At 37.2% G+C, this 72,089-nt stretch overlaps 3 protein-coding genes across 4 annotated transcripts; 1 reads left to right on the top strand and 2 right to left on the bottom strand.

Annotated features, from left to right (window-relative positions):
• Positions 1-28,736: 28,736 nt before the first annotated feature.
• On the top strand, positions 28,737-30,356 carry LOC117418085 (2-aminoethanethiol dioxygenase-like). Its single transcript, XM_034030663.3, has one exon. The coding sequence runs from the start codon at positions 29,031-29,033 to the stop codon at positions 29,784-29,786; it is 756 nt and encodes a 251-aa protein (XP_033886554.1). The 5' UTR covers positions 28,737-29,030; the 3' UTR covers positions 29,787-30,356.
• Positions 30,357-35,758: 5,402 nt separating this feature from the next.
• LOC117418074 (early growth response protein 2b-like) lies at positions 35,759-51,171 on the bottom strand. Of its 2 annotated transcripts, none has more exons than XM_034030645.3 (2): positions 51,076-51,171; positions 35,759-37,850 (listed from the first exon to the last, which is right to left on the bottom strand). In XM_034030645.3, the coding sequence occupies exon 2, from the start codon at positions 37,843-37,845 to the stop codon at positions 36,727-36,729; it is 1,119 nt and encodes a 372-aa protein (XP_033886536.1). In that variant the 5' UTR covers positions 37,846-37,850; positions 51,076-51,171; the 3' UTR covers positions 35,759-36,726. The 2 variants fall into 2 exon arrangements, with proteins under 2 accessions (XP_033886536.1, XP_033886534.1); XM_034030643.3 differs by lacking the exon at positions 51,076-51,171 and adding an exon at positions 38,484-38,868.
• An 8,343-nt stretch (positions 51,172-59,514) lies between these two features.
• On the bottom strand, positions 59,515-61,440 carry LOC131740160 (atherin-like). Its single transcript, XM_059035285.1, has 2 exons — positions 61,428-61,440; positions 59,515-61,078 (listed from the first exon to the last, which is right to left on the bottom strand). Exon 2 carries the CDS (start codon positions 60,923-60,925, stop codon positions 60,560-60,562), a length of 366 nt encoding a protein of 121 aa, XP_058891268.1. The 5' UTR covers positions 60,926-61,078; positions 61,428-61,440; the 3' UTR covers positions 59,515-60,559.
• Between the last annotated feature and the right edge of the window lie 10,649 nt (positions 61,441-72,089).

The raw sequence follows: 72,089 nt of genomic DNA, 5'->3' as shown, positions 1-72,089 counted from the left end.
TGCTAGATGGGTCACCTGTGCCTCCGCTGCATACGCCTGCTTCAGGTGTGTCTCCTTGACCCTGCACTGCGGGTTTGGGCACGCGGGGTCCTTAGGTAAGTCCCCCCGGTGGAGCCTTGATCAAGGCTGCAATGGTGGAATCCACTGGGGGAAACCCGCCAGGCCCAGCTTCTCTGCACCTTCCAAGGAAGCAAGTGGGGCCGGACGATACCAGGAGGAACGCACCTCCTCCATGAAATCCGGGAACGCTGAGAAGGGCTGAGGGCAGGGAGCTGCAGCCTGCGTCTAGAACAGGGACCGGCGTGGCTTAGTCGCTGTAGTCCAAGGGACCTGCAAAAAGGTTGCTGACATGTAGCTTGAAAGCAGGGGCACACTAGCCTCCGAGGCAACCTCGGAGCTAGGCTCTGCCTCATCAGAGAGCACAGGCTTCTCTCCTTCCTCCATCTTGGTGGGGAAAGAGTCTTCTCCCCAGGAGGCCACTATCAAAAGCGCATCTTCCTCCTCTGCCTTCCGTGCAGGCGATTCCAGCTCACCCTGAGCTCCTCTGGGGGAGACAGGAGCTGGTACTGGCAGAGCCGGAGCTGTGGCTGGAACAATAACTCCAGGACCTGGGCCATCTGTGCCTTAAGGTCCATTATGTCCCTCGCCTGCTTCGAGCGCTTAACCGGTTTCGCTTGCGGAGATGGGGAGTGGCTACAAGGGGATGGCAACTGAGCCTGTAGTCAGGGAATACCCTGCAAGGGGCTCTGGGACAATTGGAGCGGGAGGACAGGAACCCCCAGGGCTGCTGACGGCTCAGACACAGGGAAAGTAGCCTCCACCCCCGCGGCCCTGGCCAGCCTATTGCGAAGCACACAGGGCTGAAAAGCCGTGCATATGTCACAAAAGGTCTCATTCCAGAGGGACGAAGTGGCGTGCTGGACACCCAAACACCACGCACAGAAAGAATGCCAATCCTCCTGGGACATGTTCGCCCTGCAGGATGTGCAAGCATGGAATCACGACATGCCTGCCATCACTTCGCAATACCGCTGGGTATTTAAGGCATGGGAGCGCTGAAGCACCGCGTGCACCAAGGCACTAAGTACCTTATGCACCGACCCCAATCACTGTGCACCGAGTGCACCAAGCACCGCGTGCACCAAGTACCGCGTGCACCTAGCACCGCGTACACTGACCACCGAGTGTGCCAAGCATTGTGGGCGCTATGCGCACCGAGGTACTAGACACCGTGCGTACCGAGTGCTCCAAACACCGTGAGCCCGGGCACAGTATGCACTGAGTGCACCGAGGCACCGAAGTACAAGGGCTGAGCGTGCACCAAGGTACCGAAGCTCAAAATTAGAGCCGCTGATTCCACGAAAGCAGCAAGCCAGCTCAGCACGAATGCAAGGGAACAGCAGTCGACTCAGAAAAGCTCTTTCAAAAACACACTCAGTTTAGTAATACAGAAGTTTACCTTACCGTAGGTGAGAGGCAAAAGAGAAAATGGTCTCCATGGGTTGACTGTTTAATCCCTCAGTAGGCAGGACCGGGGACGTCACCCCACAGAGGGTCCTATCGGCAGCACTGACATAAATGCTCAGTGAATATCCCAAAAGTAATGTTGGTGGTCATCTTCGAATTGAAAGGGAAGCAGTCTTTACATGCTTGTGGTGTTCACTGCACATTATACAGGCAGTATCAATAGGGTATTAATGAGAAAGATGGAAAATAAAGTTCCACGCCTTGTTGTGTTTCAATTTAAAATATATTTTTGATCGGCAGTACAATTTGGATTTCAAAGGGAGAAAAACTTTAAAAACACATCCCAACCCGACTCCACACAGTTTAGTTTTTACAGCAGATAACGCAAGTTTAAGGCAAATGTGATTGAAACATTCATTGTCATGCAGTATCAAGCCACAACAATAAGCCTTTATGACTGCATTAAGGCCTAAACTTTCATGGCTATGGATTTCAGTTTATAGAGTGCCCTTTCATGAATGAAAGGTCAGTTGTCCTGTGCTTATGAAAAGGTAAATCCTTGTATAAATATCACTTGGAATTTTGGAGAATTCCAGGTGCAGCATGTTAATTCGTTTTTAATGAAGCTATTCTTTAAAGACAATCAATTTTGCCAAAAAAAATACCCCAAATTTCTTAGCATTAGTTTGAGGAGAATATAACGGAAACCGATGTGATATACAGCTAAAAACAAGACAAGACATAAGCCCATATTTGCAAAGCTTTAGTTATTTAATTAACTCTTATTTTTTTGAAAGTCTAAAAACACCTGATCATTTAACAAAACTAACACCAGGCAACAAGATGTAATATAATCCAGGGTCTGTGACTTGTTTCTCTGTTGTATTTAGATTTTGACATAAATTCATTCATCCATACAGTATGTGAGAGACATCTATTCATCTATTATCAGTATGCAACAAGGCTCGTGTTTTTTGCCCATTTTCATAAAATGTTTAGTGAATAATAAATAAAATATTGATAAGGTGCGGTACATTACAAGCTGAAATCTACACCACAAGAGGTCAAGTCGCTCAGCACCATATCCTATATAGGAGGCTGTGTGGTCCAGTGGTTAAAGAAAAGGGCTTGTAATCAGGAGATCCCCAGTTCAAATCCCAACTCACTCACTCACTGTGTGACCTTGAGCAAGTTACTTAACCTCCTTGTGCTCTGTCTTTCCAGTGAGATGTTGTTGTAAGTGATTCTGCATCTGATGCATAGTTCATACACCCTAGTCTCTGTAAGTTGCCTTGGATAAAGGCGTATGCTAAATAAACAAATAATAATAGTTTATATAACAAATAAATAAATACATATTTAATGACGTGGCAAAAGCATTTTTAGCTACCAGTTATGAAAAAACAAAACGGCTCAAATGACTGTAGGTGTCAGTACGCACATATACAGTAACATACACTAACACATAGTAAAGACATATGCAAGCTTTAAAAGCATACACATTACAATTCTGGTAGTGAATGGGTGAATGGACTTTTGGGGTACCACTGCACATGTGCTTACTAAAATCCTTTGTGTATATTTAAAGAGCACACTAATATATATTTGGGCCCTCCCCCAACATTACATCACGCTGCAGCAGCGTAAAGAAACACCAGAGTCTGAATCAGAAGGATTTCACACAACTCATTTGACAAAGAGCAGACATGTAGGCAGTACAGTCATACCCAAGTCCAGATTGTACGACTCAGGAAACAGCACAGCTAACCACTTGTATTCTGAAATTTCCACTCAGAAAAAGCAGTCCTTGAGTTTATTCTCCGCCAGGCCTCAGGAAAAAAACAAACACTGTGGTGATACGTACCACATTGTTTTTTGTGTACATGGACTGTCGCTCTCTGATATACGGGTAAATAGCGTTAACTTAAATGTAAATGTTATTTATTGTCACCTTTCCCTGACTTATTTAGGATAATTTTGACCAGTTGTGAGTTCTGTTGCTCCAATATAAAATTTCAATCCACCTGGCATTATCTGAGCCTGTAGAATCATAGTTGTCAGCTCCTTTTGAGTACTTCTTTAAACCAAAGAAAGCACATGCTGCAGTGGCCTTTCAACTCTCTTGACTTCACCTGCTTCATACTATTACTATAGAATTTTAAAAGTTTAAAAGTCACTGGTTCATTTGATATTTAAGACATCTGTTTTTTGATGACTCGGAGTGCACATAAGGATACAGTAAGCTATTGAATAATATAGTATACATCCACCTATACAGTATTAGCTATTATATAACAAGTGTTTGATTCAACAACATTTTTATATCCAAAGTGAACAGTGTCTATATCTCAGGATATTCAGATTTGGGATCCAAATGAAAGTCAATCTCAAAGAGAGGTATTTGTTTGCCTCAATGTGCCACAGTGCCCTCTACTGGTCAGGCTACATACACGGCCAGATTGAGCTCTCGCCTCCAGTTTTCAGTAGCTTTGTAAAATGGAAATGAAGAACAGGCTTACCACTCAGTTGTTCTTTGTTGGTAGTTCTATTCATGTATTTTAAGATGGGACGATTATGTAGGGATACCAGCATACAGTGGTGCCCATATGTATTGAGACAAGCTAGATCATTAAAATAAAATAATTATCACAACTTCTAAATGGCATCTCAAGCAAGCTTTCTGCCACTTTCCTTAATTTCCACAAATCTTGAATAGATTCAGAACTGAAGATAGTCTAGAGGTTGACTGTATTTCTATGCTAAAGACCACCTGTTAGGAACCAACAAGAACTGTTTAAGAAAACAATGATGGTTATTGATGTGGCTGTATTCTGTCCCATCAATTTTCAATTGGAGATATTTATGCAATCTGTCCAATTTATTTTTCCATACCGGTGCTCAATATTAATAACTACAGACCTAAAATATATATGTCAAAAAGTCACCCAGCTTGGTAATTGGTACTAGTATCTCCATGTATTTATTACATTTTTCTTTGTCTCCGTTTTGTTGCACAGGGATATTTTTAATCCAAGCCATGCAACCTAATGCCTAAAAATGTCAACTTTGGATTTTACAACATGTTGAAAGCATGACACTGCTTTTTGAAACAGGCTTTTTGAATTAAAAATTATTAAAGCATTAGGAAGAAGCCAAACAGACATACTAGAGTAAAGAAATACTTTAAATAGGAAACACTCATTAACAGTGGGGCACTCAGTCACTTACTAGATACTACACATAGATTCATGTTTGAATAATAAACAGAATCAGACTATACATTGGTACTAATATTATGGATTGTTAAGCTAGGAATGTCCTGGGACAGTACAGAGATATTTCGATGACCCCAGAAACATCTGTTATGAAGAAGCATGTTGGAGAATCTGAGGCAAATTATACAATCGTACTCCATTTACAAATAGAACTATACATTTTCTATAAGAATATATTCCAAATTGAAATACCAAACTGAAAAATTGAAAAAGTTAAATGCAAGGCCATACACATTTTGACAGAAGAGCAGTTAAGTTACTGTCATTTCCTGCTAGATTTCTCTTCAGCTTTGAACATGCTTCAAAATATGCTGTTCAAAATTGCTTTTCTTAAATATTGTTTTTTAGCCTGATATGTTGTTGGTATATAGGAATATATTATTAAATTATATAATAATAGTATTATTTTAAAACGTTGTTAATGTTGCAAAGCAATAAACATTCAACTCAGGGTTAATTTAAGAACTCAAAGGTATATTGCTGCATTGTTGGTTGCTACTAGTAACATTAAAACTAAAATAAACAAGTTTTGCTTCACATATTCTTTTTGTACTTCTAAATTGACTACTATTCAGTGATTTTAGAGTAGTGTACATTGACAGTTTTACTTTCTCCCCCCAAAAAATTGGCAGACCTTCACTTGATAATCTGAAGTGTCAGTAAGCAAGTTCACAGTAAAAATTAAATAGTTTGAATTGTTTGTAGCATGCTCATTAAAAATAAATAAATAAATAAATAAAAAACTGAGGTACCCAAACCAGCCTCCAGGGGGAGCAAGAGCCTAATTCGTATGCACTGTTGCTGGCGCGCTTGTTTAAGTCACAGAGCACACGGCCGGCAATCAGTGTGTGGGTTTTGCAGGACATAGCTATCTGAAAGCCTAAAGTTCATGGCGTAGGTGAGGCAGCAGGCAGCCTTGTGAGCAATGCTATTTATAAATCCTGTTTGTCATATAACTGTCCTACTCATTTTGGTTTGACATTTGTTACTGGAGACAAAACAACCTGAGGCAACTAAATATTTTAACTTTAAATACATACATACAGACAAATATATATGTACTTAATAATAAACATGTCTGTGTTATATGAGTTTTGTACATTTTGTTATACATGAAAGGGAGAAGGGATTGAAATAGGATTTGAAATGAACCATAGTGGTGTAGCGCTGAGATTTCCCTCATGGGGCATTTGCATGGTCATTTTACCATGTTTACTACTATGCTATTAGTTAAAACATTGTTTGTCTCTTATTGAATAGGAGATGTAATTTTAAAGAGCATTCTGTTTGTTTAAGCAGTGATGATGGCTCTCATAATAAGATACAACCTACACATGATGTGTTAACTTATTATAAATCACACAAATGAAGAGTGTACTCAGGAACTGCTATTAAACAAAATACTGACATTTGAAAAAGTAACAATTGGTTGATTTCTTAAACAGGATTTCTAATGTAGAAGCTCAAGATTTTACACACTAGCTTAAAATAATGACACACCTATGCAGTTTATTTGTCCAACCCTTTTACCAAGGCTTTCAAATCCATGTTTTACATCTCACTAGAAAAAAAGATCCCTTATGATTTGTCTGTAGGTAGTATTTCAGAGTTTATTTTCACTTTCACTTGGGTAAAAACAGTTTATCCTGACACAACACTACAAACTCACTTCCTGCGCAGCAAGTATTACATCCCCACCATTTGTATGTTTAGCAAAGAGAATGAATGTGAGGATTTCCTTGTACCTGTTGCACATGAAGTATGTACATTTTTATTATTGTTGTTTATTTAGCAGATGCCTTTATCCAAGGCAACTTACAGAGACTAGGGTGTGTGAACTATGCATCAGCTGCAGAGTCACTTACAATTACATCTCACCTGAAAGACGGAGCACAAGGAGGTTAAATGACTTGCTCAGGGTCACACAATGAGTCAGTGGCTGAGGTGGGATTTGAACCGGGGACCTCTTGGTTACAAGCGCTTTTCTTTAACCACTGGACCACACTGCCCCCAATAATGTGTGTTCTGAGAAGTGCTGCATATATTTTCAAATGTGTTTAAAATACTGTCCTAAATACTGTAATACTGAAAATGATTATAATAATAGTAAAAACAATAAAATACAGTTTTTCTTTTATATAGCTTTTTCAAATACCTTACAATTTGCATTATCAGCAGTAATAATACATTTTAGATGGAAGAGAGAGAGGGTAACATGCACCTTTAACGCTGTTAACATGACAGGGTGTCTTGCAAATTACTAAACTGAATAATGTTAATATTTAAAAAATCAATACTCTGTGGTGGTGTTTGGTATTGTACCAATAGCAGAATGTATGCTATTGGCCAGCCCTAACAGGAAGTGGATTTTATAGTGTGCTGACAGGAATCAGTAAACTGGCTTCACTCAAGTCAAAGGGAAAATAAAGTCTGTAATTCTTTATTAGAAGGTAAAATAAGACAAGTGTGAGAATGCTGGTAGACTAAGGAGAAGAACAGATTTTATAAATCCATGGTTATTACCCATTTAATCCAAGGTTTAAATGGGGTTTACATTTTTAACTTGCTTCAATAATACTAAGAGAAACAAGAAGACAGCTTTCCCAAACAAAACTGAAAAATGTCAGGTTTAATAAAGACTAATGAAGTTATTTTGCATTTGTTTCAGTCGTTGAATGGAGGTTATTGTTAAAGGAAAAAGACCATTTCTAATGCTGGGGGACACTTTATTGGCAATATACAGTATATGATTCTGATGATGAAGAGAGTCCGTTAGGAATAAGAAGTCTCTTACAAAAGTTAACCACATTAAATTTACACTGTAAATTTGCAGTTCCCTTTCAGTTCGAAGACGACCACCAACATACGTATGGGATATGCCTGCCTTAGGTAGGTATTCACTGAGCATTTTATATCAGAGCTCCCGATAGGCCCCTTCCTGGGGTGACGTCCTCGGTCCTGCCTACCGAGGGATTAAACAGTAAACCCACGGAAGCCATTTTCTCTTTTGCCTCTCACATACTGTAAGGTAAGGCTTCTGTGTTACTAAACTGAGTGTCTTTTTGAAAGAGCTTTTTTGATTCGACTGCAGTTCCCCTGCATTCATGCTGAAAGATAACTTTGTCGCTTTCGTGGCATAGTGGCTCTGACTTTAGCTTCTTTCTGCTCCTTTCCTCACAGCCTGCCTCGCTTGCGTTGCAGGCTGTCTGTATACACTGTCTGTCGTTTATGTGTCGACTGCCTGTGCAGTATTGATTTAAAGGAGTGCGTATGCGTGTCTTTTCAAGCCTACACCTAGTGCCCTCGGTGCTCAGTACACTAGGTGCACATGGTACTCAGTGCACGAGGTGCCTTTATGCACTGTAGACGGTGCTTCACTCCTCTGTAGGCTACGCGCTGCCCCGGTTGTGTGACTGCACGTAGTCCAGGCTAGACACCCTTGTCCAGTTGCTGGGGTCGAGCCTGTGTGAAACAGCTCTCTCTCAAGTTTTCTGGAGTTCCCCTGCAATTTTATTGCTGGAAGCTGGCTTGCCACTTCCTTGGAATCAGAAACTCCGCTTCTGTGGACTCAGCTATAAAAGCTGCACAACTGCGCTGTGTTTACTCTTTTTCTTTTCAACAGCCTACATCACTTTGCGATTGTAGTCTTTTTTTCTAACCTAACAGCACTCACTGTTTTGTGTTTTCCTCTGCTATTGCAACTAAAAAAAAAATGAAAAAAAGGGAAAAGAAAAAGAGACGCGTGATCCTCCACCGGGCCCCGGCTCTGCCGCACCCCGCTGCTGAGTTGAATCAGCCGGCTTGTTTCAGCCCGCCTACTCAATAACAAACTAACAATAATAATACAAATTTACAGCTCACCTGCCTGTCTAACATGCCGCAGCGCCTTAAGCCTGTGCTCCACTCCGCTATATGCTACGCGCTGCCCCATTGTGTGACTGCATGCGGCTCAGAACCAGGTTATCACCACGCTGCACCCTGGTGCTCTTCCCTGTACTGCTCTCCTGATTGCCTACCACAGCCACTCAAGCCTGTGTATCCACCCAGCTTGTGTTGACTACATGCGTGCCTCAGAGCCTTGGTGCCTCAGTGCTTCGGCGCCCTCTGTGCTTAAACACTCCGTGCCTCGGTGCTTCAGTGCCCCAGCATGTCAATAACACCTGCACTCAATTCTTTGGTGCACCAGTACTGTATTCTACCTCACTCAGTGCCCTCAGTGCTTCTGCACCCTTAATGCCTGAGTGCTCCAATACACAGGTCTACGGCCTCCGGTGTTTAAACAATGCCCTTGGTGCCATACAGACATCGAGCATGGCTAAATTCCATGCACGTCCTGCACAACATTCCCTACTAGCACGGCTGGTCGGGTCACTGGACATCCCTACAGATAAATACGCGGGAGCTGAGAGCGGTCCATCTCGCACTTCAAAATTTCCTTCGGTCCCCGGGGTTACATCGCATAGCCTTTCGGCTGTTGATCTGGGCACAGAGGCACTTACTTTCCCTCCGGGCTGTCCATCTCCCGGGAATGGTGAACTGGGCAGTGGACCTCCTCTCCTGCACCCTCAGCACATTTGGGAACACTTCGGGGGACGCCTGTCGATCTCTTTGTCATGGCAGAGACGACCCATTGCCCCCTGTGGTTCTCCCTCCGCAGCTGCGGAGGTCCACTAGGCATCGACGCCCTAGCACACGAATGGCCCAAAGCGCTTTGTACGCTTTCCCGCCAATACCTCTGCTCTCTGCCTTCTTTGAGAAGGTCAGGAGAGACAAGGTGACAGTTCTCCTGGTGGCCCCCAGATGGCCCAGGAGATTCTGGTTTTCAAACCTCTGCCAGCTGCTGCAGGACCAGCCCTGGGAGATCCCACTGTGCATGGATCTCCTCAGTCAGACGCAAGGCACCATCTGGCACCCAGAACCGGGCAGACTCCAGCTGAGGGTCTGGTCCCTGAACGGGATTGTCTGTCTGCCTTAGGGCTCTCAGACGCAGTTGTCAGTACACTGCAGAACGCTAGAGCCTCCTCTACAGGAGCATTGTACACCTATAAGTATTTTCAAAATTTGTGCATGACTAAGAAATAAATGACCAAAGGTCATGACCCGACTCTTTTGCAGGTTCTGCAGGATCGGTTAGAGGCGGGTCAATCCTCCTGTACGTTGAAAGTGTACCTAGCAGCCATATCTGCATGCCATGTCCCCATTGACTCAGTGTCCTGGGCGCTCATATACTAGTCCTCCCCGAATGGATTCTAGATGTAGTACTGGAGGCTCTCACTAAGGCCCCGTTTGAACCTATACATTCCAGAGCTGAAATATCTCTCTATGAAGACAGCCTTTTTATTGGCCATCACCTCCGCTAAGCGGGTTAGTGAGCACAGTTTCTGCATGCGTATTTGGGACAATGGAAACAGGGTATCATTGCGCATGAACCCTGCTTTTCTCCCTATGGTGATTCCGGCTTTTCACTTGAATCAATCAGTGGAACTAGAGGCTTTCCATCCACCTCCTTTTGTGGAGGAGACGGACCGGAGATTTAATTCCCTCTGCCCTGTTGGTTTATCCAGTTCTGATGCGTCCCTCATCTGCTGCCGTTCCTTCTCCCTCGCGACTGCTCTGGTATACTTTCCCATAAGTATGTTGGGGGTCGTCTTCTCTTTCAGGGAACCAGGGTTACGGTAAGTAACCTAAAGTTTGCCTTGCCTTCATAAATAAAACCCAGCACCCCATAATTTCTAGAGAAATGGAGCATATTTTGACAGTCCTGATCTTATTGACCAAACAGGACAGTAATCTCTGGTAATTCAGAATGTAGTGGGTGCAATTATTGCGAATAATGTGGTTATTAATTAATTAATTAATTATTATTATTATTATTATTATTATTATTATTATTATTATTATTATTATTATTATTATTAATAATAATAATAATAATAATAATATTTATTTTGCTTTACTTTTATTTTCCAATTCATTTGGTATTCTTTGGAAAAGTAGTAATGTATATTACTTCAAGTTTCTGGTGACGAGGTCTTAGGCAGGTTATAACGCTTTGCCAGTTTTATGATGGTAAATCTTCTCTTGGATGTTCTTTTTAAACAGAAAATCAAATGACCATTTTTTGTTGTATTGGTCTTACAAAATGTATACATTTTTATTTAAAAATAGTACATTCATAAGAATAATGTTAATCTTTTAAGTTTTATATATAGTTTTATCTTATACAGTGGTTCTCAAACTTTTTGCGGACCACCTTTTTTATTTATCTCAGCGGACCACACAATAAACAGTATAGCGGACTGAAAAATAAAAACATAAAAAAAAATCACTATACTGTAATGCTAAGAATAACCGTAGACTTACCATTCTTTGTTTTAATGCGATGGGTGGGCCTGTTTCTGTGAGAAAAATTATTTTAAAATTGGAGTTTTAAAGAAAGGTTCGTTTACTTTTCATTAACACGCACACCGCCCATTAGCCATGCATTTTAAGACCTGTCAATTGTTCAAATGAGATAGTCCATTTGGAGGGGAGGTGCTATTTTTCATATTCGTCTGTTAATCAGTGCTACCGGTAGCCCATTTTGAGCACCGGCGCAGCGCATTTAAGCATTTAAATGTGCCATCTTACGCCGTGCCTCATTAATTTTGGGCCAGTTAATACAATCGGGATGAGGTAAAATTTGTGCCACAGTAGAGCGCTACTTTACACTCCACCAGTTTAGCGCTGCAGTTAAATAGTACAATGCAAGACGAAGCACAGTTCAATTAATTTATCAATACATATTAAACATTAAATATACACATTGTTGTGACAGGTCTTTTAAAAACAAGTGGCATTCCTTTTGTCACATTTGATCTTTTCAGAGGCATGACAGTAGAAAGTGGCTAGAATTACAAGAAGCAAAACCTCAGTTGAAAAAAATTAAATAAAGACACAAAGCAAGACACAAACATTTAACAAGTCAACACTCCAGGGCTTGTGTGTTGTGTTGCATTAAAACACACACGGCTTTGTTGGTTCAACCTAACTACAGCTGTATGTTAGTGTGTTATCCCTTACTTTACCAGCTGCTGTGTTGAGTGCACGTGAGTGCAATACAAGAAAACTCCAGTAAAGAAGACATTTTGGAGACTCCAAAACTATATATGGAGAGTTTACACCTTTTTGTAACTTCGAGATATTCTCCATGTATGCATTTTCTTCCTGCTTCTGGAGTTTTAAGGTCTCAAATTTTGGGTTTGCAATGGGATCTATAAACTATGCTGCTGCTTCCTTTACGTAAATTATGTAACCTTTCTACGGACCACAAGAAGGGAGACGGCGGACCACAGATTTAGAACCACTGATCTAATATCTTCTAACATGTTATCTTGTACAGAAAATACAATGCTTTCAGTGGGTACCCCTTTCAAGTTAACCCTAAATGTGCCTCCTGCATTACCACACGTTTAGTTGAATAAAAGAATTGGGACTGTCTTCAATAGGGAGAGCGGAGGAGAGGCCTGGTAAATTCCACAATGAATAACGAAACCTTCCTCAGCATCAGCAGCTCAGTTTGAAGTGGCATCATCACTCATTTCTGATAGGTGTCAGATCAGATAATCAACGCAGGCCAGAACTGGCTGTGCCAAAGAAGTGTGATATGAATGTATCAACCCCCTACACTGATAGATCTTTAAAGTTCATTAGGACTGACCATTCATTTCAACACAAACCAAAGTGCAATGTTACCAAACAATGTGTTTTGTTTTTAAGGATGTTCACATAACTTAGCCAGTTTTCAAACTTTTGTTTAAAAGTAATTCACAGTACGGGTATAGAAATTAAAAAACGATGTGGAAAGTACCAATCATCACAAATCCAAGCAGCTGTTTCTTCACTTGTTTCACTTTGAATGGCAAATTAGCCAAATCATTTGGTACTGTAAGGGTATAAGGGCAGCAATGCCATCATTCAAATGCAACCCTTGGGAGTTCATCTTTAAATTAAAGGCTCAAGCTGCTTTAAACCAGTGGTTGTCAAACTGCGGGTTGCAACTTGACAACACACGCAGATCACTCGGCTTCAGATCAATACAGCAGGTCTTTTCTAGAAAGTAGACATATTAGGAACACTATAGTCTCTTTGCTTTCAAATTATTCACATATTTACTGTTCATTCAAAACAAACCTACATTAATTATTCATTAGCAAACAATACATATTTCAACAGTCAGGGACCAGGTGAAAGTCTGAGAAACACTTCATGAAACGCAACTGCAGTAGCCCTGGCTGAAAATAGTTTGGGTTATGGTTTGATTTTTTCCCCCGCTGTTGTACACAAAGGCAGGGCAGATTTCGGAAAACACTGTGGTCAGCAACAGTCAGCATAATGGATTGTACTGTACTGTATATTTACTGTAACCCAACTACAATGGAAAATATATGTGTGTGTGCCTATACCTCGAGAGTATTAAATTCAAAAAAAGGAAAATAAAATAAAAGTCCTGCAGGGTTCCTGGGCTAGGTGGCACACTAGCTTAATGTGCTTGCTTGTCACGTTTGGAGGCCTGGTTTTGAATAGGTGAAGTGAGTCATGTGGTCTCAATAGTAATTCACATTAATCTACAGTACACTACTGGGTAGATACTGCTCTGGTGTTCTGTTTTCTTCATGTGCTGAGGTGTGTGTGAGGATATGTGAGTGGGTGGGCAGGTAATGTGGTACATTTCCAATCATTTGAGTTTACTTTATCTACACCACATAGGAGTGATAATGAAGTCTTTAAAATCAATTTTCTAACCTCCATTTCAACGGGTCCCTTTATCGTTGTGTTCAATATCTTTTGTGCTTTGCTGGTTTCCTTTTGGTTTTTTTTTCTTAAAATGGGTGATATTTTTGAAGTACCGTCCTATAGCTTTAGAAATTTGAAATTGCAATGTCTGATTATCTTTACCAAAGAGGCCATTTCCGGGAGGATTTGATTAAAATACAATGGCTTATGTCAGAATGAATTGTGGTTTTATTTGTATACTCCCTATACTGGCGAGTCTGGCTCTTCCCTGTTTCTGTTTTTTATATTCTCCTCTTTGATTCATTTTAGTGAATCACAATGAGTCTGGTCTTCATTAAACAATTAGCACCATAACAAGGGCAACACCCTTATAGGCACCCTGTGAACTGTGACTAAAAAAAACACTCAGGTTTCAGATCCTTATTAAGACCAAATGGGGAGTCTTCAGATACTGTGCCCATCTAAGTTGGTGAAGTGATTACATCTGGTCTTGCATACCCTTCTGATATAGAACGCTCATGTGAGCTTCTCATGGACCCTGTCAAACAGGAACAGCAGCTATTGCACTGGAACAAGTGTACTCACAGCTGTTTCATAACATTTTAACATTAATGCAGTGACTAACGTTAGTGTGACCGGGAGCTGTAAAACAAATCACCCACGTAGTTTTTGTGTTGTAGTGATGGGACCTAAAACACAGCTGGGAAACATATCCCCTGTGTGTAATCATTGCAGACCATAAACCAGAAATGTTGGACTGGATGACTGACACTCAAAACTGAATGAGATGCAGTTTTCTGCAGATATATTACACTTTCCTACACCTTGGTGCTTGGCTGGAGGAATCCCCATTTTTCAATTTATTTTTTTATTCCAAACTGAGCTTGCATGTCTATTCAGTCACCAAGATGTCATGTTTTTACTTTAGGAACATTAACACTCATTCCTGTAATTGTTACAATAAGCCTGGATTACTGTAATACTACTGGCAGGCCTCCAAAACTCAAAGCTCGAGTTCATCCAAAATTCAGAGACAATTCATCGCCATGGGATAGATTTGTCAGCAGATCGCTGCTGTTCTATCAAGACTCCTCTGGTTTGTGGTCCAGGCCACAGACAGCATTCATGCATTTGTCCATCCTGTCCCTCCATGGTTTGTAATTGGGAGATTGAAGATATGCTTTTCAACATAAACATATATTTGTTTGGAATCATGTAGCAACGATCACTAAGTCAATACATCACTGTAACATCATGACTGTGGCTGTCTAGTATAGATACAGGTCTGCAATGGGTGATGCAGAGGTTAGTGGTTAATTAAATATATCCAGCCTGCACAAACATATGATCCAATTTTTCACTTATTAAGGGATGGTTGTGCAATGCTAAATCTGGCTTTAGAAGTTAGAGATGACTAATACTCTGGAGGTGGGGGGCAGTGTATTTTACAATATTATAATCTTTTCATTTCTCACTATGAAGCGAGAAAGACACAAGAAAGACCAAAAAAATCTCCATTGTTTATTAGAGTTGATTTCAGTTGCTGGAGTTCCTAGTACTGTATCTGGGATGTCCAATGGAAAGTCACTGCATTAACCAAAATGAATGAATATAGAAAAACAGTAAAGAATAACCTTTATAATTTATTTGTGAATACACTCATTTGACTGCCAAGACTGGTGCAACATCATTCAACATCATGCCAGTGCAGGCATTCACAGTTACAGAAACCCATTGAAATGAGAGACTCATACTAAAGCGGCGTTGACTTTATATGGAGATCACCAATAAACATAGATACAGACAGATAGAGCTCAAGATATAGTACTGGTTATTGTATTGATTGCAATAGTGTTCATTACGTTGGCAATAACACAAGAGAAGCAGTGTGGAGTAGTGGTTAGGGCTCTGGACTCTTGACCAGAGGGTCATGGGTTCAATTCTGTACCCTTGAGCAAGGTACTTTACCTAGATTGCGCTAGTAAAAACCGAACTGTATAAATGGGTAATTGTATGTAAAAATAATGTGTAAAAAATAATGTAATTGTATGTAAAAATAATGTGATATCTTGTAACAATTGTAAGTTGCCCTGGATAAGGGCCTGCTAAGAAATAAATAATAATAAAAGAGAAGCCATGCCTCAGAGGTGCAGTCAAGTACAACCCATGCTTTCAAGTGTGTTACTGAGCTTGTAAAATGTCTTAAAAAAAAGATTCAATTTTAAATGATGTTTTATTGACAGTATCCTTCCGCCAATGTAATACAGTCCCTATATGTTGGCTGTAGATTGCTGCTAATTGGCTAGTTTACTGCTGAATTAACTGTTCATTTAGTTTGTAGCTATCCAAATGTGTTTACTTATTTATTTAATGATATACTACAGCTTGAATGTTTTGTTTTTCTGAAAGGAAAACAAAAAAAGTAAAATAAAACTGCCTGCTTGTATGCATGGTATGTACATTTGAAGTTATTGTTCCCCCACCATAATCATGCTCTGCACCTTTATATTTTAAACGCATTCTCACCACCAATGCTGAGAGCCACTCATCATAGTAAATACAAAAAAACTGCTTACTGCCTTTTAATACACACTGAAGTCTCCAATTAATGGACTGCAATACTTTCTGAACGGACAACTTTAAAAAGCTTAATATCTATGTGGCCTGTAACTCTTAATCACCAGCCGCAATGGCAACAAATTTCACTTTAAAAAGCTGTTGGCACAGACATGCTTTGATCTCAATATAATGCATGGAATGAAATAAGGTCTGAACCATTGGTGGTACTGTTTTAACTGTATGGCTTTGGAATGGTGGTAGCCAATCAGAATGCAGGAAATCTCCATGCTGTTTTATAATTAAAAAAAAAAAAATAACATGCAGTATACTGTGCATGACAAAGTATTGTTATAATTAAAAATATATATATAAAACTTTAAGCACACACATTGCAGTGCTGTCTACAGTATATTGTCCCACATTGATATTGAGGCTGAAAAAAGTTATGACTAATAAATGTAAATGTGATATTAACTGGAGTGTGACTAGTAACGAAGATACATTAGCATGAGCTCGTCCCTATTGACATTTCAATGTGGGTATATTAAGCAGAGCTTGACAGAAGTTTAACAGAAGTGATATTAAGCAGGCTTGATGTAAATGGACAAAAAAATGTACCACTCCACCCAGCTAACTACGTATTGTACCACACCAAAGTAAAGTCTTCGTTTACAAGCGTTCCACTTTGGAAATAGCAGAGTGGTCAATTTCTGTCAATTTCAGTTTCGATATCTGTCACATGAAAAGATGCATGTGTACTTTCTCCTTTCGTTGGAACAGTCAGACTAGTTCCCCACCCACACCTGTAGGGGAACTTTCTCAATACAGCAGTGGTAGTGAATGGATCTTTTTACTCAGTAATTACAAAGGACTGTAACAACATACCGCAACTAACAACCGCATTCGCGCGGGGGGGGGTATCAAAGCATTACAGGAGACAGTTAGAGGCAGCAGGGGAGGTCTTGTTGAGAGATTAGATGAATTTAAAATGGACTAACTTGCAAGATACAGACCGCGTGCATTTTAAAAGGAGGGGAAATTTTGTTTTTTACTGTTGACGTTTACTGAATGGTTCTTATTGCAATTACTTAAATATTGCTTTTTTATGTCTGCATTAAAGTGCTTTAAAGTAAGCTCTTTAGCCTGCCATGAAAACATATTACATAGGCTAGATCAGCCAAAGTGAATGTATTGAAGTAAGAGCCAATGCCATCTAGTGAACAGCCAATTTGGATACAAGTATCCTGTTGTAATTCTGGCAATACACTGTTTAGCACTAGAGGGTGCTGGTGCTTATTGATATAAAGATACTTCAGCTGATCTAGCCTATGTTATATATGTCTACGGCAGACAACTAGAATTACTGAGCAGCTCATGAACAGATAACAGCACCTTAACAAAGACAACAAAAAAAATGTTTCCGTAATTGCAATAAGAACCACTGAGAATGATTGCAAACACCATAACAAGACAGCAAGAAGAAGAAGAAGAAGAAGAAATGTAAAGCTATTTAATTTTTAAGGAAATGCATAAGCTAGTTGAATGTTCAGTGGTTGGACAAAACTAAATAGAAAAACCTGTATTATGTAGTTCAACACAGGACTATTTACAGTAATTCATTATTCAAATATCGTTCAGTAATATTTCATAGCTCCCTGTTGAATGTCATGGTTAGTCAATATGGGAAAGAATATCTTATAGACTTTGATGGGGAGCTGGTAGGTGCTTGTTTAGCAAGGGCTTCCGTTTCCAAGATGTTTCAGGTAAGTGATGTTTCCATAGTAACAGTCTCACAATTGATGGCTATCAAGGGACTTGGCTCCAGATTTCCAGATCTAAATTACCAGTCGATGGGAGCAGGCTTGCCAGGTCCATATACTGTACTGCCACCCTGGCTGCCTGTGGTGGTACCGCACCCCACTGTTTTTTATTTGTCCAACTCCTTTAGATGTTCAATGTGATTCACTAACATACTGTATGCATGCTATTCTAAAGATCAAGCATGTGACAACAACAAACTACAGATAATGGTCATGGGTTTTGACATCATGTCATGCTTTTTTATTTTTGACGGAGTCACAAAGTATTACTTCATTAGTTATCTAATGAAAAGAAAATTCACATGCACATTAGAAAAAGAGCCAAGTTCTATAAAGAAAAGAAACAAAGATGAGACCACTCCTACAAGGATATTATATACACTGGTGTCCATAAGTAGTGACAACGTATGGTTTAAGATACTCAGTCATCAGACTGTCTGAATGTACTGTTACATGTTAAAGATAAATATTTAAACAATAAATGCACAGTTTCATAATTATCAAACATTATTTTATTCATTACTCGTATATTTTGTTGTTCTCCAACACAAGTAAACCAATCAGCATATGTAGCTGGTCAGTGTTCAGTTTAGTACTTTGGTTGGTTTTATCAAACCTAGAATTGTTTCCAGTCCAGCTTTTCAGGATTACTGGTGTGTCAAACAATTAAAGCATTCATTCTAGAATCTAGAAATGCCTAGATTTATTCATGTGTCCAAGAATTAAAAGTAAAAGGTCATTTAAGAAAGAGCAGAAAAAAGCAAAGTACTGATGTGTAATAGCAATGGTTTGTTTTTAAGTGTTGAGAACACAGATAAACATTACAAATTCTCAGCTAATAGAATTGTTTATAGACTTAATAACAAATTATTTCTGAATTATTTCTAAACATTCACCAGTATAGGTGATTCTCATTACTGTATAACATCTGTTTGGTATTCCATCAATGACAACCATTGTTTTTTTTTTTACTGGTTCAAGAGACAGTAAAATACCAGTAAATAACATAACCAGCTATTCAGTCAATGAGTCAGTATTCCTTTACTGTAAAATGAAGGTGATTGCTGTCTTCAGTTGAATCTAATGTCTGTAATCCTGTGTTGGTGGTTTTTATGTCAGCTGGGTCTCCAGTAAGAAACTGGTGTATGTGTTATCCAGGTCCTAATTGCAGAATTTTCTAGAACTGATGACTGGTTTCACAGACCCCTATAAGCTCTTTGACGCCATAATGTCAGTTAAGGTAGTCCACGCTTAGTGCTAATCAGGGTCTGTGAAACCAGCAGAGTCTCATATTCAACCAAAGCAGTCTTTACATCTCTTGTAACTGCTTGTAATGATTTTATGGAGTCATTTTCATTGTATTATCTGTTAGTAACTATATGACCTGTGGTTTATGCCACCCACGACACTAGCAGAAAAAAGCAGATTCCTTCCATCTCAAGAATTTTAAACCAATAAATAAATAAAATAAAGCCTGCATCTCAATACTTTAAGGAATCTAAGAAATTGTGACCCAGCCACAATGGGTCCCTCAGCTCCTGTCAACATCGACAACTGTCGATGGAAAGCTACCACTGAGGACAGTGTGCCCAACATAAGTAAGCTGCCATGAAATGAAGTTCCTCATATGAAAGCTCATTTCAGTCTTGATCAATAACAATAACAGGGAGACAGGACGAGACCATCAGTCTCAATTATGAAGACAGTGTTTTCTCCCAGATTATCCACTCTGTCGTGTACTCCTCAGCTTCCAAAGGAGCCCCTGTCTCATACATCATTTTCTTACAAAGGTTGAAAGCCCCCTAAGGGGGGTCTTTCCTGCCTACTGTCCCTCCCCTTGATGTCTGTCCACCTTGACAGGGCCAGTTTCCAGCTACAAGGAGAACAATTAGCATACGAATGGAACTCCCCTTCGCAAATTACGGAAAATGCTGTTCTGACATTGACACTTTTCTACTGGCTCCTTTTCCAACATCAGCTCCTCTGATGAAACTGACTGGGGCAAAGCATAGCACTCTAGTGAAGCACAGTGAAATCACTGTAAAAACATGTGTAATCACTATGGTAAAGCATTGTACAAATGAAATAACCATAAACATAGGAACATCTTGAAAAACAGCACTGTGTAAATATACAGTACCGTGGCAAACTTTTCTAAGGGTTGAAATACTATTTTTAGCGTTCAACCCAGTAGGTTTGCAAGTTTCCTCTCAAATTGATTTTTTTCTTCATACAATCATCATTTTGAGGTAAAACTGTAGCAAACTCAAGTCAAGTGGATAAACCGTTCAATAAAATCTATTTTTCAATTGATGCTTATTTTACTATTGAGTTATTTACTTCATAGTTATTATTACAGGCATGTAATACAGCTCAAACAGGTTCCCTTACTAACCCTCATTAAAATGCACTAAAGAGAATCATGTGGTCTTGTAGGCATTTTTCATATGAAACCAAATGAACCCTCAAGTTTACAACATTAAAACAGAACCCCTAAGTGGTAAAGGCTGTAGTTTCAGGCCTGTCAGATATGACTTTTGTGTGGATGAAGTTCAAATAAATCAAATGAATGCTGTTTTGGTCTATCGCTAAACCAAACTGAATATAATGATAACAGATAGTTCCCCCAACCGTGCAGCTGCCTGTAGTCATGCTAAATGAACAAACCAGAAAATTGCACGCAATGTTTTCCCACGTGTGGAACAACTACTGCCATCTTTCCTAATTCGAAAGACTTTTTAAAACAAGTTCCGGTCCAGAAGCCAAGCATGAAAGGCAGAGGGGCACCACCGCTTTGATAGATAGGATAATACTCCACTTGTCAGGACCTTTTGCTGAAAGCCTACAACCCATTCCTGGACAACGTACTTTAGAGAAAATGAAACCCACCAGATAGCTACCATTTTTCTTACCACCTGCTCAAAATGTTCAGCTGGGTCATTACTAAAAACCAATTTTTGGAATGTATAACTGTTTTCTTTTTTTGTTTTTTAACTTGCATCAATTAAAACTTTGTTATCTTATACAGTCCGTAAACTTCCACAGAAATTAAATATTTAGTAGCTAATGGAACAACTACAGAGTATATTAATTGTGCCTCCCTCTCAGTATATTAAATAAGTTACAGGTACCACTGTAAAGTACCACTCTAACAATGTCTCACAGGTGACCTAGTGCTACCATTGCCCCTCAGTACAAAACCACCGCATTGCCACTGCATTGTCAGTGAAGACCAGCTACAATAAACGAAGCAGAAAAACACAGGCTTGCTACATAATAATAGTAACTTGTTTCTGGAAATAGGCGTTGACCCGCCAGTGTACCGGAGATAGAATCAGACTCCTCACATTTAACACAGCAGCCAAATCCAGTAAATATTATGTATCATCACATTCTTCTCTTTTCTTGTAAGAAAAAAAAGGTATTTTTTTCTGAAATTACAGTATTTTATAAAAAGGAAGAAATGGCTGAATGCTTAAAATCTTTCAGAGGAAAAAAGGCAACCACAGTTCAGGAAAATTCACTTCTCTGTTCTGCCAGTTTACTGTAAAGAAAAGTTAGCTGCGGTATATCATGGTTAAAGCATAGCGACATGGTAGCAAAGAAATTGAGAAAGACTTCTCGTCAAAACTTTTTGCTAGGACTAGGATGAGTTAGTAAACAAAAGCACTCTAAATCACATGTGAAAATTACCCTGGACAAGCATTTGAAAAAGAAAAATCATTGTTCAAATTAACCATGGGACACTTCTAAAAGGGGATGGCCTGCTGGCTAATTATAGCCTGTTTATGAAAAGAAGAACTTCACTTGACATTTATTTTAAAGGAATAAAGATTTCAAAACACGCTATTGAAGATATTTAAAGCACTATTGAGGAAGAACAAAGGATAATATTGTGATATACCCTGTGCTGTGTCACCTAGCCTGCAATAACGAAAGTTAACAATGATGCCACAATGTTCCTCAATCATGTTCAATTTGATGCTAAAAAACAATATCTCGGTGTCTGTTTACTTCATACTTACATAGTTTAACCTTCTGCACTCTGTTTTATCAGAAAGCAGACCCCGTTGACAGCTTGTTTACATTTTTCAATAGAAGTCCTCACTTGGGCACAAACCCAACCCAAACCATGTTTATACCAATTAAACATTTGACGCAATTTATGTGCAGAGCTGCGTCCTTCAACCTGAGCTCACAACATCTGTCCTTTCTAAAACAACACAGACAGAAGGAACCGTAAACTTTTAAATCCAAAGTGTTGGAGAGATTAAATAATCACGCAGCATGACCTCCTGGTTACCTCAGGAATAGTTACTCTTGTCTAGCCCAAACACGGCCAAGTGTAAACAGTCCCTCGGTTACCAGGCACTGCAACTTGATTATCCCCCCTTTTAAAAGCTGATATTTCTAGGGCTGAAAAGCTAACATACTTCTTAATATGTAAAACATATACCGTTATTAGGCAACCACAGTTCAGGAAAATTCACTTCCTTCTCTGTTCTGACAGTTTACTGTAAAGAAAAGTTAGCTGCGGTATATCAAGGTTAAAGCATAGCGTCATGGTAGCAAAGAAATTGAGAAAGACTTCTCTTATATAAAGACCTCTTACAGAATGATTTATTATTTATTAACCATCCTTGCACAAACCACATAAAATGCATAATAAACAAAGTGGAACAACATCAGTAATCAATAACAGTGAAAACAAACAGAAAGAAACAAAAGGAAGCACAAAGCAGTCTTAAGATCACCAGCTAAAACATTCTACACTGTGTACAAAACATTCAAATGGACGAGTAGCAAAATCTGTTTTAAATAGAAGAAAAGTATAGCTGTCATCCGATCCAAAGGAATGTGATGTGGACATTGTCCTCATTGCCAAACAGGTATTACTGTCAGTGATAGAATATACATAGCCCGTTACTAAAGATTTAAGTGAGTCATGATAGCCCTGTTTAATACAGTACAAATGGATTGTGGTTGCCCTGTCTTCATCAAATATTACACAACATAAAAGTGAATAAATTGCCAAGACATTAAATAGAAAAGCTTTTGTGTACAGAAAACACTTCAAAGCACTTAGCATATCTAGGTCTTTAGTGAAAACATAAATGTAGCTGTCAGCACAACTACATACTATATCTCAAGTTATCTTGCCTGCAGTGGCTGAAATCGCAGAGCATTGAAACAGACTTTAAAGTTATAAGTGTAAAATGTTGTCTGGATGTTAACAATGAAAAGAAGAATTACTGGTACGTTATTTAAACAGTTGTAGCAACACGTGGGGATGTGTAACGCTGTATTTTTCAGAACCCTGTTACTTACTCTTTAATATAAACAATAAAGAAATACAATGAGGTTTGTGAAAAAGCAAGTTTAAAAATGTTAGGGTGGTGGTATTAAGATCTGCCACTGTTTAGATCATTAAAATAGAATCCAAAGTGTTTACAGGAGTGGGGTAGGGAGATGATAAAATGTGTAGTTCCGTATTTTTATTAATATAAGCTAATATAAGCCCATGCACTCAGTGCCGCTCACAGGGCCTAGGCATTATGGAGGGCCTGGACTGGCCTTTTTTGTTTTTGTTTTTTGTTTTTTTTTTACAACTGAGAGGAAAAATTAATAGCAGCAGTTGAGAGTCTGATTTAAAAACCTGTCCAGGGACCGAAAATGTCTGTGGCAGCAATGCACTTAATTTTGAGGATGATAGTTTAAGCAGGAGATAGATCTACCTATATCCCCCCCCCCCCCCCCCCCGCCCCCACAACACGCACACACTATTGAATCATAAAAAACTTGTTGAACATAAGAATATAAAATATTGATAAATTGATTGATAAATTGTAATTTCCCATCTTAATCTAAATTTACCATGCACCTAAGCTCGAAAATAATTTGTGAATCAAATATTGCAAATGTACTTATATACACAGCATCTAGAACAAGCAGAACAGTGATAGTTCCACCCTAGCCCTGCATGGTGGGGGCCTGTAGATTCACGTCCATTCCAGGAATACAGTAATATATATTTGAGGGAAAGGAAGAAAGCGGTCTGGTACTCCCTAATCTCCCTGAATCAGCAAGACCACACTGACCAAACTACATTATTTTATTTTCAACCCAATTAAGAAGCAGTGCCCCATACAGTTTTTAAAATGAGTTCATATAAAAGAAGTTAGGACTATAAAGACCCAGGTGGAAATCAGCTCTATAACATCTGTGTTTCCTGTAAAATGTTATCAGCAGAACAAAAATAAAACTAGTCAAAATAAAGGTGATCTGCATTTTAATCTTTGTTTTGCTCAGATGTTATAATATTTACACTTTTACCTGTTTATAATCTTGTTCTGGGCAGCTTACAGACAAGCCCACCCGTCCACGGTGGGCAGTGGAATAGCCTGGACATCCAGGATATAGGGCGCATCCTGCACTTCACGCAGAGCGCCTTTACTGAATGCGCCACTCGGGAGCCCCATAATCTTGTTCTCTATTGCTGTTTGGATCATGGTTTACTGGACTTAATAAATAATGCAATTTTTCAATCTGTTCCTAAAAATACTCTTGATTTCCAATGTGTTCAATTGTAATTTCTGTCCCTTCTGCAACTTTGGGGGTTTTCCATTACTAACTCACAGTTGCCAAAGTTGCAGAGGAGCAGAAAGTACAGTTGCACAGCCCTTGTGGTGATTCCTTACACTGCTCCTCACTCTATAAGTTAAGATTTTATGAACCTTTTCAGAAGCAGCAACTGTGGATGAAAAAGGACATGGTAAATAATACTCAAGGCAGAAAAAGTAATACAGAAATACACAAAACACACATAATAGGATATTACATAAGTATGAAATGGAATATTATGGAAATGTAGATCACGTGGAGTATCCCTTCATATTTCACTTGTAACCCCTACTACAGCAGAGAATACTCCATCAGGTAGTGGCGAAGTGGCTTTGGAGGACATATACAAACTTTTCAGTCAAAATTGTCTATTTTCTTACAATGTACAGAGCACAGAAGGCTAATCTATTGGAAAAAACGTTCAACAAACTTTAAACCATTTCTGCAGATTGGAAAATTATGCTGGACACCACTGAAACAAATGAATAAATGTTGGAAATTGAAAAATAATAACAACCAACCAACAACTAAATAATGGAACAACCTGTATGAAAACAAAAAGTGAACGAAAAGCTAGTATGTGTTAGAGGTTTAACATTGACTGTAGTTAAGAATTGCTGCGATATCGGAAACTGGGAGACATGCGTCACTGTTAGGTGCAGAGAGTTTTTTTTTTTTTTTTAAGGTAATCTTACTATATTGACCACTTTATCATAAATTTATAATCAGCATTTCAAATGCTTGCTTTAACAATATGTATGTACCATTAAACTACACAAGGGGGTATTCAATGGAATCATTCGCTGGGGGTCCTCAGTCAGGATTTATAATGTCATGGGGGTCCGCGAGCCAAGAAAGTTTGGGTGCCCCTGCTTTGGATGAATTATTAGATAATTAGTCTAGCAAAGCTCAAAGATAATACGATCATACCAAATATTGTTGGCAGTGTAAACTAGACGATCAACTGATACCTAAAAGAATGGTTAATTTGTTTAAAAAAAGGAAATATATAAAAGAAAGCACTGGAGACTATTGGAGCCCTTTCAGAAAGTATGCAAGCCTACCACTTGATGTAAAGAACAAATATTTGCATTTCATCTAAGCAGTGAAACATGCAGACATTTCTAGAGCAGGCAGCCAACTTATGAATTTTTATAACTTTTTAAAATTGTTAACATACTTTAACACATAGCGTTTGTTATTTTCCAGTCCCTTAAAAGTGCAATACTGTTCTTGCTAGAATGGAGAATTGGAAAGGACATTGGAAAAGGGAATGCATGCAAATAATAATAATACCAAAACAGAGCAGACTGTACATCCACTCAAACAATGGAAACGTTCATCGGGAGTCATAAGCAATTATGAAGTCACAATGCGCTGCATGCTGATTTCACAAGTGAAAAGAATTTCTCAGCTTATTGAAGACTTTCTTGGACTGATCTCTGAAAAAATATGAAGCCTCTGAAATTGACTTCTGTGCAATGTAAGTCATGCACATTTTAAACAGGCTAATAATGTTTCCTTTATTCTGTGAACCGTTTACATTTGGGGAAACTATTATAGCTTGCTTCACAAACATGTCTTTAGTCAACAGCTTCGAGACTCTTACCAATTGCAAATGTATTTCTGTGGCTAGGCCAAAGAATAAAGGGCTTGTTTCTCTTTCTTTCTTTCTAATTTGTATTTATGAAAAAATAAAGTACACTGGTTGTCATGTGAAAGACGGCAATATTCCAGAATCAGAGAAGAATTAAAAACAATATTCATTAAACATTTTATGGGTCATGAGTTTCATATATGATAAAGAATTCAGTACTGGGAACAGTACAATGTTTTGCATTTTGTCATTGTGGTGACTATTGTACTTTTTATATATTGCACAAATCCAGTTTGGCTTTGAAATCTTATTCAAAAATGTTCTGTGCAGAACAGCTGATGATCAGGCAGGCAAACGGGTCACACAGCTAGAAATACTTGCACATTATTACTATTCTAAATAAAATAAAAGGAAACCATAACCTCATATTAACTTCTCATAAGACTCTATAGGGTTTCTAAATGGTATTCACAAACACATTGTGCTATTGCTTTGTAAATGCATGATTGACTAATGACAGTAAAGAGTGAAGGGGTGGTGTCAGTCTCCTGGTGAAATGACCCAGGAAGTGCAAGACAGTTTAAAAGCATGGCTTACAAACAGAGATTTCTTTAAACTTGTGTAGTTCCAGATATGTAAATGTAAATACATGTTTGTATTTCAAGTTTCTTTCAAAACTGTACATTTGAGACGTATATAATGAATAGATGTGCTTGGTGGAGACATTTTATAGAACTATTTCGTTGGCTAGAATTTAAATTAACATCCCATTATTACTGAATCTTAATAATCTTTACTTCACATTTGCATTTTTTTATTACATGGGCACATTTTCAGTGTATTTCTCCTGTCTTTGATTATCTGCTCGATCTTAAATAACTTTTTTTTATTTAAAATAACTGAATTATTTATATGGGAGTACATGCTGAAACTGCTGTAGTTTGAAAGCTAACATAATCAAGGGCTATTACTAAAAAAGGCTGCTCAGATCACTCTATCTCCTTTATAAATATAATGAAAAAATACCCTACAAATTAGCTACAATAGTACTTGCTTAGTGAAGGTTTCATATCTCATATGATTTTAAAGAAACATTTGCAATTAAAGAGGGGCCATTCCACATTTTCTTGCCCGACCGTCTCAGATTTTGGTAAAAAAATTCACCTGGGGGTTTTCGGGCCCGCTGAGTTAAAAAATGCTAATCATTTTTATTTTATTTTTAATTTCCCCTTCACGCTGTGACTTGGCAACTGTGACTGTGACTGTGTCAACCTAAAGTGAAAAATCACCCTGTGCTCAACTTAGACGCTAACATCAAAATGTAGCACCTCGTTTGACTCGTAATGAATATGGCTTTCGAGAAAAAAATACCAGGAGCCCCTAACTCACTTTTGGCAAGTTGACAACGAGGGGTAAGTGACGAGTTTTATTCGAACTTCAGCCCAACCCTTTACCCTGTAGGGGAGGCAGGTCCTAAACTATTTGTATTGCTGTAAGAACCTTAGGGACCACTCTTCCAAATTTTATGAAACACTTTTGGGTTCAAGTCCTCCCACTGGTAAACCCCCTCTGAAATTTGAATTTTTGGTATTTCTACCATGTTTAGGTCGAAATAACTCACGTGGGGGGGGGGGGGGGGGGGGCTCCAAAAAATCACCCAAAGATGCTTGATGAGATCTACAAGAATCAAGCAAAACATTTTAGTATCTGCAGATTTTTTTATTTTTGAAGTTGCATTTGTCATTCATTCGAGCATTGCTTATGGCCACTTTGGTGAGGCTAAAGTACCACACAGTCCTAACGAACTGGCGTTATGTCCGGGGTTAGATCTAGAGTAAAAAGTGACAGGGTGTGTTTCCAGTGGCACTAGCTTGAATGCTGTGAGGCTTACGGTAAATGTAAGTTAAAGAAGATTTCTTCTACAATAGCAGCTAAGGTTTCAAAAGTTTTGGGTGCTTGTGTTAGAAGCATGTCATTACATTATTTTATTCCTTTTGGAAAATGTTTATTTGTATTTGCTTAAAATATAATTTCAGTTCCTGTGAATGCTGGGTTATTATGAGAAGTGAGCTATATTTTAAAGCTTGCTATTGACGTATAGTATATTTAGCAACACTTTCATATTTAATTTGTACAGGACCTCGGTTCATTATTACGCACACGTTATGTATAGTTCTGTATAGTAGGCTTAGTCTGCATTGCAGATGTTAAGTTTCCTGATTTCACATCTCGTTCTGACACAAACTTAACCCATTCGTCATTTTCCATTTCCCTATAATAGAGGTACCATCTCCACGCAAAACTCTCCAAAACATACCTACTTGAACTTGTGAAATGTAATGTCATAAATAAAAAGGTCAACAACCCACTTGCCATGCCCTCGCGTACTCTAAGAAGAGTCATACACCATTATGGGTATTGTAGTTTTTTGAAAAAAAAATCTTATCTATCACAAATCTCCTTCAGCGCTCTTTTCAAAGATGTAAAGATGGTAAAGACAACAAGCAACACCGTATGTGTTCAGAAACAAAATGTGGGAAAATGACGACGAATCTTGTCAAATTATGTAATTATTGACAATATATCTTTAAAGGAAAACTTCAAACCCCAGAATGCAACAGTGTAATTACGCAGGCGCAGTTTGTACTCGCAACGGCGGACGTGTGGATTATAGTTCCATGAATGGGTGGGGGACAAATGGGAACTGTATTTTTAAAAAGCAAAACAACGATTTTTACAAATATGGTTTGTTGCTGATTTATATATTGAGAACATATTCTATTTTGGTTTCAGCAGACGCATATCTTTAGGAGTTTATTATCGTTTTACCTGTGGACAGTTTTTTTTTTTTTGTATCAACCACAGCAGCTGCATCTGTGCGTGTGCCTGACCGAGACTTAAGAGGACAATATAATAATGCCTCGGGAGAACATGGCCTCTCTGATCCAGAAAATTGCCAGGCAAGCCAGCACAACTTTCAAAAACTGCGGTTCGTCCCCGATCGGAGAGAACAGCAAGGGTTTTTTGGAGAATCAGGCGAAACTCAGGAACCTCCTGCACGAGATTCGGTCGGAAGATCTCAACATTGCACCCAGGAAGCTCGACCCCTCTCCCATCTCTGTCCCTCACAACCCTCCCGTCACCTACATGCATATCTGCGAGACTGGTGCATTCAGCATGGGGGTCTTTCTCCTAAAAGGCGGGAGTTCAATCCCTCTACACGATCATCCCGAGATGAACGGCATGCTCAAGGTTCTCTACGGGAAAGTCAGCATCAGTTGCTTTGACAAGTTGGATAACCCGCCTGATGCCGCCAGTGAGGCGCAGTTTAACCCGCCTGTGCTGCCCTATCAAAAGGACGCCCTGAGGAGGTCTGTGCTCCGGTCTATCGGGGAATACACAGAGCACAGCGGGCCTTGCATTTTGACTCCCAAAAAAGACAACCTGCATCAGATTAATGCCGTGGACGGACCTGCTGCTTTTCTGGACATCTTGGCACCCCCGTATGACCAAGATGACGGCAGAGACTGCCACTATTACAAGGTTCTGGAAAACGGAGACGTGAAATTGGAGACAGGAGAGCAGAAAGAAATGTGGCTGCTAGAAATTCCACAGCCCACTGATTTTTGGTGTGGCGCAGAGCCCTACCCGGGCCCCCAAGTTACTCTGTAATTAAACAGAAAAGAAAGCGTTAATTCAATATAAACTGTACTATATCACAACTTTCCAAACGGAGTTTAATAACAATAACTGTAATGCGAATTAATCTACTGGATTGAAACAAGGATTCTCAGGACCTACCGATGTAAGATGCACTCGCTGGTTTTATTACAGGAATATTCATCGATATGCTTCAAGTATTACCCTGCATGACAGTTTGTCTTTCGTGAAAACTTCCTTTTCAAGCACCTACATGACAGCTGTAGCGTATTAATTATATCACATGACTTGCTCGTTATATTGTTAATAGTTAAACGTCTAATAGTACAGTGCTTTACAAACCATATACCACAGTAACTTCAAAGTGTGAAAAAATACAAATCTTATAGCCTGAGCTGCATTTAATTTATTGGTAATTAATATATGTTTTATTTTTATTTCTCTCTCTCTCTCTCTCTCTCTCTCTCTCTCTCTCTCTCTCTCTCTCTCTCTCTCTCTCTCTCTCTCTCTCTCTCTCATATTAATTACCTGTTTTGTTTCATTTATTAGTGTGAGCAACTACAATAAAGTTTACACGCTATAGCCTAGCTGTCTAAATGCACTTATTTGTATTGGGTTCTGGTTTCAAATTGTCATCGCCGTTTGAAGTTGTTTCATAAAGTATTGGTTAAGTGATAGAGGGAGGGGGAGGGGGACATTTCAAACATATTCTATTGATCAATCCTTTCAAGGTAAGTAATCGAGTGCCTGTGTCTTTACTATGCAGATCTCTACGTTTTCCCTCAATTATTTGGAGCCGTGTACATTTTGATCCTATTTCTTTTAATTATTACCTTTAAGTCACATTCAAGGTTTGTATAATGCAAAGCTCAATCAATATATACGTGAACACCAAGCTGCTGAGTTCTGTACTTGTATATAGATTATTGCCCCCTGCCTCCTATTACACTCCCCTATCAGAGGGACCTGAGAAGCAGACTGATGATATTGCCTGCCAGAAACCTGTACCCACTGTTTAATGGCAGAATTCATTGAAATATCCAAAAGCAGAATTTTGAAAACAAAACCAGCAACAGACAATATTATACAATGTCGAGTGAAAAAAAAAAAAAAAACGTTTTCGAAAAGTGTGCTAAAGGAGTGAAAAGGCTGGATTTAGAATAGTTACAGTACATATCATAATAGGCAGGTAACATTACCACAATACATGTGCAGTACTACATTTTAACACTAAAATGCTCATTAATGAAGGGTAAAATTCAGTGACATTTAGTGGAATTCATATCAGCAATATACAACGTTTATAGACCATTCCGGGACAAATTCATAGTCCTGTTGCTGCGTAGTGGTTTTTTGTACCAATAAAGTTTTTTTTGTGCAGTTTAGTCATCAAAACACAATGTATTGTTTCACCCCTAACCACAAGTGGGGATAATACATACTTTTCAGTTTGGCTTTTCATATTCCTGAGATGCACATAATACACCCATCCCAAACTTCAATTGCAGCGCACATGAAGTCGCTCCAGACATTGCTCAAGCGACATGTAGAAAATGGGTTGGTTTAATGAATGTGCCGGTGGTGCATCACTTGAGACCCGTCCTGCGTAACGTGCAACTACCTGTATCCCATTGTCGTATAGTTTATACATACATGGATTATTTATTCTGTTTGCTTTTTCTTTGGTACTGGCTTCATCAGACGCTGAAATCTGCCTTGATCTTGACATGCTGTGCACTTCAATTTGTTATAAAGGATAGTTTTAATTGAAACACTTCTTATAGAGAACAGGTATTTACATTTTAAATCTTGGTATCTAGTACTAGTGTGATTAAAAGAAATCTCTGTTTGCAAGCCTTGCTTTCAGGTAATGGTCATTTAACCGAGAGGGTGAAATTGTCCCCACTCCTTCAAGGCCTTCTTTCCTGTCATTAACTAACTGGCTGCTTTCCCTATTGACAGACATAGTATTCCACCCAGTAACATTCTTTGACCTGAAAAACACTGCTGAGGTGAAACTAATAGACTTCCTAAGAGTTAGGCAAGGAAACAGAACTTTCTTTAAAGTCGTGTTGTACCAGACAAATTAGATCAAATGTAAGGAGTGAAGTAGAGAAACGGCCAGAGCCGCCTTCCGTGAAGCAAGATGTCCAGATGAACTTGATATCATGTTTTAAAATGAAAAGGTTTCTATAACATGTTTCTATCAGAATAGCATATATGAGACTTATTTAGTGAATCTAAGTGCACTGCAGGTAAGATGTATTGCATTTTTTGTTAGCTAAAACTACTTTAAGCAAGACTGACAACTATGCACTATTCTTTGCCAGATATTTAAGACATGGGCTAAACTTCCTGAAATCTGTGTGCGAGAAACATCTATTCTGCACAATAGTATAGTATGAGCCTTCATAATGCACAATTCAGAAGTCAATGTAATTGCATCTAATCGGCTGTCAAAAGTTAGAAAGCAGCTTTGTCACTCTTATCATTTTAAGTCATCCACTGAAGTCAGTACAGATATTCCCTTTACATACTGTGCTCAATTGGAACAAATGTGTCCAACCAGCTCACATTATAGAGATTTCCAAGCTGATAGACAGTTATTTTATTCTTATGAATGCATGCCCTCTGTTTGCTTTCAATTGTACTGTTTTAGTGCCAGGAATCTGGTAGGAAGGAAGGCAGATATCAGAGTTGCTTATTACAGTTAGCCTATACAGTTACCAGAGTTTGGCCAATTGTTATTTAATGGATTAAACATGTTTAAACTGGTTTGTGTTGTATGCATTTTCAAATTGTGGTTATTTGGTCACGCCACACTTCGGCAGATTGTAAATATTATTATTAATGAATTTGTGCTTGAAACAAGTGAAGGCTGTGTTTCCAGGTAGGATCACCTGCTAAACAACATTGTTGTGTCTTCAAGGAGACGTATCAGTTTACAGCCATAGCTGTTGGTAGTACAGTGCACTCCAAAGGCCCTATGAAACAATGGAATTAAACCGTTTAATTGTATAACACTAAAAATAAACCACTTTGTTTTAAGAAGAAACAGTTTCATTCTTGTAAGTGAAATGCAGGATTAACAAATGCAGTGTAATCCTAATAACATGCACATACTATACTAAAATGCTTTATTCAATTTATGTGCTGCAATATTTAGGACCCGTAGTGATCCTTTTAATTTTTATTTCTCATAATTTCTTGCCTCTGCTTGCCAAGTTTAACTAATTTGTGATTATTTATTTATTTTTTTTAACGTGACTTTATAACTACTATGTGTTATAGGAAGTATATTTCTATGTGGCTGGGAATTTGGTTTCCATCTTCAGCTTTGGCCTTCAGTTCATTGCCCTGCAAATGGCCGTGGTTTGCTCTTTTCCAAGTCTTATTTGCAAGGATTACTATTCATCAGTTGTATTTGTTTAACCCTCTGCTGCCCTTCAGCACTTCATGCTTGCTACATTCAATGTGCAGTTTTGTTCTGGGTTATATGTGGTGATAATTCTGGAGAAATATATTTTAGAGCCCATTCATTAATTCTGAGTAGGTTCAAGACTGTAAAATCTATTTTTTCTACCACTCATTAGTAATTGTACATTATCACTGGTCCCCCATTTTCTTCTGTTGTAGATTGCTTAGCTCTTAACTGTTTAATTGAATTTGGAAAATGCAGATATTTCAAGGGAAGTTTGCTGCTGTATAATACATAAACAAACTACAATCAGATGGCATACAGCACCTGTTTATCTATAGCATTGTATTTTAATAATTTGCATATCGTGAATTAGCATTAAAAATCTAATAAGAATTTAAATATTCTCAGCTCAATAAGAGGGGGGCCAATAATACAATAAATCTAATAAGAAGGAAGGAAATGGATTTAAAACTTTGGTAAGCACTGTTGAAACCACATCGTTAGCCCTGTGAAGAATGATATATTCTTTAAATGTCACCCAGGTTTCCCTGCAGTTTGGAGTGAAGGCTGCGGCACTGGAGTGTGGTTTGAATCCCACTCTCCAAGTGGCCATTCTTGACTGAAGACCCACTCAGTCTCAAACTCCCAGCACATCAGGCTGCCTACCTCCAGAGTTCAGTAGCTTGTTAACCATCCATTGGTCTGTTTCAGCGAGTGAAAGGAGGATTGACTTCACATTGATAACAGTGGTTGTATGACGATGCCAAAACAAACCATCTTTATAATGATTCTAAATAGATAGTTCAAAATGATAGTTTATTTGTAATCTTCAGGTATAGAACCCCTTATATTCTGGTAACTTTGGGTACAATAACAAATCTCATGGCTGAACCGCAAATAATCTCGTTTTTTTTGTTTTGTTTTTTTCAAAGAGTACCTTTCTTTTAGAATTCTTCAATAAGTCTATATTTATGAATCAGCCCTTCCAGATAGCATCAGTTCAGATAACAGGACAGTGAATATAAAAGGTGAAGAAATATCGCCTTGGTGTATTTTTGGTGTGGGTGGGGGGCTGCAATGCGTTACAGAAATGTACTTGGAAAGTTTGATGTTGTCGTGAAAAGTTTTCTAAACCACTGCTGCTGTGCTATTTTGGGGACATTCCGTGGGAGAAAATAAAAAAAGGTATTAGTCCATGTTATTGTTTCTACAATTAGGTTAAACCTGGACAGTTCACTTATGTTTTATAGTGCTGCATCTAGTTTCTCTCGCCAAGTTCACATGTTCTTAGTTTCTCTCACTGCCTTTGTATAAAGAGGTTTTGATGTATTACTATCAATAAGGGACATCAGCAGACATGAAATCAGAAATCACCTTCCCTTAAACTAATGGAACGTTAGTAGCCCATGATACAGGAGACTCACCATTATTTTCACCACTATACATTAGTCTATAATTGTCTTGGTTTCCTATTAACTAATAAGATGGATTTTAGAGTTACTGTATCAATCTTATTAAGTGATGGTGTTATCTCAAGTCTTGTAAATATTAACCATACACCGCTGCTGGACACACATAGACACATTTCTTTTTTACACATAAATTGTGTCAATAATCTCCCTATGTACACACAGCATGGTTGTCAATAGACACAGACGGTAGAGCATTAAACGTGTCAAATGGGACGGTATTACGTTTATTTTACACATCATTAAAAGTAAAAGCCACTGTTACCCCTAAAATCTGAATATGGGAATACAACCTGTTGTATATTTCCCCGTGATTAAGACCAACACCAACGTAATTTCTGCACAACTGCAGTGCAGCTCTTTTAACGCTAGTGTGAAATGATGTCATTTTTTTTTATTTTAGGCATAGGCTAATATGTTACTCAAGTAGAGTATAGATTTATGAAATGGGTACACCTTGGAACAGATTGAATAGGATATCACTATAGAAGTCAGTGTATGGGATATCACATTATATCTTTTTTATTATTATTAGCTAACTCATACGGCGCATAAAGACTTAATTGTTTTTTTACTACTCATTTTATTAACTATTGTACTGGTCAGTTTAACTCCCTCATGTATTTCACTGAAGCATTTAATATGAAATACCGTAAACAACTCTGGAAGGCGCGAATGCTTAACGAACATAGCCCCTGCAGAAAAAAAAAAACAAAAAAAAACTCCTGGATTCTAACTGGTTATTTGCCACTCAAAATACAACAACATGTACTAAATGTGGGCAGAGCACTTGTTCTTTCCTTGGTCTTTCACAAGTGGAATTTGAACGAATGAGTCATGAGATTAATTGATAGGCTACAGTGCTCAGTATTACTTTTCTTTGGGAAATCCCCGTAGCGCACCGCTTTATTTTTAACTTCTACGTCTGTACACTGTTCTTGTTTTCCATCCCTTCGTTTCTTTACATGACGTAAAAATAATGTATATGAAAGACAAAGTGTTGTTCAAAATCATGTATTTATTTATTTATTTATTCATTTTAAACTGACAGTAAAATAACACATATCATAACAGGCCAGCACTACTAGCTGTCGTTCTTTTTTTTTTTTTTTTTTTTTTTTTTTTTTTACCAAATACAGTATTTTCAGTCGTATTAAACAATCCGAGCGAACAAACGTAAAGTCGGTATGAGTTATAAAGTATATTTACATTCTCTGACTTCAGTCTTTTATACAAAGGTAACACTTTTTTAAGAATAAGAGACAAAACAATGCGTACAAAAATATATAATTCTAAAAAAAACAAACAAAAAAACGATATTAAATTGCTTGGGTATTATACAGCTTGGTTGAAAACGTACTGACACTGTATTGGCTACAAGAAGCTGACAATTATCAGGGCACACAAAACAAGGCACCGCGCAGAAGCGGAACAATCAATAAGCATGTTAACATCAACACATACATTTGACCTTTTTTAAAAATAACTTAGTACATGTTATTCACAATTATTGCAAATATATATTTTTTTATATTAGCTATTATTTTGTACCCTCCACATTGCAATCAGTACTGATAAATTGAAAAGCCAGTTTATCACAAAAGCAAACTAGTTTTGTTCTGGCTATATGAACACACTAAAAAGGGAAAAAGTAGAATTGTGCACTTCTTTTCACTCATTTTTAATTGAAAAAAAACATCAAGTAAACCTCCCAATCTTTCAAGCTAAAAAAAACTTTTACTTAAACAACATAATGAAAGTGCGTATCAGTCAATCATAACTGCTTTGGAACTTCTGTAAGATGAATGCGTGCAGACAAAGTGCATTATATGTTACGCATACAGCATGGGTTGATAGTTTATTCAAGCGCAAAGGGTATATGATCTGAAAGGGCAACGATTCAACTTGGCAAAATCTCTTCAAAACCATTCAAGTACTTTCGGTTTTAGTATATCTATTATTATTATTATTATTATTATTATTATTATTATTATTATTATTATTATTATTATTATTATTATTATTATACTTTCTGATAGTGTGTATAATACGAGGGGTGTGTTTATATTGTCCTGGAAGGACACATACTGTTGCCTGTAGGGCACATATTACCGGTAGATGTGCTAATACTGGCACGTCTGTCCGTGTTTGAAACTACTGAGGTCGTTGACGCAGCCGAGGAAGATTTTCTTTCCTTTTGCCTGAGGTGAATTTTTGTGTGCCTCTTTCTTTCGTCACTCCTTGCGAATTTCCTGCCGCAGAAATCGCAGGCGAACGGCTTCTCTCCTGTGTGGGTACGGATATGGGTAGTGAGGTGGTCACTTCGGCTGAAGTTCCTCATACAGATCCGGCACTGAAATGGTTTGTGACCGGTGTGAATTCGGATGTGCCTAGTGAGCTCATCAGAACGGGAGAACCTCCTGTCGCATCCCTCTGCCGGGCACGGGTAGGGACGCTCGTGCACAGGGGTCTTGCTCGGGCGGTTAGGGTACTTCCTCGGACGCAGGATGGGTCTCAGAGGTAAATTCTGGGGGCTGTACGCGATGGGTAGTCTGGGTCCATCAATAGCTGGCCCCCCCAGTGTAAAATTCCGAATAGTGTTGAGGGGAGTGAGAGGTGGCGGCACTCTCATAGACTCCAGTGGGCAGGCGAATGGCTTGCGTTCAGGTACTGAATGGATATCCCGTTGGCACTGTGGCTGGAACAGGCTGGAATAGTCCGGGATAATGTTGAACATGTGAGCGCTGTCCGTGGACGGTTTTGGTGAAGAGTAACACGGCGGGGGGTAGGATATGTGGCAGGTAGACGAGGACAGAAAGGACGATGCGTCTTGGTAGACGTCTCCACAGCCAGAGTAAGGAGGGGGAGGCGAATAGATGTGCTCCATGTCAGGCTGGTTCTGAGCCATAGTGCAGCTCAAGGTGCTGGAGTAGGGGTTAGGAGAGATGGAGGAGGCCGGTGATGAAGATGACGAGGGCGGCTGGGTCACGCCCAGGATCCCGGCGCTCACAATGTTAATGACGCTTTCTGGGTTCCAGTTGGCACCTGGGTACTGAGAGTCAATCGAAAACTTGCCCATGTAGGTGAAAGTCTGATTGCGAGGTGAAGGCTGTGTGAAACTGCTGGAGTAAGAAGACAAGTCGAGAGACCTTCTATCTGTGCTCATGTCAACGTTGGTCATACCATCTGTGAACACATAATGACAAAAATACATTTGTTAAGTTATTACACGTGTTTTTTGTGTGTTTGTTTTCTTTTTTAATTTATTTTAAGTGATACACCTGCAGGGGCGGCAACAGCAGCGCAACCACATAAGCGCAAAGCATCTCCAATGTAAGACATACGATTTGACAAGGGATGCGTCGCGTAGGACTTTGATAGTATTATTGTTAAACATCCTACTCGTGCAAGACCGGAGCATTTTAATGACAAATATATATTTCAAATAAAGTAATCTCCAGTCAGTGAATGTAATGGCAACTTGTAACCAGCGCGGTTTATCCCCATTTTATAGCCTATATACATCGGTGCATACACCGTTGTCAACATGGCATTTATGTGCTACCCTAATTATATTGTATAAAGCTGTAACTAATGCGCACAGAACTAAATGTCTAACGCTGCACACAGATTTTTTAAAATGAGAATACACTTCCAGTAGTCTAGTGTACAATACGGTACTGAATAAAACACTTGCTGACACTGACATCCAAATGCAATCTGTTTTACATGCACAACCAACACCTTTCCTACAAAACTCAGAGATACCTTACCCTTATATTATTACACAGATTTAAAGTTTATACAGGCAATGCTTACCTCCTGGCACTCCGCTAACGTGGTCGAAATGCCCTCCTAAATCAGTATTAGGAAAGATTGCCACCGATGCTGGCAAATTCGTGGCGATGTCATCTACTGTGTAGATGCTTTCAGGTAACTGGTGCACAAAACCACCAAGAGTTACTGGAGCTTTCTCTGCAGTTTTGGCTGTCATCGTTTAGCCTGTGTCAGCTTTTCACAAGCTTATAGTGAGCGAGCAAATACAAAACAAAGTGGTTTATTTTATATGTACCGCCTTATCTTTCTTCACTCCGCAAGAAACACGGTATCTTAGATTAGCTGTCATAGAGAGAAACCAATTCTAGCAAAGCGCAGTTGAGGCTGTAGTGTAAAGATGCTTCCAGCTGCAGATCTGTTTAATCAATGGCAAATCTCAGTCGCTGTGTGAGTGGTACAGTACTATGTATTTATGGAGAGGCTTTGAATGCATCTGACGTCACTTACCAAATAAGGATTGAATAGCTTAAAGAAGGTTGGGCTGGGACTGCCTCCTGATGGCTTTGTGACGACACCAATGGACAACCCCCGAGTGAGAGCTTGCTGTAATACGCTAGTTAAAAACCCGGCGTCAAACTTTATTTTTTATCCCGTCGGCAACATGTTTTAGTAATATATTCAACTAAAGCATTTCATACACAACCTTTTTTTTCGGAATGTTTCGCTCCATAACAGAAATGATTCGTTTTTTACTATGAAGAATTCCGGTTAGCGGCACAATCCATACATGGCATTATCCGGTAGATAAAGGTACGGCCTACTTGTCCATATTTGGAACCCATTCCGGAAAAAATTAGCTGCAAAACTGCTGTCTTCTAGTCAGCTTCTGTAACCACAATCTCATTCACGGAACTGAAATAGTGGTGGAAAGTGTGCTATTTCAATATGCCTGTGTTTTTTTGGAAAGTAGATGCTATTTATACAGTACAGTAGCGGAAATTATGTTAATTTTTCATTGATAAAAATACGAAATAACCATCTTCATTTTAATCATTTTAATATCGAAGAGTCCAAAATGATCTGCTTTCTTAAAACCACGTAACAAACTCTAGCAGCATTCATTTTTATACGAATGTGGACGTTTTACTACTGCATCAGCAAGGGGGAAATTACACATAACAAAGACCCAATTAAATACATAATTTAAACCATCGTCCAACTGTATATTTTTTTAACTAGACCTTGCTTTAATAAACTGCCTATATTCATTTATACGTTTATGAATACACTAAATTCACTTTTGTTGGTATTTGTGGATTTATTTACTTTTTTTAATTTTATTTTTTACTTATATACAAATGCAAATACACATTTGTTTTTACAGTTTGAAATATATAGGACAACTCATAACCGGATTCACACTGTATTTATGTATTACAGATAATGTATGTTATAATTTGCTTTATCTAAAAATATATACGAAATGAGAAAAGCCCGCTGTATTATGGACTTTCATTTTTGTCTCATACACTCGCCATCTAGTGGTTACACATGGAGCTGCTAGCTACATATTTAACCAGTCTTTTAAAAGCACTTTTCTCAATTATATTTCATATTTTGTAAGACAAAAAGTACATTTTATATATATTCGTTATTCGTTACCATCTTTACAACTCTTTCAGACAAGCAGATATTTAATTAACCCTACAAAAGTTACAAAACCAGAAAATCTTACCATCAAGAAGCTACATAAACAGAATGGAAACCGACCAAAGAGTGTGTAGAAAGGATGTTTAATAAAGAAAGAGCCATCTTTGGACATTTTGAAGTAAAAAATTCCTCGTGGGCTGTGAAACTTCAGTACTAATAAAGAAAAAGAAAGAAAGTAATGGGAGAGGGGGTAAGAGGGGGCGGAATATTATTTCCATCTGAGGGTACAGCTTATGTAAATAATAGGCATCATTAAACACAGTTTAGTCTATTTAAATAAAAGTATCGTTTCCTTTGACATTCAATAGTTAAGGCCGCTTCGATGTTGTTCCTTTGACATTCAATAGTTAAGGCCGCTTCGATGTTGTTCCTTGTTTTGTTGTGCGTTTTATTTTATAGCCGTGAATAAGAACGGCAGACATGTTTGGTAAGTGTAAAAGAGAAATAAAATGCCAATATTTATTAAGTTACTTCAAAATGTAACTTTAAAAAAAAAAAAAAAATGACTACATAGATCTGCACGCATTGACCAGTCATTTGTTACATTCAAAATGTAAGTATTTAATAAAAAGCAGTAACCTGTGTATAAAATAGCTGACACCAATAGAAAGTTGGTTTATAAACTACTACTGCTACAACTATTATTATTATTATTATTATTATTATTATTATTATTATTATTATAGTTTGATAAATCATGTATTTTATTTCGTTCTGAGTTTTTAACTTTAGATACACATAAACAGGCTAATCATACCGCATTATATTACATGTTAATAACTCACATTAAACTTATTGTAAATAGGCTCTTGGTTTCTGATGTGCTGTATTGGCATCTTTTCCAAATTGCTTCGACTACACCAAGAAGGGCGCACAGGCGCCCTACCCGATATCTGCAGCTTTCCAATTGTCACATTTACATTACTTACTGTAACCGATACTGGCGGTGTAAAATAAGCTTGCATTGTTTTAATATAGTTACATTTACAGATTGTCTCGTTTAACACAAATGCTAACAAATACTCCCCCTTTGTTTTCAGCACTTGCGGCGCCTGTACGTGTCCCGGCATGTAACTGTTTTTTTAGAATGGGATTTGATGATGCAATAAATTCTGGACAGCAACCTTTACTGTCAGTAACGTCAGCACGCCTGTCGACACACACTAAGACAATGCGAAGAAAAAACTAAAACTTCCAGTAAGAAATACTCTCGAAAGTAAAATCTTCGAGTGATCATGCCCACGAAAAAAAAAAAAAAAATCATCCGCACTTAAATGTAGATAAAGGCTGAGTTGAACAACATGTACCATTAAGTTTGATCCCATAAGGCAAGCAGCCCCTAAACCGATATAATCAACACATCAGCAGTTGTGCTATAGCGCGCTCTAAGCAACATTACTCATTTTGTATTCAGCATTACAAGTTACACTAATCCTATCTTCGATAGAAACACTGATTAAAAAAAAAACAACATATTGTACACTAATGACACGGCATATTATACTAGTACCGTAGCACAAAGTTGTATTTTAATATACAATTATTCGAGATGGCACTGCAGCAAACTTTAACCTATATAGTACAGAATAATATTTTGCTCATTTTGCATTTGAAATGCTCTTTTGGAAAATGACATCATATTTTTCTCACTTGGGCGTTCTGGTTTTACTAGCTAAATCATATATATATATATATATATATATATATATATATATATATATATATATATATATATATATATATATATATATATATATATATATATAAATATATATATTAGTCTTTATTATTATTATTATTATTATTATTATTATTATTATTAGTAGTAGTAGTAGTAGTAGTAGTAGTAGTAGTAGTAGTAGTATTGCGTTTGATAAATACTGGAGTGTTAATATTGATCCGGTTCAACCTTTTATTTTTTTTTATTTTTTTTAAGTTCAATAAAAACAAATAATTCGTAGCAATTACTGCCTTGTGTTTCAAAATGTGATTACATTTTAGATTAGATTGTATGATTACATTTGTGTGCTGTACCACAACATAATATTAATAGTAATACTAATGAATATATCCTACTAAGTTTTTGTTTGTTTGTTTTTTTCTACACTCCTTTTTAGGCGCGGCATTCCTTCTTTCCCAATCCCAACCACACGTTTTGGTTTCTGCCGACCCGTTTTGTGTTAGGTTTAGCACTTTCAATTTCTTTTTTGTAGCTCGAGTTTAGTTTTTTTAAACTGTACGGGAATTAGTTCTGGTGAAGTGTGTGCACAATTCATGTGTGAATAAAGCACAGTTTTGTGTGCATTATATACAATGCATTCAATAGCATGCTGTTTCAGCACTGGTTTGCTAGGTGGGCGGAGCCACAGGGGGTAAGGAGTGGGACCTCATCTTTAAACCCTTCTGTAACATAGCCTGTACACTGAAGGGAGGTTTTTAAAATAGACAACGCTATGGACATTCAAATAATATATAAAATACTACAATGATACAGGGTGTTTTACAGTTGAGAGGTGTGATTGTTTTAGATTGTGTTAAAAGGCATGATTTTTATACTTTCAAAGTACACAGAGCTAACAAAATAATTCTGGATAATCTTACATAATATGTATTGCCATCACTTCATAGATTTCAAATTGCAAAAAACTAACACGTTATAGTAAACATGTACTGATACTTATTAATAAAACATTTGACATTTGATTAAGCATCATTTGGTGGCATTTGTTTCTTCTTATTGGTAATTTCCTTTATAGAAAACGAGAAGCCCTAGCTGAACCATGAGCAGTGACAGCAATGATTTGATTTGGAATAAATAATACACTAGGGTCCTGATACAGCTGCATACTGGTGCTGTCATGGCGCCATGATACTGCCATAGATTACTATTGTTCATTGATTCACACCATTGTGATGCTATGTAAATGTTGCCACTGTATTATCAGTCCTCCAATACCATTGCATTGGATTTAGAACAAGTTTAAAACTAAAGTGAAACAGGCAAGTTCATTTTGACACAACAATAGTATCTAATGACTACAGGCCTCTGTATTGTAGCCTTCTATGCACTCGGATTTCAACTACAAAGGAATACTCTAGCCCATACTTGCAGCAATCCTCAAGCTCTGTTATAAACCCATTCACCTAATGGTTAGACCATGTAGGCACAACAATTTGTATGTTTCCATAATCTATGTTGGTCAAACTTCTACTTTTTCATCGCTGGACCAGTACGAAATAGAGCTGAATTGAGCTCACAAATGATTTGAGTTTGGAGGTTTCAGCTTAGCCTCCATTACACACCCCAAGACCACCACACAACTGTCTCTGCTTAAGAGAACCAAATGTCAGGTGCCTGAGTGCAATATGTCTGAGTTCCTGCATCCTTACATGAGCACTAAATTCAACAACTTAGAAGTGTCTCAATTCAAGATTAGCTATACAGTGTGGCCCATGAGTCAGTCATCACAAGCATAATTATTACTAATTAACATTGATTGTCTCTCTGTTTCATTCAGATGTTTCAATGTCTTTAAGCAAAGAGGAACCACATCAGATCATTTTGATGTGTGGTGCAGATAGTCAACAGGGAGCAGCCCGGTTTAACAGAGAACAACCTAACCAGCATTGCCTATGATGCCTGACTTATGGGACATCCTAAATGACAATGCCACATATTGTCACACATTCCCATTGGGTATTTAGAAAGACTTGACTGTAACCCAACAGATTTGTCATTTTTATGGATTGCCTCTGAAGATATGGGTGTTCATGGCTTACCATTACTTTGTTTAAGGATATCCTTGCTAACGTAATACATTAGAAAGTGAACTAGGGAGAGCTGTCTCTTCTCAGACACTCCCCAAGCTCAGCCAGTGGAGATGGCTGATATACTGTAGAAAAGACCACATTACCCTCCCTCCCCCCAGCTTTGTGTGGTACCACTCCCTGTATGTTCTCTTGGATCAGACAGAGGGCAGCAGACTGGCTTGCAGGAAAGCATGCTTCTCATGATTTGCCAGCCTTGCAACATGCAACTCACAATTTTTCCCAATTATTTTGTCCTTCTCACTGGTGGGTTGTAGTCCTTCAGGTAACATAATAAAGAAACATCAGTTTAATGTATAGTATAGTGTAGTATAGTATAGTATAGTATAGTATAGTATAGTATAGTAAACTTGTCAAGCAGGTTTGAAGAGGGGAGGAATATACATGTGGGTATGGTATTTCTTCATGGTTGCTTCAGTAAATCTGTGCTGTATTGTTTCAAGTACCTGCATGTCTGTTACAGCATTACGACGAAGCCTCTTCAGGGAGTGTCTGGAGTCTTGCTTAATTGTGATGAAACAGAGTATTGAAATTTATGCCTTAAGACTACTATCCCAAATTTACAATTTTTACAAGAGTTGTTTTAAAGCCTATGGCCATGTACACTAAATCTTCTAAAACACAAAAGGCAGTATGCCTTTTTTTTTTTTTTTTTACTATGTAACTATATTGAATTGATTAAAAACCATCCAACACATTCTGTTAATTACTCCATGAAGTAGTAAACCAAGGAAACTGCAGTGTTCTGCAGTATACCCCAGTATTTTACTACAGTATACGTGATACTGGGCTCTATTCAAAAAGCGTAACACATGAGTTATTTAAAGAATGTTCTTTCAAACTTTGTTTTGATGAATAAAATCAAGTTGGATATTCCTGAAATTGTTCTGGACCACTGACAGTTACACTAACAACAGTACAGAAACAGTTTAGTGAATATCAAACTTTAATTTATTAATAAAAACTTTGAAAAGCACCTTGAGTAAAAGCTTTGTGAATAGAGCCCACTATTTCAATAGATATTCTTTAAACAGCAACTATTCAAATAGGTTTTATTTCCTAAAAGAAAAAAGATTCTTACAAAAAACAATGTCCATACTCTAACAGTGTATCAAACAGATTCATGCAACAGTTTTGAAACACATTTTAGCATTTATTTTAAACATGATGCCTCTTTAGGATTTACCGTGTGGTTTGAAGTGATATTAAAAGAATCAGTTTATATCATTGAGTGCATATTCTGTATGATTCTCGGTGGTTGTTGTCAACTTATTCCAGCAAAAATTGATTCTGAATCGACACCTCAAGGCTGCTTGTGGGGAAGTAAGGTGGGGAAGCTTATTAGCATTGTGCTGGATACCGAAGCCCATAGGTGGAGCGTTGTTCACTGAAGCCTGTGCAACCCACCACCCTTTACAATCAGCCTTGTGGAGTCTTTTCTAAAGTGACTCATTAAGGACATTGGGGAAAAACAAATAATACAAATGTGTTACGTCGACATCATAAAATAATTTATCCCAGGAACTCAACATTTCAAACCGTTATTTCGAGAGCATGAAATCATTTATCTGAGGACCTAGACATAACACATTTTTATTTTTATTTTTTTCCATGTTCTTAATGAGCCACCTTTCTTTTCAGAAACAATTTTATATTAAGAAAAAATGACTACCTTTAATACTCATTATTGAACACTCTTCTGAATAGTCAGTGGGGTTTGTTTTGTTCATTCACAAATGGCATCACTTCTTGTGGGTCCCCAGCAAGGTGGGCAACTTGGCATGAGTGGGATTCGAAACACGCTTGCATGACTTACCCTGTTCTCCAAAAGGCACTGCTTTTATCAGGTAATGTATTAGGGATACCATCTTCCCATTGTTTTATTTTAATTTTATTTTTTGCTGTTATTATAACTAGATCCTCCATATAGCAGCTATATATTATCAATAATAATAATAATAATAATAATAATAATAATAATAATAATAATAATCCAATGTGCGTATTTAGTTTAATTAATCTGTGTAAAGGATAGCTAGAATACTCGCCTACATTCAGTATTAATGATTTCTATGAGATTCCTATTTCCCTAACTCGGCAGCTATTAATACACAACTGTATCTTTTAATCTGGGCTGACAACAAGCATGCATTCATGTCATCACTTTTTGCAGTCACTTCAGTTCTTTCACACAATGAATGCCACTGTCTTCCAAATACAGGATCGCTCTTTGATCGACACATTCAAGTGACACTAAAGACGGTTACAAAGAGTGTCTTGCAGCATTAGATTATGGATTTTGTAAGGGTGTCGGCATCCAGCCAAAGTTAAACATAATAGGAAGCAACCTTGACAGAGCAAAGGACTCCAGCACACACAAATTGTCTCTCATTTTCTGTACTGAAGCTCAACAAATTATATAGACTGTAGAGTGTGATCAAAACAATTTGAACTGCGACTCTGACAGGATACATTTGGACGAAGTGGCATAACAGTAAGAAGTCTGTTATGTATTGCTGTTAGCGCTTTAAGAGTTACTTAACTGTATGCCCGTTGAATATTAATATTAGCCCTTTAAGGTCTGTGGGAGCTCCTCATAGTGGCAAATAATGGGCATGCCCCTGGAGAGAAGACCTGACCCTGAACATGTTTTGTATCTTTGCGCCTTGCAAATAAACTGTTTAAGTCACACTGTGTTTGTGAGTGACTGTTTAATGAGCTAGCCGAACAAGGCAGGGTTTACAGTAGATCCTGATGTGATACAGCCATCTGACATGTCTTTATATCAGATGGCTTGTATCGGATGGAATTATGTCACATTAAGGTTAGCTATACTGTTTAGTTATTCGTATTTAGCTATATTATATATAAAACTATACAGTGCTCATGGGAACCTCTCCTTGGATGGGTATCTGCTTGTTTCGTACAGAACCCTAAATAATATTCTATGTACTTTAGTTGTTAACCAAATCTAATGTAGAGATCCATGATATGTGTAAGGTTCTTAGCACAGTGTTCACTGTTTTGGATAAGCAGCAGTGCCAGCCATTCAGAAAAAGAATGATATATTACCTGACTGATCAGGCAATCACAAACAAACCAAGACCTACTGTGGCTGTCCTGTTGATTATAAACCTCTGTTAGTTTCATACTACTACTGCTACTACTACAACTAGTAATACTGATAATAATGTGCACCCCTTATGTGATGACATAATAAACCACAAGAGCAAATCTCACAGAACCCTAAGATAAAAATGGCAGCCTTAACATACCATCAGACATAGTTTAATTGAAATTATTATTTATTAAAGATTTACATCTGCTAGCCAGACCATGGTCATATTTGTGGCACTTGACATACTTGTCAATGATTACACTGTTTGCAATCTTAAATATATTTTTTATTGTTTCTCTCACATGAGAACTGTAAAATAACAATACTGTAAACTCAGTAATACAGATAATTTTTTCACAATTCTTTTCAATAATAATAATAATAATAATAATAATAATAATAATAATAATAATAATAATAATGTACAGTACTACAACTGTACACAGAGAGGTGACCCTGGAATTTGCAGTCTTATATGTACTTTCAATATAAGACACAGTAAGATAATATTCAGACTGATTTTTTGTATCTATACTGAGAGAATGGATGCTTTTTAAAAAATGGCCACTTACACTGAAATTCCCCATATGTGAATGAATCCTTTACTATGTCCAGACAAGGGCTAAATTTGTAAGTAAGGGAAATTAAATCATAATTCTAGATACCATATAATAGTAAGGGCCATTAAATCATAATTCTAGATATGGAAGACATGATTAATAAAATGGTTCAACAAGCAGCTATTTTCTTTTCAGGAAATACCTTTTAAAACACTTGTTTCGAACTCTTAACTATAAAACTTTCATCTTTTTTTTTCTGTTTGCAACAAAAAAAGGTGTACAACACACTTTGGAGTAAAGAGCTTGATGAATTTGGTCGCTACTACTTAGTAAGAACTTTGAAAGACCTGGACGCCTCATTTACATGTCTCTCACAGCCATTAGTGAAAGAAGCCTACGTGTCTGTCAGCTTCAGTCTCATTTTTTACCCTTAATAGTACAAGTGAGAATAAATATTACCACAGTTTATGTGACATCCCCCTGACAGAACAGCATTGGTCCTGTTGATTACAAGTTTGTGTCAGACGCTGATAATGGGGAAATCCCTTTATACAATGTCACAGGACCTGAGCACTCATAATGAGGCCGATTTAATGAGCCTAGCGCCTTACAAGCAACATTAATTGCAAGTCTGTCACATAAGACACTGCGTTTAGATAAAAAGAGTGACCTGTAAAGCTATTGAATTATCATCTCGTTTCTTGCAAATTGGTTGGCTGCACCAGGTTCAACATGACTGCTCATCTCTGGAAAGAGGAATACATCACTGAGAATATATAAAGATATATCTTTGCCTATTCATTTGTGTGTAAGTTTGAAAAAGACAGGAAAAAGGAAATGTAGTCTAATTTTAAAGTTTAACTGCATTGCCTATCCTATATGATTAATTATTCTGGAAGGTACATTTTAAGCCCAAATTGAAAATTGAACTTCTTTATTAGTTAATGCAATAAGCTAGTCAAGGAGGACAACAGTGAAATTATTTCAAATGCTATAAATATATATTATACCCAAATCAATGTAAATATTGCATTCAGTATTCCAACAACAGTTTGCTCTGAATGAATCAAGCAACATTAAAATATTTGAAATTTTCAAGCATTTTTGTTTTTTGCATCCTCCTCTGCAAATGAAAGAAGGAAATCATTTGAGATGCCCTTGTCTTTTGTTGCACGCCCACAAACTCAAAAATGTTTGCACGCTGTGCAAAAGTGGCCTCCCTGGCAGATGTGCTTCTTTCAGCAAGTGCTTATTGGATACAGCACAGCAGCAGTCCCTGCTGGGAATTCCTTTTTCTCCCAGTTATGTGCATTCTGCACAGCGCACCCACACAAGTTAGGCCATCTTTTTGTCCGCATGTGCTCAGTGTCACGTTAGGCCAACTGACCGTTCCACATGCAATTAATCAAATGACCTTCTTCCTTTGATCAGGTAGCAAATCGAAACTGCCCGAAACAAAGCCACTATGATCCCGGCGAAATGAAATTACATTTCAAAACGGGGTGGGTAGAGGTATGTTTACTGTGTTGACATTAACAGTTAATGGAAGCAGGGTGATGTGTGGATAGCATGATCAATGTCCTAGTCAAACTTTTATCATCTTAATTGTCTTGCAACACAGAGATTACTTTACAGTAAAACTCTATTTTGGGTGGTATAAATAAGTTGTTAATTGATAAGAAATTACCCATTTATTGAAGTTCAGTTGTATGTTTATATATATATAGAGCCAGCTGCCCAACGTTTCTATATGTTGTACGTATCTTTCTCAAGGGAGCCTATATATATCTTATCAGTCTCAGTAAACATATTCAATATATAAAATTGAAATATCAGTCAAATGGTGGATACAGAAATGCATATTTATTATACAATTTTTAACAACTAAAATAAGCAGGCAATAGCATATCAATGAAATACTTATATTAGACACGCAAAATAAATGCAAAATTCACCATGCTTGCCTGCAGATTGCTATGCTTTTACCATCTAATACTACAACACTTTTATATGGAAATACAGTTAATGGACCAGGTGCCAATAATGGATTTTTCCTTTTGTTTCAATAACGGGGAAATAAAATCTTAAGTAAAAGCTCAAGTCAAATTATGAAGTATAACAATTGCTATTTGGTTGAAAGTCTAAGGGACTCTATGGAAAATAACTCAAAAGTGCTTACTTGAATTTGAATTTTTTAGAATATTATATAGAACAGGGTGAGTATTCCAATTTATGAGGATCTTTTGATTTGAACCCAGGGAACTGTACAAATCAATAAAACTATTGTATGTTAATAAAACAATATGTCCTAAAACTACCACTTCTCATATGTAGGCATGAAGACTTCTGGTCAAAAAGTGTGAGTTTAGAAGTACATGGGTTTCTCTCAACTAAATAAATTAAGTAGAAGCATCTTACTAATTTAATAAGACTTAGACTGTTCAGCTGAACCCTCAGGACACAGAAGAAAGACCTTCAATGATAAATAGAAAGCTCATAGCTTTCAGGTTTCAAACCCACGTATGACAGGACAGCATAATGCTGCCTGTCAGAAGTCCGCCTACAAACTTTAGTTTCAGACTATAGAACTCAGGATATGGACATTAGGTGCTTCCTATGGCATGTTAGTTCACACGGCTCCATGGCTATTGTTACTGCAGTTTTTAAATTAAGCAAGCTCTAAACGCTGCTTTTTTAAAAACTTCCAAAATATATTTTCCCTTCTGAGATAGACTTAAGAAACTTTTTTGCAGAGTTGGGATTTACAACAATCTTCTTCTGTAGTTGGGGTCTTATCAAGTAAGAAAAGCAATTACATCATGTTTTACAGTTTCTGATAGCAAAAAAGAAGGAATTATTATCTTTTAATAAAAGGAAGTTAAACAATTGTTCCATGATAGTTATGTTAGCTTTACTACTAGTGTTCTGTTGCCCACAAGTACTTAGTAGTATTTTTTCCTGCAGTTGAAAGCTGGTTTTGAAAATAAGTCACGCAACAATTCAAAGCAAATTATATATATTCTTAAAAAGTGCATGACTTAAGACATTCAATGTATAAATTCATAATACTCATATATCTAAATATTATAAAAGTTCTGTAAACTGTAGGAATGGTCCAACATTGTAACTTTCTGTTGTTTTGCAACAATCTGTGATTATCTTATATAGTAAACACTGTATACCTAGAATATACTGCCTACACATTTTCTGCACATATTTTGCTGGCATATGTAGACCACTTTAAAACAGATTTTTCTTGGCAAATCCTGTTTATTAATTCCTTTCATGTCGGTACAATATATTTTGAACATGTTAGTCAGTAGCATAAAAATAATAATGATATATTTAATTTAAAACAAACATGCAATTTGTGCAACGAGTTGTAATTGAAATACAGCAAACTTGACAGCATACTCACATTGTGGCTGCAGAGAGAGACAGCGCTGGAGATGATTTCACTGGATCATTTCCAGGTAATTTCCTTCTCAGGGAACCTTAAAGGAACTACAATAACTGGCAATAGCACGGTAAGATACTCCAGGGATGGCAGATGAAGCTGATCTGATAATGGCAAAGCAATCTGATGGTCTATGTTCTGGGTTTTGAGAGGAGTGCTGTGTGACGGTTCTCCTGGTGAGTCAAGAGGGCTGCTCCCACTTCACTCAGGGTCTTGACATTGAAATTGTCATGGTAATTCTCACGAGTGAAAGACCAAGAATCCTCTGGTAGAAAGCATACTTTGATAGGAATAGCTGTAGGTGTTCATGTCACTCACAATGCAATGTGAATCTGTGCACTGAAGCCCCTCAATGATTCAGTATATTTGAATTAAGCTACCGAACCCGAAAACTTGGATGTAGACCCCAAGGCAGGCCTTCATTTCAACAATCCACAATTGAGATGGCTTCCTATATGTTACAACAGCAGAATACATGAAATTTGAATTGTTAAAATGTAACATTTAGAGGTATTGATTTTATGGTTAAACCTGATAAAGTCTTATTTCTAACCCCTGTATGGATTTTTTTTTAATTTTTTTATTTTTTTTAGGGTAATTAGTTGTAATTAACCAAAAACATACCTTCATTAATGTTGTAATAGCTATTATAAATTAAGGCTATTTTCTTAAACAATGATCAGGATCCGATTTTTAAAAACAAGTAAATGTTTTATGCTTTTCTTAAGTGGATGTATAATACAATATGTATGTTACAAATATATTTCCCCTTACTCTGTGTGTCTGCCCAGAAAAAAAAGCTAAATTATGTTTTAACCCCAAAAATATAAAAAATAAAAACAGATATAAATAAATAAATGTAAATATTTTTTATGATGTTTTACACATATCCATACAAACAAGATTAAGCCACAGTTTATGTTCAAATATATCACAGTGGCCTAAACTATTAAATGTAAAATATATATTCTTATTATAGTTCTTTTTGAATGTGTCAATTTCCTACTTACTTTGAGACATGTTGTAAAATTAGTGTAAATCATTGCAAATCAGCATAAATCAATGTAAATCATTGCAAAACACTGCAAATCACTGCAAATCACTGTAAATCAATGCAAATCAGTGCAAATCACTGTAAACCAGTGTAAATCAGTGTAAATAATTTGAAATAACTGTTTATTGCAAACTACACATTTTATTAAATCCTACATTATGCACAAATATTGTTTAAAGGGTACTATTTTGTTAGATAATACACTCGATCATACAGTGATATTTATTTTATTTATGTATATAGTTGAACTATGGTAATATATCATAGACATGTGTAAAGAACATATTCCAGAAAGGATATTATATATTACACGGCCAAAAAATACATACTAACTCTATCTGAATGTATTTTTTTATAAAATCAGTACATTTATTTACATATATTTCCTTTTAGACAAAATCTGTTACAATATTTCAATTAGAGCAAAAGCTCAGTAAGTATGGCCAACTTACAACTGGAGAGTAACTCATGATATTTTCAAAGGAGACATTTATTATTCAGATCAGGAAAGAAAAGACAGGGTTTTCACATTAAGAATGAATAAAGAAAGTGTGGCCGATAGGAGGTTCGATATGCAGAAACATGATATGTTTTGAAGTGGGTGAATAGAGATCATATTTTTGGCGTATCATATTTTGATGAAAGTTACAATAAGTGCCTCCAACAATGCAATTACATAATCAAATCAACAGACTCGTGAGGGAATAGGCGCAATAACGCTGACGAGTAACATGCTGAGAGACTAAATGAAACAGAGAAAATAAGCTAAAGTTTGTAACATTTCAAAAGAATTTGATACTGACACCAAAAGTGTACATTCACTACCCCCTAAAATATCTTAGATTTTAGAAAGTCTGTTCATGATGAAAGGATTTAATATAATAAAACTTATTATATAATGAAACTTTATTTTTTGGGAAGAGACTTGTCGGTGAGTATTGCAGCAAGGGCTAAATGACGGTTATAGCAAAGCTATCAAATGAGAAAAATCTCATAAATTCAATCTTCTTCCCATAGTGGCTGAAATGCAATTATGTCACATCCCTTAAATAAACTCTTCATTCCTTCAAGTTGAAATTGCTTAAAGTAAGAGTAAGTAGCTTAAAATATAATTGGAATAGCTATGTTACGTCTCCATTACTGTGTTACAGTCGCTGGGATCCACCTGGCTTTGAATTTGCTTTGTGTTTATCCTCAGAATCCTAAGTGCTGGGAATGAACTGTATTCCTCATTGTATTCAAATCATGAAACCAATCAGATTTAAATAAAAATGATAAGAACTCAGTTTTGAAGCAACAGAACCCAGAAACACTGTGAGTTATTGTAAAAGAAAAAAAGCAATTAAAATGATATAAGGTGACCTACACTTTAAGGTTTTGAAAAACAGTTTGAATTGATTGAAAAGCCAGTTCCATCTTTGCCTCCATCTTTGCATCCTGTCTTGTTTTGAATCACTAACGACTGGCTGTAGGTGTGTGTTATATAAAAACATATTGTATTCTGACTGGTTGCCATGGAGCTTGAACCTCTGATTGGCTGAACTACTCTTAAAGAGTAAGTAGCGGGATCCGAAAAATATAGCGTTGTTCGTCCCTACGTGTTGCTACAACTGTTTAAATAACATACTTATAATTTTTTGAGATCTGTCCTCTAAATCACTGCAGGAAGAGCAGTAAAAAAAAACATAACAAGTCCTCTGGCTTTTCTGTTCCGTACCACATCATGGATCGTTACTGCTGTGTCACCTGTTTGACAATGTGGGCATTATTTTTTTTTTTATTATTTGTTTATTTAGCAGACGCCTTTATCCAAGGCGACTTACAGAAACTAGGGTGTGTGAACTATGCATCAGCTGCAGAGTCACTTACAACTACGTCTTACCCAAAAGACGGAGCACAAGGAGGTTAAATGACTTGCTCAGGGTCACACAATGAATCAGTGGCTGAGGTGGGATTTGAACCAGGGACCTCCTGGTTACAAGCCCTTTTCTTTAACCACTGGACCACACAGCCTCCTATGTAATTAATCCATACACTATCAGTGCACATGAGCGGGCATTTTGAAAAGAGCTTGAAACAGACTAAAGTTGCAAGTGTAAAAAGTTGTCAGGATGTTAACAATGAAAAGAAAAATTACAGGTATGTTATTTAAACAGTTGTAGTAACACATGGGGACGTGTAACGCTATATTTTTCTACTTTATACATTTGCACTTTAATTTTGCAGTTTTTTCATGGTTTTCCCAATGGTTAAACTATTCATTTACCATAGTTTGTCATGGTTTGCCATATTTTTAAATACCATACATCTCTGGATTTACCATATTCACTATGCTTAATTACACTTTTCTGTGCTTTTATAATGGTAACTATTGAAATCCAATATGAAGAGCATGGTTAAAAATAATTTGGTTTTCCACTAACTCTGTTACTATGGTTGTGCCAATGTTGTGTAAATAATATTGTTACCAGCAGGGCTGTCTGTTTAATTGACAGCTGATAGCGGGTGCTCACAGGGATTCTGTTTCTGAAGCTTTCTTCTTCATTGTACAACTTAAGATCCAGTAATTTTATTAAACTGGTTGTTCTCAGGGTACCAACAGTCACTCATTTTAGTTTGTAGCAGCCAATGACTGGAATGAGCTTCAACAAAAGTTAAAAATAGAACGATTCATATCTGAGGTTGCTTTTAGCCGTAGGGTCGACTCATTGCCAATTGACATCTGTTTCTGCTAAGCTGCTGCTGAGTTTTATGTTTTATGTTTTATAATTGATTATGTGTTTTTTTTTTTACTCCTTATTTATTGTGTTTCATGTTGTTTGCTGTGGGGGTGACAGCCTCTTGGCCTAAACACTTTGCAGTCATGTCAAATCAAGCCGTACTGGGCCAGGATTCTAATTTTTTGTCCCACTCCTGTTTGTATGCAAGATTTCTCTGCATTTTTCTTATTAGCATTTCCCTAGTATATGCAGGCATATGTTTTTGCAAAGTGGGTACAGCTTGTATTATCAGACGTAGCCTAATACCATAGATGAAGCCATGAAGTAAATATAAACTAGAGTGACATTCTTTTGTGAAAAGGAATTAAGAAGCACTTCAGCTGTTATCTAGAACATTAGGCAACTAATGCCCAGTTTTATAACAGCAGTTATATTTAGATATCGGCAAAAACAAAAACTCATGATTTACGTGGTAAAGGAAATGTCAGATATCATTAGGAATATCTTACCAGGTCAATGGTCAGGTGCTGGGAGCCATAAGGAAATGTGATACTGCACTGCTGATGTCAAACAGCTCTCATCCTGCCATTTCACATGCAGAGGCAAACACACACAGCAGTGCAGTGACGTGTGTCTTTGATAAATAAAGATCCTTTATCAATTGAACTGTGGTCTCCTAAAGTCAAATCATTTCAGACCACTACATGGCATACATCTAGAAATGTTTCCTGTAACATTTCCATTTTACGATCTGGTAGAAACAATCCATAATGCATCTTTAAATGTGTTTGGATGTTACCAAGAGTATTAGACAGTAAGAATTATGAATGATAACATTGTTTTTACTATGTGTTATTGGGTGTTCCAAAGAGTGTTTGTTTTTCAGATGTCAGTGACCAGCACGTGACGTCACTGTAACAGCTTTGCCAAGCTTCGTATTCAGAGCTTCGGCACATCATCCTCTGTGTGTGTTTGTCTTCCATCGCTCATGGATTCTTTTTGCGTTACCCACACAGAACCAGCGTGTATCCTGTTTATAAATTAGTTTATAACGTTGCATGACACTTTCTACTAATAATATGTCAGGAAGAGCTATTGTATTAAACTGTAGTTCCTTGTTAAAAATCAGCATAACACATTTATTGATGTTAGATGATACACCTGCAGGTGAGCTGGTGTCACCATTTATTTTATAGAAAACTTGACTTTTTTACAGCAATAAACATTTGTTTGTTACTCTGTAGTTCTACTTAAATAAATGATGTGGTTACTAGAGTTGTATCTTGGATGTAGCACTAGCCACTCCAACCACTCCAGCATGAAAAGGGCTAAACATCAACAGACCTCAATTGCATCTCACTTATAGTTATATGTAATTGATGCACCCCTCCAAAGACAAGGGGTGTTATAATGTAGAAGAGTAAATAACACTTTAGGGAACTATATGGTTGTAAATGATTGTATATGACCTACTGTAGCCTAAATTGTGTTCAGTGATGCATTCCCTAAGTGATATGGCTTACATTAGATAGAGTCAGAACTGTAATATGACACTTCACAACGTTAAGTTGTGGTAATGGAGCGTTGTGAATTTCTCAGGTTTTTATTTTAGTGTACTTGATTTTACTCTGTGGCAAATTTCTCTCCATCTTCCATCTAGAATTTGAAATCTAGAAGTCATTGTTGTTTCTGTTTTGGAAATTAATTTGTTAGGAAAAACTGACATCACAGTCTTAGTGGTAAATATAATTCCACCATGTGTATTATTATTATTATTATTATTATTATTAATAATATATATATATATATATATATATATATATATATATATATATATATATATATATATATATATATATATATATATATATATATATATATTACTTCTCAAATGTCATTTTATAATCCAGTTCTCAATGTTCTCTCAGTGTTATTGTTTGGTTCACTGAAATAGCAGGCAATGCCACTGCTTAATGAGCAAATTGTATCTGCTTCAGAAATGTGTGTTAAGTAAAAGCTTATTTAACCTGTTCATCTCTAAAGTCTTTTCAAACAGACAAAATAATGGATGTCAAATAATTGACAAACTCTTAACAACTGCTGTTCTCTTGTGAAGTCACCTGTCTTTTGCATCATATGATTCCTACAACTTCCTCTTTAGGATAAAAGCAAAATATGAAAGTGCACCTGCGACAGGAAAAAAAAAAATACGCTATGTAAATACAAGAAAGATGTTTCTGAAACACGAATTAAAGAAAGCAAGCCAGAAATAAGCAGGACCCTGGTTAAAAATGTATTCCATAAAGAAAGAAAGAAACTAAAAGCAGAGTGAATTATATTTTATTATACAACAATGGAATTGACTGCCCCGTTTCTGTAGGAAAGTCTATCCTACGACTCAGGAGCGAGCCTGTTTTGTTTTCCTCTTACACTTAGCCAATCCTAGTTAGTTTATCACTTAATTATATGCCAATGGTCTGGCTATATGTAACCTGAGTATCTACCTGAGACCTCAGCATGGGAAACTGAAAGGAATATCAGATTATTACAGCACAGGTGTAAACCATGAGTCATTTTGTAAAGACCAGGCCATTTTAAACAATGTGTGTTTCTGTAGACAGCAATGAGAATAAGACAAAAAAAATGTTTTACATATATTTCTACACTCCCTCAAACTGGGACCTAGGAGTCCTGTGAGGCTCCAATATGATTTCCGATGGCATATGGACTGGTTCCAAGTCTAAGCTCAGGTGCAAAAAAGAGATGTGAAATATAGTGTTCTGGAAACAGGTTGTGAAAGGTTGAGTCTGTCTGCTTCGCAAATAGAGCAACTCCTTATAGAGTCGCATCACATCGGGCAGCGTTTGTGAACAATCTTGGCTCCAGTCTCATAATTTTGAAGCAGGAAAGCTTGGTGCAAAACATTAACTCAAAATATGAACCCATCAATGTTATTCTGGTACTTTATTGTTGTATAACACTGCACAACACTAATCTATTCAATTTCAGAAAGAGAAAGTCTGACATTAGACAGCAGTGGGAAGTATTGTTGTTTTTCTTGGAATGAGGCAGACCTTTACACACAAATACAGAATTACACTGAACCCAGAGCAGACCACAGCATTACCAGCAATGAAAACACAATGGATTTGGAACAAATATTGCACAGTGGTCCTGATACGCGAGCAGACTGTTACTGATACAATACTAAAGCACTGCAATGGTTAATTCCCATTGTTATACCATTAGTGTGCTAAAATATCATTCCAGTGGCAGCCTCATATCATTGTAGGGAGGCTGTGTGGTCCAGTGGTTAAAGAAACAGGCTTGTAACCAGGAAGTCCCTGGTTCAAATCCCATCTCAGCCACTGACTCATTGTGTGACCCTGAGCAAGTCACTTAACCTCCTTGTGCTCTGTCTTTCGAATGAGACGTAATTGTAAGTGACTCTGCAGCTGATGCATAGTTCACACATTCTAGTCTCTGTAAGTCGCCTTGGATAAAGGCGTCAGCTAAATAAACAAATAATTGTAACAAGCTGCCCTTGTGGTTCTAATACCTTTAAGTACAGAACGACAGCATTGTAATTGAAATGTCACTGCATTACCATTGAAGATCATTTGATCAAGGCCTACAAAAGATCACAGTTTTTGCCCTGGTGTGTGACAGCTTTGCCATTCCTCGCAGCTTTTCTGAAACCGAAGTGCTGTTAATAAAAATGAGTGGAAGAAATGCTGCCATTAAGACGCATGGAGAACAAGGCCTTTCTATTTCTCTCATTAAACCCAGGCTCATTCCATCATTGACATTTGGCTTCTTTATTATCTAGAACAAGCCATTAACACTAATGCGTTGTAAAACAATGAAGATCCCCAACAGTTTACCTTCTTTTACTCGTGCAATCACACGCACCTCATCAATAACCATTTGGAGTAATGCTTTCGGCTGCATTCAGGACAGGTTGTGTTTCAGGAGGGAGCGTGAATGAATGAAGGGTTAGTGGACGTCTTTCGTGTCGAAGGCTGGGGATTGCTTCATCCTTAATCCACTGTGGCCATAATTCATTCCACCCTGTATGGGCCAGCAAATGATCAATAGGCTTTCGAGGCTACATGGGGTAACATAGTCCTAGATACGCTCTATATATATATATATAAAATAATATCTAAGTAGCATTAAAATACGCAGAATAATAATAATGCTTGGTTATAAAGTAGTTCCTTGCTAGTTATATACTGTTACAATTGCTTTACTTCGTGACCCCACCACCCAAGAGAATGGCTTGCAGTGATATGGGCATCAGTTTAATATGAAGTCAGTCCTGCTTAATATCACTCCTGCTAATGTCCCCCTCCGATGATCATCACATTGCAATTTACTGGGCAGAGTGTAATGGCAGTCAATAGGGAATTGCTACTGATATGGTTGTATCAATCATTCTTATTTTGCCAGTTTATTGGTGAACTCATGATGACATCAACTGTTTTTTCTTTCAGTCCCTTACAACTTGTGATATTAAAAGGGTTTGATTGAAGAATATGTTTGTTATATTATGTTTTAATGTCCAACAAGGTACAATAAATGCATACACAATTAAATAATTTTAACCACAAACCACATCCCCTTATAAAATGTTCCTATGGTTATGCATGTAAGATACTTTACCATGGTTTGGAATGTTTTAATATGCATTGTACCATACCTCTCGGTGCTTTACAATGTTTACCTGCTGTATCATGCTTTCTCTATGATTGATTACACTTTGTTTTTTTTTGCCTTTTCCTGGCCCACAAATTAAATATAAAATTACTGTACAATACATTCCTTGGTAATACTGAGTTTGACACCCCTGGTTTGGTTGGTATCTCTGCATGTGCAAAAACAACAACTGATGAAAAAGTAGATGTGAAATCCCTTTTTAAATAAAGAAAAATAACATAGCTGGTCTTCATAGTGCAGATTCATTTGCAGAAGAAAACTTTAGGTACATTGAATCACGTTATTAAGGTTTTCTGTCTTCACCCGAAAACAGTTATTATACATCACTGCTGGGGGGGGCTCCAAGGAGATTTTGAGTGTCAAGCGAACGTAACAAATCGCTACTCTAAATCTTTATTTTATTTATTGCTAGCATTTAGGAAACATGGCACCTAGTTAAATATCTTGCGCTTTTTCAGGTACTGTCAGCATTTCCTCATTAAACACAGCAATCAATCATCTTCCATATGGTCCGTAATGGATCAAATATTTCCCAGTCATTAGGTCTTTGTGAATTCACCTTTTTATGGTACTGAGACTGCAATTAAGATTATTTTCTCTTTGAAGCTAATGGTCAGATTCTGTTTTTAATAAACAGAACAATTTAGCATAATTGAATCTAATGAGCAGCCACTGTTTTATGGCTTCTGTTACAATAAAAATATAAGACGACAAACAGGATGGGACTGTACTGGGGTTGGACCAAACATACAAACACCTGCCACAACACTGTCAATAGGGTGTAGGGTCGCTATAGAGACGTTTTTGTTGTGCAGAAATCCATGTACATTCCTCAATAATTCTGTTCACTCCAGAAGTGACGGTTGCATTGGCAGTGGTAATGCTGCCCTCCGGATGTGGGACACTCTGGCAGTGATCTCAGTGTGGGACACTCTGGCAGTGGCACTGCGTACTATGGCAGTGCAACTACTGAGGGTGGAGGTGGGCTCCTCACCTCTTCCACATTCTCTGAAGCCGACGGTTCCCTTTTCTTGGGCCCCAGCCCCAGAATTTCCAGCATCACAACTGCTGCTGGTGGAGGTGGTCTCCTCACCTCTCCCCCCTTCCCTGTAGCTGGCAGTTCCCATTTCCTGGGCTCCGGCCCCAGAATTTCCGGCAAGCAGGCATCCCCAGGCGGTGTTGTGCAGGCCTCCCCAGGCGATGGCGAGCAGGCCTCCCCAGGCGATGGCAAGCAGGCCTCCCCAGGCTCGGCAGCCCTAGGCGATGCAGGCTTTGCAGGCTCAGGCAGTTGATCCTTGGGAGGTGATGGTGGGAGCATATCCTCGAGGTAGCTTCAGCACCTCTGGTGGTGGTGGTGGGAACTGCAGGTAGTCTCTCTCTGGCCGCGAAGGCAGGAGCAGCAGGTAGTCTCCCTCTGGCGGCTCAGGTGGGAGCAGCGGGTAGCCAGCAAGCAACTGTATCCACCTCCATCCTTCCAAAACACACAAAGAAAATCCTTTTAAAAAAACTGTGTAACCACAGTACTGTTCCTTACCTGTCTAGTGAGGCTGCTGTTTCCCACTTCTTGACACCATGTGTGAACAGGCTGGCTTGTGTGGTAACATCAGGCCAGGAAGGAGTAGCGCACACAGACAGCACTGAGGTAAATAATAGTAATTAATAATAATAATGAATAATAAACAAAACACTTGTACAAACAAAATGGCACAGTGGTCAAAATAAAGAGACAAACATACATGGAACAAAACAAACAAGTATTGTGCTGGTGTATACCCAGCACGCATAGCAATTGCTTATATTTCTCAGTTCTCTTTACTCACGTTCCAGTTCTGAACACACAACCCCATATCACCCGTGCTCACCCTATTTATACACCTGTGGCTGGAACCTTAATTAATCATTTAATCACTTATTCAATTCACAGCTCCAGCCACATTCCCACATGTTTTTGCAGGGAGGATTTTAACTGCCTCCCTCACCCATTATTCCACACACACACACACATCCCCTTGCTCACATACCAACACACCTTTTTAATCTGCACGTGAAGTGATTGTGCAATCCCTGTGCCTAAATATAAATATACATTTTAAATCACCCGTGCTACATAACCCACACTTCATGCACCACTACATGCATACACCACATAGCTCTTAAATAAAGTATTTCAGATCTGCCGTCTAACCCATCATGCCTGACACTTGAGTTGAACAGGGAGATGCAGCTTTTATATATCTTAGAATACGTGAGACAGTCCATTTAAATAAAGCTGTTTTCTGCTAGTCCCAGAGGTTGGTCGTAGACACTGGTCTCTAGTAGGTACTGCAACTGTAACTACGAAATATAAAACCATTACAACAAATACAGCAATTGGGTTGTGCATTGTGTAACTGAATAAAAAAAAAAACATTTTATTTATACCTTTGTCTCTTCTGTTACTGTAAAAGTAACCATTAAGGTGACCTGTGCTACACAGTCATTCTCCATTAGTAGAAAATGCATAATATGTAGGAATCCACTGTGCTTATGGGACCGATATGCAATTACAATCTTTTGATTATCTACATTCACCTCTGAGTGTTCAAAATGTATTGTGCTCATCACACAATTTTTGTCAGTTGTCAGATGCTTTCCGTGCTTAAGAAAGGAAATTATGTACAACAATCTTTGTGAATGGGTGCGCTTTGATTGGATTAAAGGGACTTAATGATTTCTAATTCATAACAAATAGTCCAAAACTGTGTGGGATGACCTTCAATTTATTACACAACAGGGTTTCAGTAAAGGAACCTAATAAATTTGTCTAGCTTCTGTATGTAATAAACAGATTGCAATCAAGGGACCTAGGCTGTTTGCTGGAGATACAGTGATTGTACATGTTGTAGATGTTTATTTCCAGCTGCTATTCAAAAATCAATAAATTTTTCCAAATTAAGAGCCGATACCTAAAGAAATATATTCAATTAACCCCAATTACATTCCTCCATAGAGCAGAAAGACTGCTGAATTCTTTAAACCACTCTGCATTATTTGAGATGGCAAACATTGTACTGGCTTCTTTTAACATGTCAGCACTAACTAACACCCTGACAAGGACCATTACTGTCATTCCTGCCAGTGACTGTCAGGTTTCATATGCTGGAAGTCTACCTGCAAGAATTTAGCCTGTCATTTGTTGACTGCCAGGACTGTGAATTGCAAATAACCTGAGCACTGCTTTAACGCAGCGGCTCAGTGGGAGCTCTCCCCCGGGAGGGACTATGTTTTAGGGGCAGTCAGCAGTCATGACAAACAGCGGGGGTCCACAAAGTGACCACAGCTTCTCACTCCCACATATCACAGCGACTTCTCTCAGGCTACAGCCAACTGACACTGCCGCCAGCCATATATCCCAGGGAAACTACTAGCAAGGCACGCTCCTAATTAGCTTTTCACAAAATCCATTTTATTTGCATTTTTGGCACACACACGCAAATAATGTCAAGTGTAGACTTCTTCTGTGTCAAACACTAATGAAGGCATTAATCGAACCGGTTTCCTGCTTCACTTTCTGGTTTAAACTGAAAAATGAATACTGTATTGGAGCACTGATAAAAAAAAAGAAATAAAAAAAAAGAGTATGCTTCATTTCAATCAAGCTGCACGTTTATATATATATATATATATATATATATACATATATATCAAACAATTATTGAACAGTTTAATAGTCATTGTTTTCAAATTACTAAGTTTTGCCATATTTTTTATATGCTTTTAAATGATTTACCAGATTTACCACATATTGTTCTTGGCTAAGGAGTCTTTCTTTCAATATCCATCAGTTTGATTTTTCATGAGAAAATAAGAATTGAAGGGAACGAGACGAGACTGTTCAACCTATCATGGCCGGTCCCTAGCTAGGATACCTTTAGCCCAGGGCATTATCTAATTGATATTTTTTACCATGGCATGCTACAATCAACTTTGATGTACAATTTAAGCGTATAAGACAGTAGACAAGCATTTAGGCTAGTGTCTCCATCAGTGAAAAGGAAGCACTATTTTACTTAGTTTCATTTTACATTAGAATTGATGTTTCAGTGTTTGAAGAATGCAATAGATGAAAATGTTTTATAAAAAAAATGTAGGCCTAGCTTTCACAAGAGGAGTTTTAAAAAAAATGGAACCACTGCAAAATGTTTTGGAATATGTCATTGAATGACAGCTGTGTCCAGTTTTGCACCACCACACATTTTTAGACTGAGACATAATAAAAAAAAAACTAAAAAAAACAACTATAAGAACATAATTTAGATATTTTATTTAACATCATGTAATGAAAAAAAAACATTTCATGTTAGATTTCAAAATGTTTTTTGTTAAGTATATGGGAAAACTACAAAGTGGTATGTAATTTATGAAGCAAAATATGTTAATTCTGCAGGGTGATACAAAACATTTGGCCATAGGTAATGAAAATAAAAAATAATAATAATAATAAAATAAATAAAAAGCACAGCTCCTGTAAAGTGGTGGTATATTTGGAAAGCCAGGCAGAACAAAAGCACAGCAGTAGCCATTATCACTTTGCCTCAGTAGAAGGAGAAACACCTGCAGGAACTGCCCCTCTTCTGTTCTCCCCCAGCAGCACTTTCCAAATGATGATTAATCACTGAATAAACCAAGACCTGACACCAGGATAATGGCAGGGAGAAAGCAGGGTTGGGGAGAGGAATCAGTGGGTGCATTTGGTCCAGCATGGGTGGGTGGATGTCCGAAGAAGATGGATGAGCCTGTACATGCTTGACGTTTAAGAGAGCTGTCATTAACAAGAGAAAAAAAGACAGAAAGAGAAAAAAGAGAAAGAAAAGGGGGGAAAAGACAAACTGATGTTGCTGCCAATCCCAAGCAAATAATGTTTCTTGTGTCACACGGCCACACTTTCTGTAACAGCACTGAGTAGGCACTGAGACTATTTTAAAACTTAACAAATTGGACTGTGTTGCAGTTTATATACATCTTCACATATAGAAAAAATATATCTATATATATAGAACTATGGCCAACAGTTTTGCATCACCCTATAGAACTAACTTATTTTGCTTCATAAAGTCGAATGAAACCTGCTGAATAATGCGTTAACTTATAGAATTGCATACCATTTGTAGTTTTGCATATATTTAACAAACAACTGACAAAAATTAAAAGATCTGGCATTTCAAAATCTAACATGAAATACTGTACTACTATAATGGCTTTGGGTAGACTTTGGCGATATCATTTTGTAGTTTCTTTGATTACATGATGTCAAGTAAAAGATCTAAATTATGATCATATATATTTTCTTTTTAATTATGTCTCAGACCTAAAATTTTAGGTGATGCAAAACTTTTGGCCATAGCTGTGGATTTGGCATTAAATAAATAAATAATATTCAATAGAAAATGGTAGGGTAGCTAATTGGTAATTACACTGAAATACTGACAATTGTTAAATAAAAGATCCAAATGATGTTTGTGATGCAAAGCTAGGTGATGTAAAACTTTTGGCCATAGCTGTATACTTTGATATGCTTTAACTACAGAATAAGGCAGTAAACTGCTATAATGGAAAGAAGACAAGAGGTAGTAACGCTTCAAGTGTAGAGATACAGCTTGGGAAATGAACAGTAACATATAAATCTATGAAGAAGATATTGAAACTGAATGTAATTGTCTGAATATTTTTTTTATGCCACAAATATATAGTGCTTTTTATGGGCGGCACTTTATTCCTGAGATGAGGGGCTGAAAGAAAAACAGCTGACAGTTGTAAATGAAGCTACAATCTATTATTTTGTAAGGAATTCTATAGAGTGTACTGATTATGACAGCAATTTATCCCAGCAGTGTCTCTATTCATTTAGAAGGAGATAAATCATGAGGCTCAACCAGGAGTCATATGAGACAATTACTTCAGTCCTGATATGAAAATGCTTCTGTGTTCCAAATTGAGGGATCCAGTGTGTTCTTGCTAATAACACACCAGAAAAGAAGTCCTATTAAGATAATTCTCTGATGAGGGGGTCATTAACAACAATGAAAGAATGTTCCTTGAGATCTCTGTAATTTTATAAGAGGTTATTGCTTTGTCAATTCCATTCTTTTAGGCAGCCAATAATGGCAGGGCTTTATTGGCAAATGAGTAACAATTTTCTAGTTTTAGTCTCATATTCATTTTAATTTGGTGTAGAGTTCGGTGGTGTAAGGACTTGAATTGCTATAGCTCCGTTAATTAAGATACTGAAAGAAACATTAAAGGCATACAGATATTAATAATATATAGCATGTTTAAGCATACAGAAAGCTTCATAAACCATTTCCATACTTAAAAACAGTGTTGTGAAGTTAATGATGCTTAATTGCCATCTGCTCTGTCGCCTATTAGTTTGGTCTTAAAAGCTGTGAATAGTTGGACTGAGATGTATATTACACTGCTCCAATGTTATTCCCATATCTGACAAAATTTCAGAAAACCATGAAACACTGAGGCTAGTGAATTAGTGAAGTGCTATTATACAGCCCAGTACTGTACATGCAAACAGATACTGTCAGCATGGCCTAACTGAGCATTAACCAAATATGTGAATCATACTGTGAAAATGCTTCTGAATCATGAAGGTTTCGGTAATGATAGTTTTTGATCTGACATGCATGAGAAACAAATGCTTTTTATAAAGGAGACGAAATTGATGAACCGAGAGCCTGCTGTTGTCATACAGTCCTTATTTCTTTTTTACTGGATCTGAGGAGCAAGCTAATTGATCTACGGTGGCAATGGGGTGTTACAATGGCAATGTAAGGTTTGGACTAAGGGCCAATGGCAGCACAAGACCAGTTCCAATGGTGGTTACTTTTTCATATTTGTTGAGACCTAATAAAAATGCAGCTCAATTATAACTATTCCAAAGTATAGCTATGGCAGCACTGTAGCATTGTATTTAATTCAGGTCCCAGTGAGCTATATAGAGAACCACTGTGCAATATGTGTTCCATTCTGTTGGTATTTGTTGCCTGCTAATGCTTCTGCTATGGTTTCTACAGGGTAATGTATTGGTATTTTATTTTAAAGTTATGTAAGGGATTTCAGTACACTATTTATTTATTCAAATTACAAATGGCACTGTATTTGAATATAACATTTACAGTGCTCCCAAAATGGTATACTTGTATGTATAAAGTAGCAAAACAAGAAGCAACCCTTGGTCACATGAGGTCCTCATTCTTGAAGGCAATAACTTGTATTTTTAAAATATGATCAACAAATATGGGAACTCAAAGGGACACCTTAAATTATTTTGAACCAATTTTTACTGAAGAATTCCCTGGTTCATCGATTGTTACAATCCAGTTTTTACCCATACACTATATCATATAACTCATGGAAATGACAATATCGTTTTATGAACATCTTGTCTTCTTTTCCCATTCATCCTTCCACAATATTACCATTATATTTACCTGGTAAATTAGGGAAATACTTCATTTGCACAGATTTTCACCCATTTGTTTTTAGTTTTTTTTAAACAAACACTGATACATACGCTTAATGTGATGTTTAATAAAAAACATAAAACTGAAATAAAGGTATGAGGAGTAAAGCAACGATGTGTGTGTGTTACAAAGTTTTTTAAGGTTTATGTGTCATCAGCCACACTGTAAACTGAATAACCCTGATTTACCTCTATCCCAAAACAACCGCAACCAATAAATAGTAGTATAAGTAACCATCAATCAGCATAGCCTAAATTGACACTTACATACTCCATAGATCTGAGGTTTGTTAATTGATTCAACCATTCACATCCACGTTCCCTTCAAACCTGTCATGGTTCTGGTAGGGTTTAATGGAGTCTTCTATGAGAGATTTTGCATTCAGGAAAGCCCCCTCTCTTTCAATACACCTTATCAGATTTTATCTCAATTTCCAGTGTCGAAAATGTATTTATGTTGCATAAAAACTTTTTTTTTCCCTTTGAAACATTTTCTGTAAAAGGTTTGACAGTTGTAAAACAGAACACACATTTTTGGGGATGTTTTGTTAACATAAGACTTTAAGAAACTAAGTTCCTTCATTCGTCTAGTGCCTTCAACAGTGTTGTTATTATTTAAAAAGTAAGTAGCATAACATTTAATTTGAATAACTTTTTTGTATGTGTCCCTTCAAATTCTATGGTGTTAGCAATAATTATGAGTGTGTCTTCTTTGCTCCAATAACATAACATTTGTTCTTTAAATATTTTTTACCTCGAGTTGTCTGGAGAATCCTAAATGCTCAGATTAACAGCCTTCCTCACTCCATTAAAATCCTAATATAATCGTTCAACTCTGTCAGCCCCACATACCCCCTCTGTCTCTCTATACCTGTAGAGGAGATGGGGCTCGCAGAGTTGAAAAGTCACGTGATTTCAATGGAATGACGAAGGCTGTCCAGTCATGGGACTCTTGACAAGCTCAAAGCCAGGTAAAGGCAGATTTTGAAAAATAATAACCCAATATGGCAGCACAGAACCACTCAGAATGATTGCAAACGCTATAAAATAGTAAGGGAAATGTACATTTAAAGCTTCTTACTCTCTAAGCAAAAAAGAATATAATACTTTTGCTGTTTTTAATAGTTATGAGTGTTTTCTAATTGGAACAAGAGTATATTGAGCTGTATTGACATTTTGCTTAGTGCGTTTCAAAAAACAACTAATATTTGTTTGTTATTTTATTTTGTATTTTAATCCATTCTAAACAATGGCCAAATGCAAAAATGATCATACATGACAATACTTGAATTACATTTTTGAATGCTATAACGTGATCTGTGTAAAAGCCTACTGCACCTACATTGCTACTAAATACCTTTTTAGGTCATTTAAAATTGTTTTTATTAATGCTGGATAAGCCAGGCAATAGCTTCTCAGCCAAGAAAGTTTGTAAGCAAAGTTTCCATGTAGAATGCACAATTCATTCAATTCATTCACCAAGGTTGTGCCATTGCCCTGAAAAAATGAAACTGAAATGTTTACAGCGTCATCATTTTAAATTGTCTATGTTTTAGTTTCAAACTGAATCGGATAAACTATGCATGCTCTTTGGTTTGTACTTTCCTTTAGGGACATTCACGGTGTCTTGTCAGCGATTTGCAAATTCTGAGTTTGCCAAGACTTTAAACCACCATTTAATAACTGTCAGTATTTCAGTGTAATTACTAATTAACTAACATATCATTTTCTATTGAAAATAATTTATTTATTTAATGCCAAACCCACAGCTATGGCCAAAAGTTTTGCATCACCCAGATTTTTAGGATTTCTACATAATTAAAAAAATATACACATATATATATATGAACATAATTTAGATCTTTTATTTGACATCATGTAATCAAAGAAACTACAAAATGATATTGCAAAAGTCTACCGGAAGTCACAATAGTAGTACAGTATTTCATGTTAAATTTCGAAATGCCACATTTTTCAATTTTTGTCAGTTTTTCATTAAGTATATGGAAAACTACAAAGCTATATGTAATTCAATATGTAAACGTAACATTATTCAGACGGTTTCATTCGACCTAATGAAGCAAGATTTGTTCATTTTATAGGGTGATGCAAAACTTTTGGCCATAGCTGTAAAGTGAAATCATAATGAATAAGCACATACAGTGGCACAACATTCTTTGAGTGTCATGGAATATGGGGTGGAATGTTTCATAAATGAATGTTTACTTCAAATGAATTGGATATGAATTCAGTAGTAATATATAAATTCATAAGTAATGGTGCTTGAATTGCTTAATAGGTATAATCATTTCTTTACTTTCAAAACTTTTCAATACAAAGTATTAGCGTGGGTCTCGACACAGTAAAAAGTACATACAGTGCAATTTTTGCTTAAGTGCATTACCATCTTGAACTATTGTGTAAAACAAATCGCTGTAAGATTGATGCCTGCGAAGAAAATGCTCTGAACAGCTCTGTTTTTTAAATGCCAGCTTATTTCCCTGGTTTCTCTGCATGTGCCAGGATGTAACTTGGTTATCTGAAAAGCCTCCATGTTAATGTTCAACTTTTACAGAGATCAGCTTTCCAGCACTAAGAGCGGAGCATACATCAATTTGTCAATTCCAACACTCTAGTCTACTTAACCATGCATGTACTTTTCTTGTAATGTGCCTTGTCCAATTAGCTTCCAAGGTGCTTCGTCTTCATCCTTGAAGCCACACTGATGTTGGAAAGTGAACTGAGTTACTGACTGTCACTGACCATGATGGAGCAGCCCCTGATAGGTCTACAAGATGTCCTGTGAGCCCAGACTGAGTCGACTAATGATCAACTCCAGAACTATTGATGCTGAATGCCTCCACACCAATGTGATGCTCCTTGGGAGAGTTCTTATATACTTAGAAATTCTGTGTAATCAATTTAGATTTTTGATTTTTTTGAGGACTTAATTGAAAAACTAAAGGTTAATTATTTGTATTGCATAGGTAGTTCATCCACTCAATGAAATATATAAGGTAAAACTTTTAATAACCTTTTAAGACACGGAAAACAAAGTTTTGGCTACTGCCTTCATAAGAGCTTACTGATAAAAGCCAAAACATTGGTCTAGGTGACTTGTATTACCTTTGTATAGGTAGGTATTGTTCTGTATCTAATTGTTTATATTGTTTGTATTTATTTAGATCACTGCTGTTATCTAATTGATTAATTATTTATTAATTATGTGTATTTCAATAGAGGGCTTTAATGATGTTTCTACATAACCTTCAGAAAGACTGCAAGGTTGAAAAGTCAATTTTATTCTAATAAAAATAATGGTTTTAAAAAATATAGAGTGCAGCTTGATGTCTCTATTTGCTGTACCAGAAACATACTTTAGGAAATTAAAGAAGAGTTTCTATTTTAATGATCATAACTTACTAGCTGGTACCACTACATTGAAAGGTGCATTGATTCCTGTAAAAGTACATAAAGTTGCACCAACAATTACTTTGACATTTAAAGATAATTTATCAATTCAGGCATTTTATGAAAATGCCACTTTATGAAATAATAGAGAGCTCATTTGGATCAATGTAAGTACTTCACTAATGACTTCAATTGTTCATTTTAAAGATCTGTATTACAGATGACTGTGTGAATTGATTTATGAATGATCTTGTTGACTGGCCACTTTCCCTACAGTCTTTAAACCATAGCAGGTACATATGCATGTTACAGTAGCAAAGCTGGCCACAACAAAGGATGCAAGATTGATGCCTTCAGGGAAGGAAAGAAACCCACCCTTACACGCTGGATATTTTAAATGCCAGCTTCTTTTCAGGCTTTCACCACAAGCTTCAGGATGTAGCTCGGAAATCAGCAAAGCCTCCAAGTTAATGTTCAACCTGGTACAGGAACCAGCTTTACAGTAGCCCACTCAGAGTAGGACATCCATCAGCTTGTCAATTCCAAAAGTCGAGTCTACCTAACAATGCATGTACTTCCCTTGTCATGTGCCTTCTTCAATTAACTTCCCACAAAACGTGTAAATCTTAGAAGTGACGCTGTCGACAAAGTCTCCCTTACAAAGGTAGTCTGTGTTGATCATATGGTTTGGTTTCATATTTCATATGGTGTTCTATAGGTATAGTGTGGACTGCAGTCTTCTGTGATCAAATCCCAGGTGAAGATTCTTATGTCACCATAGATGCCATTTACAATTGCAATGACATTTTGCACAAAAAGAAAGTTTGTTATAGTTTGAAAAATCATTCATAACTTTAGAACACTCAGTCGAAAGATATTAATTATTATTATTATTATTATTTATTTCTTAGCAGTCGTAAACAAAAATACATTTAAGAGCAAGATAAAAATACAATGACTTTGGTTCTAGCAAGTACAAGTATGACAATTATGTAAAAATAAACTAGTGAAATTCTTTCTCAAAACTGATACTGGTATTATTTATTTTATAAATCACCTATGAGAAATTAACCAATCACTGGTAAGGAATTGTCAAAACTCCAGTACATCATAACCTGCATATAGATAGTCATGCTTTGCCACGGATTCATTTCAAACCCTGTTTATCGCCTCTTTGTAACCGTCTTTTTAGGTAGAACCTTAAGCTCAGTCTGTCCATTTTCAGCCTAGGTGCACATCTCTAGGACGAATTTAAATAATATGCAATACCTAATCACAGAAGGTGGTAAGAGCTACAATTGTATATAAAATGCAGCTTTGTCCTGAATTTCAGCAGTACACCACTGGATTGGAATGCATGTAGTGTGCCAGCTGAATGTAGCGAGGAGATGTTTTGAGGCCACAGGGGTTCCGTAAACAGTTTAAAAAAATGAAAATGATGTGAAAAAGGTGATTCTAAACAAGAAGAACACAATGTACAAATAGATACGTTCTTAAGCCATTAACCCAATTAATTATTCAACCATTCTGAATGTAGTAGTAGAGGAACACATTAACA

The sequence above is a fragment of the Acipenser ruthenus genome, chromosome 13 (assembly GCF_902713425.1).
Source record: "Acipenser ruthenus chromosome 13, fAciRut3.2 maternal haplotype, whole genome shotgun sequence".
NCBI lineage: Eukaryota > Metazoa > Chordata > Actinopteri > Acipenseriformes > Acipenseridae > Acipenser > Acipenser ruthenus.
The sequence above is the reverse complement of the archived record's forward strand: the minus strand, read 5'-3'. Positions and strand labels throughout refer to the sequence as shown.

What these genes read in the sequence shown, in the direction of transcription:
- LOC117418085 (XM_034030663.3), top strand. Translation starts at nt 29,031, where the DNA reads ATGCCTCGGGAGAACATGGCCTCTCTGATCCAGAAAATTGCCAGGCAA.
- LOC117418074 (XM_034030643.3), bottom strand. Translation starts at nt 38,658, where the DNA reads ATGACAGCCAAAACTGCAGAGAAAGCTCCAGTAACTCTTGGTGGTTTT. An exon ending in CGTTAGCGGAGTGCCAGGAG is followed by an intron (nt 37,851 to 38,483) that starts GTAAGCATTGCC and finishes ATGTGTTCACAG; the next exon opens with ATGGTATGACCAACGTTGAC.
- LOC131740160 (XM_059035285.1), bottom strand. Translation starts at nt 60,925, where the DNA reads ATGCTCCCACCATCACCTCCCAAGGATCAACTGCCTGAGCCTGCAAAG.